This window comes from Meles meles, chromosome 6 (genome assembly GCF_922984935.1).
Source record: "Meles meles chromosome 6, mMelMel3.1 paternal haplotype, whole genome shotgun sequence".
In the NCBI taxonomy this organism is placed as follows: Eukaryota; Metazoa; Chordata; class Mammalia; order Carnivora; family Mustelidae; genus Meles; species Meles meles.
The window spans coordinates 82903862-82975950 of NC_060071.1; the positions used below are offsets into that span (position 1 = coordinate 82903862).

Consider the following 72089-nt stretch of genomic DNA (forward strand, 5'->3'; position numbering starts at 1 on the left):
TTCACCGTATTCTGGTCAAATGGGTTGAAAACAACAGGATTGTGCCTGCCTAACCCACAAAATTATTTTTTTAACCACTTCCACTGCTAATGACATAGTCCAAGATCCCCATAATGCTCACATGAAGTTTTGCAGTATCTTCTAACTTGTCCATTAGCTTCCCACACTGATCCACCATAGTTTATTCTCAGTAGGGTAGCAGGAGGAATTATTTTAAACTGTTAGATTATATTACTCAACTGCTCAAAATCCTCCACAACGTCCTCATCCATGCATCAATTTTACTCATATTAAAGTTGAAGTCTTTACAATAACCTACAAGAATCGACATTGTCTCTCATCTCCTCAGTGTTTCTTTTATGCTACACAGATGTCCCTCTCCAATCTTGCTGTTGTTTAAACATACCACACCCTTCAAATTCTTGGTCCTGCGAGGGCTATTCTTTCTGCCTGGAATACATTTCCCCCAGTTACACACATGACACATTCTAAATCCCTTAGTGCTCAACTATCATTTAGTTAGGCAACTAGCATTTAGTTTAGGCAACTATGATTTAGGCAAGATTCTAAGAAGTCCCCAAGACTTCTCTGCCCCCTGGAATATACACATACTGTATAATTCCCTTCCCTTGAGTGTGGGTGGATTTACGAATATAATGAAGTATCACTCATGATTGAGTTTTTAAGCAGTTGACTATGAGTTAATCAAGAGTGTTTATTCAGATTATGATATGTGAGCCTAATGTAACAAGCCTTTTAAAGAAAGTGAAGTGTCAAAGACATTCTCTAACTGGCCTTAATGAAGATACAAACCACTGTGTCATGAGAGTCACCCATGAGAGTCACATGCCAATAAAATGTGGGTGGCGTCCAGGAGATGGGAGTGACTTCAGTCAAGAGATGGCAAGAAAACAGGCACTTCAGCCCTACAACTATCAGGAACAGAATTCTACCAATAACTGGAACAACCTGGGAAAATGACCCTCAGTTGAGGATGAGAACCGTGAGAACCAGAACACAGTTAACACCTCTATTTCAGCCTTGTGAGGCTTTGAGCAAAGGATCCAGGTTGCCTGTGCCTGAACTCTTGACCTGACCCACAGAAAATGTAAAGTAATAGACTGTGTTGTTTTAAACTTCTAAGTCTGTGGTAATTTTTCGACAGCAATAGAAATCTAATACAATCGTGGTCACTCCTGCCTAACCTACTAGGGGGAAAAAAAAAAAAAAATATATATATATATATATATATACATATACATTTGACACAGAGAGAGAGAATGAGAAAGGGAACACAAGCCAAGGGAGATGGAGAGGGAAAAGAAGGCTTTCGGCTAAGCAGAGAGCCTGACCAGGGGTTAGATCCCAGGACCCTGGGATCATGACCTGACCCGAAGGCCGACACTTAACAACTGAGCCACCCTAACCTACTGAAAATTTTAACCACTCTCCCTTACACTCCTTATCCCGTCTATTCTCCATTACATGTTTTATGACACTAATTCATTTTGTCTCTCCTAAATAGAATATAAGCTCCACAAAAGCAAAGTTGCTTATCTGTCTTATTCACTATTTGTTCAACTGGTACATAGAAGTTCAATAAATACATCTTGAATGAATGAATAAAACTGTTAGACACGTGGCCAAAAAGACATAATAGTATTTCCCCCAGAATAATCAAATTAATCATTTATTTATTTAACTCATAAGACTGTATCCAAGGGGTACCTGGGTGGCTCAGTAATTAAGTCTCCCCCTTCAGCGCAGGTCATGATCCCAGGGTCCTGGGATCTAGCCTTCATCGGGCTCTCTGCTCAGCGGGGAGCCTGCTTCTCCCTCTCCCACTCCCCATGCCTGTGTTCCCTCTCTCATTTTGTCTCTGTCAAATAAATAAATAAATAATCTTAAAAAAAAGACTATGTATCCAAAATCTCAACTAAATTTTAAGTTTAGTTAATAAAATGTATTAGTACTTATCTTACCTCTGGATGTGTAAAATATTATCTTTTATTATTGAAAGCAATGAAAAATCTTTAAAATCATAAAGTTGAATAAGCAATAATGCAAATGACAAATGCTTATTTTGTGCTTACCATTTCCCTATTACTTGCTAAGTAACTTCTTTATCATTTTAAGTTATTTTATCCTCATAAAGACATCTTGAGATAGTTACCATTATTATTTTTTTTTAGAGATTTTATTTATTTATTTGGCAGACAGAGATCAGAAGTAGGCAGAGAGGCAGGCAGAGAGAGAGGAGAAAGCAGGCTCCCTGCTGAGCAGAGAGATCCCAGGGTCCTGGGATCATGAGCTGAGCCAAAGGCAGAGGCTTTAACCCACTGAGCCACCAGGCGTCCCGAGATAGTTACCATTATTATCCTCATTTTACACTTAGTGAAACTAAAGCACAGAGAGCTTTAACAATTACCTAAGGTCACATTCCAGTGATGGAATCAGACTCAAAGCCTGACAGTGTAATCCTAAAGCTTGAGCCTTTTAGCCACCATGCTTTTAAACCTTGAGGTTTTAACCTCATTAAGTTTTGAACATCTGAATGCACATAACACTCATATTTTTCTATAACCAAAAGTATAAATTGAAAAGACCAATGAAAAATTGTTAAACAGAGTTAGGCTAGATGACAAAGGGTTAATATTCTTTATTAGAAAACCCTTAAAAATTAATAACAAAAGCACGATATTTTAACAAAAAAAGACCAAACAGCACAAAAATAGACAAAAGACGTAAAGATAGATCACAGAAGAAGAAATAAAAATGTGAATAACAATGGAAAAACTTTATTTAATCTTGTTGGTAGATAAAGAAATACACATTAAAACAAGTTTTAGATATTTTTTCCTCTTAAACTGACAAAAGAAGAGTTAGTATTTAAAATGGTTTAATAAGACAGATACTTTCATAGATTGCCAATGTAAGATACATTAGTGAAACTCTAATGAAATATAATTGAACAATATGCAGCAACTGTCTTTTAAAAATTCATACTGTGAGGGGCGCCTGGGTGGCTCAGTGGGTTAAAGTCTCTTCCGTCGGCTCAGGTCATGATCCCAGGGCCCTAGGATCAAGCCCCACATCAGGCTCTCTGCTCAGCAGGGATCCTGTTTCCCCCTCTTTCTCTGCCTGCCTCTCTGCCTACTTGTGATCTCTGTCTGTCAAATAAATAAAAATAAAATCTTTAAAAAAAAATTCATACTGTGAGACCCAAAAAATTCATCCCCTAAAAAAATCTATTAAAAAGGGCGCCTGGGTGGCTCAGTGGATTAAGCCGCTGCCTTCAGCTCAGGTCATGATCTCAGGATCCTGGGATCGAGCCCCACATCGGGCTCTCTGCTCCGCGGGGAGCCTGCTTCCTCCTCTCTCTCTGCCTGCCTCTCTGCCTACTTGTGATCTCTCTCTCTGTCAAATAAATAAATAAAATCTTTTAAAAAAAATCTATTAAAAAGAAATAGAGTTGTAGAAACATCTCTAGTCATTTTAATGATGAAAAATAGAAACAAACTAAATGTGAATCAATGGTTATACTATCCATTTCCAATACATAAATTAATGTAAGCATGTTGATCCATAAGTTAATAGTAATTTTCAAAAATGAAAATAGTGATGGGGAAATCCTCATAAAACACTAAATGAAAAAAATGGAACACAAAGCATACATACAGGACAACTAAATTATTTAAAATATACTACATAGTATGATACACCAATACATAGGGAAGGGCCTAGGTTTTAAAAATTATGTAGGGGCACCTGGGTGGCTCAGTGGGTTAAAGCCTCTGCCTTCGGCTCAGGTCATGATCTCAGGGTCCGGAGATCGAGCTCCACATGGGGCTCTCTGCTCAGCAAGGAGCCTGCTTCCCTTCCTCTCTCTCTCTCTGCCTGCCTCTCTGCCCACTTGTGATCTCTGTCTGTCAAATAAATAAATAAAATCTTTAAAAATTATGTAAAATGATAGCTGAAGTTACCTCTGGGTTTGTTTTCGTAGACAATTTATATTTATTTTTATTTATTTTCTTCTTTATAATATACTATATACTATATAATATACTATATAAAAACTTCTATATAGCAAGTCTGTGTTAAGCTGAAATCAGAAGTAAGCAAAAATGAAGATTTAATAAAATAATGTATTAAAAAATATACACTTCTAGGGCACCTGGGTGACTCAGTGGGTTAAGCCTCTGCCTTCTGCTTGGGTCGTGGTCTCAGGGTCCTGGGATCGAGACCTGCATCAAGCTCTCTGCTCAGTGGGTACCCTGCTTCCCCCTCTCTCTCTGCCTCTCTGCCTACTTGTGATCTCTCTCTGTCAAATAAATAAATAAAATCTTTAAAAAATAAATGCACTTCTAACTCATATAAAAGGACAGAAGAAGAGACTTTAGATTCTTACCTGCTGCCTTGATCCACAAGTTGCAGATAGTAGCATGTCTCCCTAGTAGAAGACCATACCATAAGACTACACCATAATAACAAACCTAGAAAGTTCCACTCAGAAAAACCTCCAAGAGGAGGATGATGCTTCTTACCCAACAACCCAGAGTCAGTTTTATATTATGAAATATGGATAATTTTTTTCTTTTAATGTAAAGATACTACTTAGAAACCCTGAGATTTCTCAGAATTCCTATTAAGAATTAAAGATTTCCAGCAATTATTTTTTAAATGTCTGAGAACATGCTGAAATTTATAATTGTCATATTATGAAGATTTTTTTGTTGTCATAGTTTGTGGCTCTTCACATTGTTGTAGTCAATATGCATTTTTACTAGAAATACCTTCCCAAAAATCTATGCTGTCATTGTACCTGAATCCATCTCAAAGCAGATAAAGAAATACCACACTGCATGCTATTATGAGATGTACATATTTTAACATCTATGAAGTGTGGATGCATCTCATAATTTATGGCACGTCACAGATAATTTGCAGCACTTGTTTTTCTTTCTTTATGATCTATAAAACAATGGTGCACCTTACAATGGACATTGTATTCAGTTCAACTAAACAAATGAACCACACTTCAAATCACTAATGTAAAACCCTGATTATCTAAACACCAAACTGCCAAGCCCCCTATAATTTAAGAACATCTTCTAAGTTCAGAGTTCTTTTCTCAAAAATAATAAATTACTTAACTTGACCAAAAAGTACTGATTTCTGGTACAAAGAACAAGGGGGACATGTACCAATATGTTGTTTCACAAAGTCTGTGCAAGGAAAGTGCCCATGCAGCTATATAAACATGTTAGATTTTATAAGTTAGTTATGAATGATATGGAAATACCGTTAATATCTATGGCCAAAGACATTTTGAAAGTGTCAAGGCCAGCTCTGGCTGAGACTCTGAAACTGAACAGCTATGCTCACTAAGAAATAAGAGTATGAAACCATCTAAATTTCATATTCAACTAGGAGAGCTACAGGCTGCTTTTCTGACAAGAAGTTTATGCATCTCTGGCAAATCACTCAGAACCTGGGTGAGGGCTAGCATTATTTCTGAGGAAGGACAGCAACTTGTTGCAACCCTGGGCTCCTGATAACACACTCACAAGAACTCTTCAACTAATGTAGCATTTCATAAAACATGTATGTGTAATCAATGCCAATACTAGTTTGTTACTTTGTTTTTGTTTTGTTTTCTTTCCAAACAAATTGTTTTTTCCAAATTTTTCACCTGGGACAAACACTCCTTTCAAACAGACCTGGTAGGATGTGAGGGTGATCTGGCTGCGACATCTGTCACCCTATTGATCACCAGGGTTGATTCGGCTGATCTGGCTGGCTAGGTGGGTGTCCCCTTTCTCCCTCACCACTCCATGTGCATCCCTCCTGAAGTTGCTTGCTCTGTAGAAGAGGACGACCTTCCCCGATAGAGGAGAGGACGGTTCTTCGGTCAAGGGTATATGAGTAGCTGCACTCCCCTGCTAGAACCTCCAAACAAGCTCTCAAACAGACCTGGTAGAAAAGAGAAGAGGTAATTTTACCTGCTTCATTGTGTTTGACAATTCTGCCATATAGGCAAGGAAAAACTTATTCTGTTTGGCCAGCGGTATCTATTAGAGCTAATCTGTGAGAAAAAGTAAAAGACATAGAAAGAAAATGTAATAAAAACAAAGGCATAAAAAAGGATGTACCAGAGACCACCATGGAGGGCAGGAATAGCACGGGCTTCCCTGACAGCTATTACAGGGGCTGACAAGGTGGCCCTTGTATATAGGCCCATCCTATATACACAGTAAATTTATGAATGAATGAATGAAAAACACTGAATATTTGTAGCATACAGAGCACCTGTCTAGCCTCTGATCATGCCTCTCTTAATCTTAATACCAACATTCTTAAAAACATGGAATCATTATTGTGCATTTACAATAAGAAAGAAATATGGTAATACTATATTTCCTTAAAGAACATTTTCCTTATATTAATTAGTTTAATGTTTACCTTTCCCAACTAAGAAGCAAGCTCAATAAAGGCAGAGCAGCATTATTTTGCTTTGTTTTGTTTTGTGTAGGTGTTTTCCTTTTTATTTTTCTTTTTGTCTCCTTCTTCCAATGCTGTATTCTCAGCACCAAGAATAGTGCCTGGCATATATCATAACATATGTAGTGCCTGATAGATGTTTGTTGAATAAATGAGAAAGTGTACATATTACTTAGGGTCTTGGTAAAATTCACAGCATCTTTATAACGTTAAAGATAAAATGTTTAATACTCCTTATGCCTGAGTAAGTACAACAAGTTCAGAAGTTTATGGCCTAGTCTCATGATGTGTATTTCTGCTTGACAACTGAAAAAAAAAAGGTTTATACTTTCAAGAAGTCCTTCTAAATACTCTAGCACAAGTCCACAACTAAAGTCAGATACACTCCTTCACATCCCATCAGCAAACTTGCAGGATGTGAGAATGTGGGGTATAAGCAGATACAGAGGGGCCTGGGTTCTATATTTTAGTGCTACAAAAGCCACCTACAGTGTGGTTAGTAAAGTTCGGGTCTCTCATTTGAAGCCAGGGATGCTCTGAGTTAGCACAGATGAGCCAGCTAGCTAGCTCTAGTGGCTGATTGCCAGTAGAGGGCAGCAGAGAGCTACTTGAGAGACAATATATTCACGAGGAAGATTTCACAGCTCCCAGCTGAGGCTACAGTCCTTAGCCAGATCTACACAGTGCTACTCAAGAGGCAGCCCTTTTGGAAAACCAGACCACAGGGCAGCCAGCACGAATGGAGTTCCCAATTATATTAATGTGGGAAGCCAAGAAGCAAAGGAGATGGGCAGGAAACAATACCAGGATACTCAGGATAATCTGGACTCCATCTAAGCAAAACTCCCAGGATCCACTGATTCGGAGAGTGATCTCTCTGCAGAGCTACTGAAACAGATGATGTCTTACATTCATTCTACCTCCAAAATCTTGGGTCCCAAGACATTAACAACATGTTTTGAGTGTAATATTTTTTGCAAAGCTTTCCTCTCCTGTAGAAAACATTAATATTAATAATACAAAATTGTGAACATTAAGAGGATAAAATCATACATGAATGAAGAGTAGCAAGCACAGACTCTCTCCTGTTCAAGGGGCCCCTAGAATCCTCTAAAAGTTGAAACTTCTCAAATATCTGTGGTGGAATCTTAAGGGGCCTGATCAGTTACCCTGGTCTCAGTGAGAGGGCCCCCACCCTGAGGACAACGATGAGTGAGATGCAGCCTCTCCAAAGCCAAGACTCATGTTCCTTTTCTGTGTCTTCCTAGTGGTGTGAGCTTAGTGTGAGTCATTTAGCCTCTCTAGGTCAGTTTGCTCACTTCTAAAATAAAATAATACCTGTCTCTACTGGCTCTAAAGGAACTCACAGAAGAAAGCATGCCTTGTTAATTTTATACAAATACAGCATTTTGTATAAATACAGTATCAAATACAGACTGTTTATCAACAGTCTGAGTAGTAGGAAGAGCAGGAAGATATCTAGAGAACAGAAAGACATCTACAAACTAAACCTTTGGCAGATTCAGAATTTTCTTTGTAATGAACCCTGTTCCTTCTACCAATCTGGGTCAGCATAGTTCTGATTCTTCTTGTATATGTCTTCAGCCTCACTGGGACTCACATTAAATGAGTAGTACAATTGCATTATGGAGTAATATTTGCCTTCTGTTAACAGTCTTCTCCTTCCTAAATGTATGTAATAATGTTCTAAGCCAGAGAGAAGTGGGAGATATTTTTTTGCCATCTCCTGAAGGAATTTATTCATATGGCCACAGAAACAGGGAGGAAATGTAAGCTGCTCACAGCCAGAAGGCTTTGGCTCTGGTCCCCCCCCCCACCAAAAATTAATAGTAATAATAATCATTATCATAAGGATATGGGAACATGTTAGAGAAACTCAAATACAGCTGCCTCATCTTTGTCTTCAGTTTAGTCCCATTCCTATGTTGTGATTTTTCTGGATGGGCAGCAAGAGAGAGCTGAGTGCATGCCAATGCTTGAGTGAATGTTAACATGAAAGTCTAAGATTTCTGTCATTTTAAAAATCAAACAAAGGGGGAGATAGGAGGGACACGAAGAAGAAGATTCCGTCAATTCTTTCGATTCTTATTTCTGATGGAATGCCTAACTAGAAATGTCAGAATTGACACTGAAGAGTGACAAATGACAACAGAGTCACCAGCAGAGGGTCTTGCCAAATAAAGGGTGATGATTTATTGACATATAGGTCTTTTGAGCTATAAGGGACAATGAAGAGTTCAACTTTCTCATTTTGTATATGAGGAAACTAAGATTAAGAGAAGTGGTATGACCAGTTCAAATTCTCCAAGCTGTGAAAAAGTCCAGTTATCTTCTTATTTTAGAATACTACCTGGCTGAAACAACTAGCACGGCACTCAGTGACCAAACTCCACAGGAAAAGCACAGAAAATGTTGGTCAAAAATAAAATGGAATAAACAAAATTGGCTTCCTTTAAAGTTACAAATATGGATCCATATATTCTAGTAGTCATCAGCTGCTTTGCTAATAGGAAATTAAACACACTTATGCTTCAGTGAGTGCATGTACAAACTACGCCTACACACATGGCCGATTTATAAAGTCAAAGGGAATGAGATGAATTCTTCCGTTACCTCTGTCTAAAGTGTTAAATGCCAGGCAAGTGCTAAAATTGCTATTCTGAAAAGTCTTGGACCATTGCTAAGTATCCGCCATTGTTAAAACTTCACCCATGCCCAGATATTCCATTTAATCTTTGCTATAAAAAGAAGAGATGGAGTCCATCTTGGAATGGAAATCCCATTTCTTTGAATTTCAAAATATTTTGAGCAAAGGTGATATAGGCAGAGCATACTTGGGACGACTTAAAGGAAAGGTTATCTTTAATCAGTTTCCTGATATTGACTAGACAGAAATCTCAAATCAACTGAATGATTGATCCTGACAGAAGGAAATCTCAGAAATTTCTACCTTTTCCTATTTTACTAAGTACTTATGCATTAAGATACTTGATTATAATTTGGAAAATTTGTTAAATAAAGTACAACCCACAAAATTATTTTTTAGAACTAGTATCCTAATATGGAATTTAAAGCGTGAGAACAATACAAATTGTTCATACAAATTGTAATTGCCCAGTGTGCAGACTTGAGGTAAACATCTTTTCCTTTCTGTATATTATCACCATAACATGAACACAGTAAAAGATCCTTTGATATCAAGAGATTACTGTTTTCCAGACAGTCAAGATTTATTAGAAAAAGTATGATGTCTCTCTTCTGTGAAAACCCATTCCTGGGGTGCCTGGGTGGCTCAGTTGGTTGGGTATAAGCTCAGGTCAGGATCCCAGGGTCCTGAAAATGAGCCTGGCATCAGGCTCCTTGCTCAGCAGGGAGCTTGCTTCTCCCTCTCCCTCTGCCTGCTGCTTCCCCTGGCTTGTGTTCTCTCTCTGTCAAATAAACAAATAAAATCTTAAAAGAAAAGGAAACAAAAACAAGCAAACAAAAAAAACCATTCTTCTTTGTGATATGATTTTGCAACTGAGGTAAAGGGCTGATTCCAAGTTTGAAGTTGTCTTTTGAAAACCTCAGCCTCCAATAATAAATTTAGCAATACTTATCTAACATTTTATATTCTGAAAGATTCATTGATAAAGTAACTCAATAAATTGGTTATCTGCTCTGCCAAAAAAAAAAAAACAAAAAAAAAAAACAAAAAACCATTCTTCAGTTAACTATCCCACACCTTCATCACTACTGTTAAGGATTATGATCACTAGATGTCGCTGCTGTCGTTTGAATAAGATTTTCTTCCTGCTTCCTTGCGCATTCCGCTCCGCCCCCCCCCCCAAAAGAATTCTTATGGTTTTGGGAATTGTTTTTTATTGTTGTTGAGATTTTGGTAAGTGGATGCTATTTTATATATTAACAGATACAGTTCACTTATTTCTCAAATGAGGAGAGAAAGAACTAGAATGCTGATGTAACTTGCCTAAGAATCCATAGGAAGAGAGTGGTAGACCCAGTGTTGTAAAACTGTGTTCTCATGTCTAGACGTTATAGGCATTTAAAGAGCAAAAATGTTCCAGATGGGAGCCATGAAGACAATCATCTTTTTAAACTAAGACCCAATGAATAATACTTACTACATATTAAGTTAGTTTTGTGGTATTTTCTCCCTGATGACCTTCTCCTTGGAAACTAGATACCTATGAATCATGAAAACGCAAGATTTTCCCAGGCCAGACTTTAAAAAGTAAGAGAACATGACATAAGCCATCATCTACGTTCAGGTGATTCCTTCCTTCAGAGGTCTCCTTCATAAAGTTATTAAAACTAGACAAACATACAAGACACACACAATCCTAGACAGAGAACATCTCCAATCCGCCTTTCCAGACAAGAGAAAAAAGAAAACTAGCACTTTTCTTCAGAAGACTAGAGCTAAGAAGGATACAGAGGCAGCTGTGAGAGCAATCCTGAGCTGCTTTCACAAGCTGAAGTGAGGAGGAAAAAAGGAAAGATGAAGGCAAGTTAACTGACAGGCAACTAAGTGCCATGGCTGAAGCTTCCATTTATTCCTGCTCCTAACGGAAAACCAAAAATTCACAACCCCTTGGGTGGGTTGGCAGGCAAGAGATAGAGGAGGGAGCTCTCACACACTTGCTCAAAGTTGTTGGACCCCCTTTTTTCAGACTCCGAAGTGGGAGGGAGGAATGGACGTGCCCTGAAAAGAAAAGAAAAAGGAGCCGGCATCGCTACCAGCCTTGGGAAAATCTCCACAGATGAGCATTTTTGTTGCGTTAAGTGGCCCGCATTAGCAGCCTAAACACGTAGGGGAAGGCTAACATCGCCTGTTAATATGACGCGGGAGAGCAATGACAGACCTGGCATTTGAGAGTGGAAGCGCCAGTTTTACATAAAACAAAACGAAACATTTCTAAGGATTTAAGTTCTTAGGGTTTGGGTGGAGTGAGTTTTGGGGCATGCCTCATTCCATAGGCAAGGCATGTGCTGGGACATTCGTTTGAGAGGCTTGTTATGTTATATATTACACACACACACACACACACACACACACACACACACACACACAACTTATTTCAACTATCTTTAAAACAATAATTTCTACAGTATGGAAAAAGCTTCTTAGTCCGTGGTTCTGGGGTTGCCACTAAGAGAAAGGATAGGAAGAGTCATCCCCCTGATGTCTCCTTTAAACCCCAGAGTGGGGACTGAGAACTGACACGGCGATTCTGAAACCCTGCATAAAAGTGGTTACCTCCACCCTTCTCAAGCTGCTGCTTTTCTCTCTCAGGCACAGAGATAGGGATAGGGATAGGGACAGGGCCAGGAATACAGATAGGGATAGGGAATGGGGAAGCAGAAGAAGAGAGTGAGGACGGAAGGGAAACGTGAAAAATCAAGAAAAGAAAGAAAGAAAAAGAAGGAAGGGGAAACTGATGAAATTAAACCTAATTGAATTCCAATTATTTATGAGCCCCCCCCCCCCCCGCCAAACGATTTAAACTTGCTTGTTCCTTCCTTGTCTTTCTAGCAAACTTCCAGCTTCAACAGTGTTCCAGATTCATGAACGCAAAACAAAACAAAACTTTGAACGTCTGCGGGGTGGGGTGGGGGTGGGGGGTAGAAATGCCTGAAAACCCGCGCGCTGATGTCAACAGTCTGCTTGCTGCTCCGATGTCAACCAGTCGTGAAGCGCACGGATCATCCTCGTTACTTTTCTTTCCAGAGCCCCTTCACCCTCGCTTAGCATCTCCTTTCTCCAAGGTTGGCTTCAGAGCAGTCAGGCGAAGTCTGGGAGTGAGGCCGGCTTTTTCTGCGAAAGAAGCCGATAGGATCCACCGAGACTAAAATGCGGAAAGGCCCCCTAGTCCCTGCCGGCCCAGCCTCAAATTTCCCCGCACACTGTGAAAGTTTTACGAAACTCCGCGACTCAGTGTAAAGACCTGGGGTTTCTCCTGGGTTGGTCTCCCAGGCCACAGGGGTCACCCATCCAAATCTAGTCTCCCCTTTAATGCCTTTATCTCAGTACATCAAACAACCCATTTGGAAAAATCGAAGACCCTTTGGGCTCCAAGAACTGACTGGAGAGAGCCGGGATCTCAGATCTTCGTGTTTGGGAGTGGAGGGGAGCATGGACTGACAAGAAGTCCGGAAAAGCCCCGCAGTAAGCAACTGGCCGGCAGAGGAATCTGGGCTGTTTTCTCTAAGAGAGCCCCAGAAAAGCCCTGGAATGTGGCGGTGTCAGCAGCAGACGCTGCTTTATGAGACCCGAATTCAGGCTGCTCTAGATGAATTTTGGATAAAAATGGTTTATCGCTTCATACCCAAATATTCCCTGACCTGTTTCCCAACGCGCTCTGGCGCTTTGCTGCGAGAGCGCCGCGCTGCCGGAGACTTGGCGCTTCTGTCAATTGCACAGAGCAATTACTAAGAAAATATTGTGACGATGTTGTAGGGCGGAAGGGGATGTGAGGGGGTGTGGGAGGGGGGAGTTAGTTTGGAGAGCGATTTGCAAAGGAATATTAAGTTTGATTCCCGAGGTCACCGCGGGAAAACGGGTTGGCGTTGGGTGAGCTGCAGAGCTCTTCCTCTAGGTGGCGGACGTTGGTACCCAACGACAGTTAGGCGGGTGCTGACTCCAAACACAGGATTAAGCTTCTCGCTGGTTAAAAAAATAATAATAATAGTAATAATATAGAGGTGTGGGGCTGTTTTTCCCCCTTTTGGATATTTATTTATTGTAGGGAAAAGTCATTGATTTTCCTAAGCAAACTGTGTTTCTCCTTCACTTGGTGGAAAATAAAAACTGTTTGAATAAATAAGTTATTTCTGAACATTTTGTTGTCAAAGTGTTAAATGTTCCCGTCATTTTTATTCAAACACTAACATGATTACAGCCAATTATATATTCACCAGTGTTCTTTATTTTAGAGTAATTGTACTTGTCACTAATAAAACAGAGGCATAATGGATCGCTACTGTTCTGGATTTTCAAGCAATTTTGTGTAATTTGATTGAATTATACATCTTATCTGCTACTTTTTTATTTTTATATTTGGGGATCCTATTTTCTTGAAAATTGCAGCTCTATGCTTGGTTTGTTGTTTCTCCAGTAACGTACACTTCGGTAACACTGATAAATAGAAAGAGTCCTTTTGAAATGTCGAAAATCAGCTGTTTCTTTCGCCACCTCTATCACCACCCCCTCTCTGCACTTCAGCTCGGGGAAGACCTGAACTGTGGCTGCCAGGCAGTCAGAACCAGTGGCTGCGCTTACCCAAAAAGTCCAATGCCAGGACAAACTCCCCATTCACCCCAAAGGCAGCCATCTCCCTGCCTGGAGTCTTTGGGGTTTTGTCTCTTTCTTGTAATGATACTGTTGGGTGTCTGGAGCTTCAAACATGCCAAGACAAGCCGACCATGGGTTCAGTTCATGTGCAATATGTATCAAGGGAAAGAGTATGCACAGCACAGCCGAAGGATAAACTGTATATATTACTCTAATTACACAACCTCCAAATGTCTTACTTACCCAACAAGCACAACCAGGAAACCCCTACCAGCCCATAATTACAATTATCTGTCTATTCGCCTATGTTCTTTTTGGTTTCAGATATACCTAGAGAACAAGGAGCAATAGTTTCTCCCTCCTTTTTTAAAAAGAAAATTTCAATAAAAAGATACATGAAAAGACACTTGCATCTACCCCATGTTCACATATCTGAACAAATCAAGAAATAAACGTGACAGCAGACAGGACATAGGATTTTGAGAGACCATCTCTGCAACTGAAGAAACAGAGAATGTGCAATTCTTCTCCCAATAAATCCCTTCAGTTCCCAGGACACGACTCAAACGCCCCGCTAGGAGCTGCAGCTGCGAGATTGAGCCAAAGTCTCTGACAAGTGCCTTGTGTATGACCCAATATTTATCAATAACAACAACAACAAAATCAAGTGAAACCAAGGCTGGGGGTTTTGAACTGTTTCTAAAGCCCTGGCGGGGATACGCACGTGGGCGAAAAACATCGCTGGAGATGAGTTGGCTCCATTTGTCCGCCCTGGGGAGCAGTCTTGGGGCAAAATCCACTGCTAATTGATCCCAACCAGCTACACTATCAGCTGAGAATGCTTGAGGAGACAAAGAATGAGAAGTGTGTCCTAAAGATACTCTAAGCATTTTTCAAGTAAATCTCGGTACCTAATCAATAGCGTGTATATACATATAGAGAAAGGGAATTACTTCTAATTAATGAGAAAAATAACGTTTCATGTGTAACTCCAGACTTTTCTAAAATCCAGTGTCTCCCATCCTTTGCTTGTTTTGTGGTCGGACTTCCAACTTCCTCCAGGAAAACCTGCGGGCCCAGTTTAGTGTTCGGAGCTGAAGAGCACTCAGCTCAATTAGGGGCCTTCTCGTATCTTCTGGATTGTTTACTCCAAGGCCAAAGGGTAGGCTGCTTGGGCAGCAATCCCAGCGCAGTGTTGGGTGTCGCCCGCGACCGCGGAGGCAGGATTTGGGACAGCTCCTGAGCAAACCCTGCGCCGCTCGGCTCCTAGACAGCGCTCCGCCGCCTGCCAGGCTGTTCTCCAAAGGAGCTGGGCTTTTTCAGCGTTTCCACTTCCCCGTGGCTTCATCTATCTTATCTAACAAGTTCACGCTCCAAAGAGAAAAGGAAACGGGGGGGGGGGGGACCCTCTTCACCGTGGTGATTCATAGTTCACACGTTCACGGGCCCAACTTTGCCGACCGTGCTTTTTCCCGTGAACATTACTTTCTCTCCGGCATGCCTTAGGACAAACCCAAAAGGAAGATACTAAAATTGGTAAACAAGAATCTAGGATTGTCTTTAAAATAAAAGTGACCATCCCCACCCCCCACTACCTTTATTGTAGATTCTGAAACGGAGGAGTCGGGGTGTTTTGTTTTCACACGCTAACGGAAACTTGTTCCTGACGTGATTCTGCGTCTAGCTTACCCTGGCCGCTCCTTTCCTCTCTGCACGCGGCTCCTTCCAAAGGGCAGGAGAGAAATAGGGGTATAACTGGTCTCCCCTAGTGGGTTCAACACCCCTTACATGAAACTGGATATTCGCATTAACTTTACCTGCACGTACCCTAGTCTTTTAACTCTGAGCTGTGCTTTATACAAATAACAAGCTTAAAACCATTAACTGGTCTCTCTTTTTTTTTTTCTCCGCGTTCATCGTAGCACATGACCTCTTAGCCCCAAAATATTGATCTGTGTGCATGCTTTCGGCGTGATGAGCAAACACGAGACACCTCGTCTGGAAAGGTAACTATAAAGGGGGAAAATCTGGAAACGAAACCTAAAAGCAAGTCCTCTAGCTTGATTGCGCTCGGCAGGCTCCGCGACAAAGGAGCTCCGGGCAGGCGCGCGGGTGTGCACGGGGAGGAGCGGCGGGCCCAGGACTCCGCGACGCTCCTCACCGGGAACTGTCCGGGTTAAAGCCTCCCGGGGGGGAGGGGGGGGCCTGGAGAGGGGGAGACCGGGACCTTTTGGGAAACGCTGCTCCAATAGATATTCCTTCGCTATTAGGAGGGGGAGGAGGGAGACCTACAGGAATCGCAGTTTGAGAGTGAGGAGGCAGGTGGGTATGAGATAGGCAGGAAGTCAAAACTGGCTCTTTGGTTTGTCCATCTGGGTTTTTAGAAAGGGAGTTGATGTACTGGATTAACAAACAGTTTACTTTCTCTCATTTGACTTTCCCCATGAGAAGAGCGACTCTGTGATGGAGGGTTCTCAGCGTGCCTTCTGCCCTGCCCACCCCAACGCTTGCAGTTTTCTCTCTTCTCATTCCTTCACAGACCATTAGTGGGTATGAACAGTTTCTCAAATACACTCATCACTCTCCTATAGGGACCCTGGGCTGTTCAGTGCTCTCCGTGTACCTTTGAGAGTTGACCATTTTAAAACCTCAACTAGCACCAATCCATCTTTCCTCACAACGGTTGGAGTTTGAGGGGCCTGTTAGAAGGTTGCTTCAAAATAGAGGAGACTGGATGCGCCACATTCTCTGAAGAGTGCTGTAACACTTCCCAAAGTAGATTATTCAGGCTCCTATGGGAAATCAAATTGAAGCTCCAACTAATTAAGGAGAATAGTGACAGGATAGTTAGGAGCTCAGCATTTTGAGGCCTGTAAGTTCTCCTTTCAGCCTGATATATATTTATGAAGTCTTTCTTTTTCTCCCTCTTTTGGTGTCCCACTGATGGAAAATCCATTATCTTGTGTGCTGACTTTTGCCAAGTCTCAATTCCTCCCTTTTCAGATAGATCCCAGGATTAAAGCTAAAGACCTCCATCATTCTCGTCATTCTCCTTTACCATACCCCCTCCAACTCTTTGTCTTTCTCTTTAGCATTTCCTGACCCCTTTGAAAGAAGAGCTGTGCCATTTCTTTCTGCAAGGAGAGGAGAAAACCTCTCAGAGCACCTTGCCCAAAAGGATCATATCTCCCAACTGGATCAAGTCAAGAAATGGAACTGGCTTGCCCTTAAACTATTAGAGACTCAACTCCTTCTGAAAATTGTCTACCCTGCCCCGAAGGTCTTGAGGGGCTGGCAAATAAAGGGAAACAAGTAAAGGATAGTGGGCATTTTATATTTACAAAATACGCATAGAGTATTTGACTGAAAGGCTCCAAGAGACTTTTTAAAAGTCCTTGGCCCTGGGGTGATATTTCATTGTCCATCTCTCTGCCTGGCTCTCCAATGGGAAGAAGTTACTCCCAAGCGTATTTTGTTGCAGATCTCCTGCGGTTTCTTCGGATGAGTATGTACTTGCCTTCAGAGAGCTTGGGACCTCTGACAGCATCTCAGAAACCTGCCTAGGGAGTCCCAGGGGTCTCTATGCAGGCCTTCTTCTTTCTTCACCTTGGACTTTCTCGCTTCTGAAACAGCTTCGATAGCTTATACCAGTTAAATATTTCGATTCTCAAATACGAGGCTCTCCCATAGTTTTTTTTTTTTTTTTTTCCTCAAGGTTCTCAAGCAAAATTGCCGGTGCCACAATGTTATGATGGAAGGATGCTGAAATGACAGGCCTAGTAGACGCTTGTCTTAATCATCGGCTTCTTAATTTAGTTTTAGTGCTGTGTGTGTGTGTGTGTGTCTGTGCTTGTACGCGCGCACACATGCTCGCACACATGTGCGCGCCCCCGGAGATATTGGGGGTGTGCGCGTGCGTGGTGAGAGCAACCGCTTGACAACCTGCAGCTCCCTAATGAGTGACGAGGCAGGGCTGCTGCAGAAAAGTAACACTTCCCTGGTGTGAAGACCTCTTACTGAGAAGTTTAGTTCACTACTGTTCTCGCAAACCTAATCGTATAACCTGTAACCAAAACCCACAGAACAAGGATACAACACGCTAAAGAGTAACTTATAATCACTAATGTTAGCACCATTACCTGCTGTTAGGAAGGGATTGCAGACCTCTCTCTTCAGTCTCTGGAAATACCTGGATGCCTCGGCATGAGTTCCACTTGTTCCCAAACGTCACAGGGCCAGGGACTCCCTATGTATCTGCAGGAAGAGAGCTTTAGCCAGAGCTTGGTGCCACTCCAAGGACACTCTGTCCAGGGAGCTGAAAGCAAAGTGGATTTTAGGTTAAGAATGGCCCTCCCTCCTTTAACCAGCAGGTAACAAGGGAAAAAAGAAGTGAAAAACTGACAGAAAGCAGGAAAAGAGCCTTAAGTAAGACAATGTAACACCGCCAAATGAAAAAAACGAAATGTGCTGCTCCCTACTCAGATACAATAGCCTATGGAGCCTTGGTTATTAATTAAAACTAGAGATGAAAAAATATAATTCATTGGCCAAGCAATTCTTCTGTTGGAACTTCTCACTCTTTACAAGGCCTGTCCTCTTTTGGGGGGAGGTGGTGGGGTAGGACAGCAGACAGAGAGAGAGAGATGTTTACCACTTTATATACCAGAAAATTACATTTGCTCTGACTTATGCTTTGATTCATTAACAGTGTACATTTATAGATGTTCATGTGTGAGAGATGAAGATTAAGCTGATGATGGGAAACTAGTAGAATGATACAGAATTTGTTTTAGATCTGAGACCACTGGATGCCCTCTGTCTTCTGAAAGTAATCATAGTAACTGAGGGAGGTAGAAATAGAGTTGGGGATTCATGTGTTTAGGACAGAAGCCCGAGGTGGACGTGGGCAGTCCTTCAAATCCAATTTGCACCCACATTGACCGGTAGGATTTACAAAGCTCCATCCAGGGACTTTCAACTTGCACAATGCTCTGCCCAAGTACCCCCTCCCCCTCCATTTCATCTAGTAGCAGCTCTAAAAAGAAGCCATTGCTGAGACAAATGTGGGCTGCTGAGTAAATAGTGCATGATTTGTTGAACAAGCCTACCCCCACACCTATATATATATAGTACTCTATCTCACCATGAAGTCCATTAAAATTATTAAAAGGATAATAAATTCATTTCCCCCCAGATTGCAAATGACCTCTGTTATTAGGGAGAATAGATCTTTACAGTGATTACATTAAAGTATAATCTATTTATTCTTACAAAAATATCTTATTCTGAGACTTGCATCCATGCAATCCTTAAAATAATATAACACATTCTTAATTTGCATGCAAAATATTTTCCCAGTCAATATAAGCTCCTGGCACATCAAACAAGATTATTACAGCTCTCATTAGCAGACCCCGGTTTTTGCTTTTTGAAAGTAAACAAAAGAAAAACTTATTTTCACCTGCTAAAATTTTATGCAAGATTACAAAACAATGCACACTCAGCTTTGACCTAAGAAACACCTTTAAAACATTAAAAATTCATCAGTCAGTGCTGGTGTTGTATTCAAGGAATGCTCCTCCAGTTTGCTGCTGAGCTCAGATTTGAATAAAATGTCCAATGTTAACAAACAATACCCACGTTTGGCACTTTGTGTATTAAATTGATCAAACAGATTTTAGGAGGCACAATGCACAATTTGTACAGACCTGATTGAGTTAATATAATATCAGCAAATTTTACATCGAAATGATTCTGTTTCTTTTCTTTGTGTTTAAAACCAGCACAGATTACAAATTTTAATGATCTGAAAATGTTTGGTATACAAAATCATGCTTATTTCAGTATTAGCAAAAACACAAGAAATTTTTCAACACAAACACCCAGCTGTGTCTATTTTAAAAGCAGTTCAATGACAGCTTGCACTTATGAGCATGCAATCAGCTAATTTCGCTTTTTTTTCTTCTGTGTTAATCAACACTTTCCTTCCTGCATATCAGAGTACAAATAGTATAGTTACTCCACATCAGTAAATGTTTACGTAACCTGTCCTTTCCCAAGAATCCGGTTACACCGAATCATTTCACGCTAGACCGACTACGAAAACGTACCGGGCCGTCCACCTCAGAGGGAGCCCTTGTGTGCCATTATAAGTGGTGATGAGAAGGGGGGTTGTGGGGGGAGAAATGGGGAGGAGTAGGTGGAGGAATGGAGTGAGGGAGAGGAAAAGACTGAGGAGAAGGGGGGGTAGTGTGTGGGGAGGAAGGGGGAAGAAGAGAGGAGGGAGGAAAGTGAGTTGAGGAAGAGTAGGAATAACAGGCCTGAGGGGGTTGGGGGGAAGAGTGAAAGGAGGAAAGTAAGCAGAAAGAAGAGGAAGGCTCACAGATCTCTCCAACCAGTCCCCAAAGCCCATTAGTTCACCCAGCTCTGTAAGAAATTGGAGCTTAGAAGTCAATGTTTGGGGCCATGTCACTATCAACGTTTATAGTTGGGGCCCTTGAACTTTCCCACATGTAAATATAGCTTAAGTAAGGTAATATGTAGGAATGGGAGGGGGATACATACATACAGTGGAAGGATAGATTAGGTTAGTCCAATATTCAAAGTTTCTTTACAGTATTCCTAATAGAGATTTTAAAAATCACTAGCTATTTGTAATTGTCTGTTATTCTCTTCAGATTTTATTCTTGCTTTATCTTCCTCTGGATTTCAAGGTAGGGAGTAGGGTGGGGAGAGTGCAATAACTCCATATTAACCTGAGTATTCTTGTATTCATCAACTGCATTCTCTATATTAGAATTGAACTTTAACATCACACATTGCTTTTTCTTCCTTTTCCTAAATACTAAATCTGCCAGACAACTTGATAGTTTATCAAAGTTAGTAAATGTTTACATTTTATGATTATCTTACAGAGGAGGGGGAAAGTGCCTTTCGTTTATGCTTTTTCTCCACCTCCCTCTTCTCTAGGGCTACATTCTCCGTAAAATGTGGTATGTTTCATACCCATGTGGGATGAAACAGCCTTTGATCAGTGTGCTCCGCACCAAATTCCAATCCCTGGGAATTGCTGGGCCTTAGCCCTGCCCCTGGCCACGGGATCCTTTTAAAGCCCCCGAATCACAATCTCCCCACTCACTTCAGCCCTCAACCGAACCTTCCCAGTTCTAAAGCCCAAGAAGCTGGGATTGTGGGACCCACGTACCCAAGGCTTCTAGCTGCCTTCCATCTGCATTCAGAGTGGGAAAGGGCTGGCTTCAGCATGCGGTTATTTCAGCATTAAGGCCCGCACAAATCAAAAGCATTTGAGAAACGGAAAGAAAAAAAGAAAAGAGGGGGTGAAAACAGGAAGGCTTAAAAAAAAAAAAAAAGGAAAGAAATAGCCGCCCACCCTTGTTTTCCCTCCAATGTCAACAAGCAAAATGAAACATTTCCAGGGTGATCGCTCGCGGCTACTCGCTTCCAATTCGGATTAGAAGCTGAGGAGACGCTCGAGCGGCGAAGAGAAAACGACACCGAGTCACCCAGCGTGTGAGCGACGGTCTGGAGCAGGAGAGAAGGGGAAGGAAGAGACACATATACATAGCATGTGTTACCTGGTTTATTTCGAGATTGTTTGGTATTGTTTTCTCTCTGAGCACCCCTCCTTTCGGAAGGCTCTCATAGGCGCCCACCACTGAGCCGCCCCCGCCCGCCGCCGCAGCGCCGGGACCCCAGGCCCGGCTTCCCCGCGGCGCCCGAGCTCCGAGCTCGCCGCCGTCCGGCCGCAGAAACTGAGTAAGTAACCCCTGTTTGGCCCCCGCGCTCGCCAGCCCACTTCCTCCTCCTCATCCCTTCGTTTCCAAACCCCATCCAGCCCCTCCTCCCCCAAGGTGCAGGACACCCCCCTCCCCACACCAGGGGTGGGCCTTCCCTCCCCAACCATCCAAAGCCTCGCTGGAGTGTTACCTACAAGGGGCACAATTTTCCTACGGGCTCAGAAATGCCGACCCGGGCCTGCAGGGCCGACTCGGGAAAGGAGCGCCTCGCCTCTTCCTCCTCCATTTCCTACCCTGTCCTTGCATCCTCTCCCTGCACTCCCACTCTTCGCTCCACCACCGCTGCCGCCGCCGCCCCCGCTTTTAAAAAAATAAAATTGAATACAAACTTTAATCAATAACGACAAATATTGACGCTCAAAAGCAAATGACCCAATACAGTGAGAAGGCAGCCAGAAATGTGAAATATTTGTCCTAAGGGGGATTTCGGTTGGGCAGACCCGCAGGGTGGAGGGGGTGGAGGGGGCGCAGAGAAGGGCCGCGGCGCAGCGTGCTCCCGGCGGCGTATCCCTGCGCGGTTCCGCGCGGCCGCGAGGCCCAGGCCCGCGGTGAGGGGGAGGCGAGCGCCGAGGGGGCGGGAGCCAGCGGGCGGGGCGGGGGTGGGTGGGCCCAGATCCGCCGATTGGTCGACGGCAGGAGAGACGCTCCCGCACGCCGCCAGCTCTGATTGGCCCAGCGGTAGGAAAGGTTAAACCAAAAATTTTTTTACAGCCCTAGTGTGCGCCTGTAGCTCGGAAAATTAATTGTGGCTATAGCCGCCTCGATCGCTGTCTCCCCAGCCTCGCCGCGGCCGCTCCGGGACGCGCCCGCCCGCCGCCCGGCTCTCCCCCCCTTTGGGCTGCTGCTGCTGCTGCTGTGACTGCTGCTGCGAGAGGAGGAGGAGGAGGAAGCAGCAGGGGGGGGGGAGCGGGGGGTGGGGGGGAGACCAAGAAGTAGAGTTGGGAGCGAGGGAGCTTCACCCCCGGGGCGGTGGTTGTTTCTTTTTTCTCTTTCTTTCTTTTTTTCTTTTCCTTTTTTTTTTTTTCTTCTAATTCCTGAGGGGTGGTTGCTGCTTTTGCTACATGACTTGCCAGCGCCGGAGCCTGCGGTCCAACTGCGCTGCTGCCGGAGCGCTCAGTGCCACCGCCGCCGCCCGCGCCTCCCGCGCCCCGCTCGGCACCCACCGGTCGCCGCCGCCCGCCGCGCCGCTGTCCCGCTCCCGCGCCGCCGCCGCCGCCGCCGTTTCCCCCCTGACGACTGGGTGATGCTGGACATGGGAGATAGGAAAGAGGTGAAAATGATCCCCAAGTCCTCGTTCAGCATCAACAGCCTGGTGCCAGAGGCGGTCCAGAACGATAACCACCACGCGAGCCACGGCCACCACAACAGCCACCACCCCCAGCACCACCACCACCACCACCACCACCACCATCACCCGCCGCCGCCCGCCCCGCAACCGCCACCGCCACCGCAGCAGCAGCCGCCGCCGCCGCCGCCGCCGCCCCAGGCACCGCAGCCCCCCCAGGCGCGGGGCGCCCCGGCAGCCGACGACGACAAGGGCCCCCAGCAGCTGCTGCTCCCGCCGCCGCCGCCGCCGCCGCCGGCCGCCACCCTGGACGGGGCCAAAGCGGACGGGCTGGGCGGCAAGGGCGAGCCGGGCGGCGGGCCCGGGGAGCTGGCGCCCGTCGGGCCGGACGAGAAAGAGAAGGGCGCCGGCGCCGGGGGGGAGGAGAAGAAGGGGGCGGGCGAGGGCGGCAAGGACGGGGAGGGGGGCAAGGAGGGCGAGAAGAAGAACGGCAAGTACGAGAAGCCGCCGTTCAGCTACAACGCACTCATCATGATGGCCATCCGGCAGAGCCCGGAGAAGCGGCTCACGCTCAACGGCATCTACGAGTTCATCATGAAGAACTTCCCCTACTACCGCGAGAACAAGCAGGGCTGGCAGAACTCCATCCGCCACAACCTGTCCCTCAACAAGTGCTTCGTGAAGGTGCCCCGCCACTACGACGACCCGGGCAAGGGCAACTACTGGATGCTGGACCCGTCGAGCGACGACGTGTTCATCGGCGGCACCACGGGCAAGCTGCGGCGCCGCTCCACCACGTCGCGGGCCAAGCTGGCCTTCAAGCGCGGGGCGCGCCTCACCTCCACCGGCCTCACCTTCATGGACCGCGCCGGCTCCCTCTACTGGCCCATGTCGCCCTTCCTGTCCCTGCACCACCCCCGCGCCAGCAGCACTTTGAGTTACAACGGCACCACGTCGGCCTACCCCAGCCACCCCATGCCCTACAGCTCCGTGTTGACTCAGAACTCGCTGGGCAACAACCACTCCTTCTCCACGGCCAACGGCCTGAGCGTGGACCGGCTGGTCAACGGGGAGATCCCGTACGCCACGCACCACCTCACGGCCGCCGCGCTCGCTGCCTCGGTGCCCTGCGGCCTGTCAGTGCCCTGCTCCGGGACCTACTCCCTCAACCCTTGCTCGGTCAACCTGCTTGCGGGCCAGACCAGTTACTTTTTCCCCCACGTCCCGCACCCGTCAATGACTTCGCAGAGCAGCACGTCCATGAGCGCCCGGGCCGCGTCCTCCTCCACATCTCCGCAGGCCCCCTCGACCCTGCCCTGTGAGTCTTTAAGACCCTCTTTGCCAAGTTTCACGACGGGACTGTCCGGGGGACTGTCTGATTATTTCACACATCAAAATCAGGGGTCTTCTTCCAACCCTTTAATACATTAACATCCCGGGGACCAGACTGTAAGTGAACGTTTTACACACATTTGCATTGTAAATGATAATTAAAAAATAAGTCCAGGTATTTTTTATTAAGCCCCCCCCCCATTTCTGTACGTTTGTTCAGTCTTTAGGATTGTTTATTATTCTAACAAGGTGTGGAGTGTCAGCGAGGTGCAATGTGGGGAGAATACACTGTAGAATATAAGGTTTGGAAGTCAAAATTATAGTAGAATGTGTATCTAAATAGTGACTGCTTTGCCATTTCATTCAAACCTGACAAGTCTATCTCTAAGAGCCACCAGATTTCCATGTGTGCAGTATTATAAGTTATCATGGATCTTTATGGTGGACGCAGACCTTGAGAACAACCTAAATTATGGGGAGAGTTTTAAAATGTTAAACTGTAATTTGTATTTAAGAAGCATTCGTAGTAAAGGTGCCCAGGAAATTATTTTGGCCATTTATTGTTTTGTCCTTTTCTTTAAAAAACTGTTTTTTTCTTTTGTTTACTTTTAGACCAAAGATTGGGTTCTAAAATGCACTTGGTATGCTAAGTATTAAAAAACAAAAAAACAAAAAAAGGAAAGTTGTTTCAGTTGGCAGCACTGCCCATTCAAATGAATCGGAAGGGGACAAAATTAATGATTGCCTTCAGTTTGTGTTGTGTATATTTTGATGTATGTGGTCACTAACAGGTCACTTTTATTTTTTTCTAAATGTAGTGAAATGTTAATACCTATTGTACTTATAGGTAAACCTTGCAAATATGTAACCTGTGTTGCGCAAATGCCGCATAAATTTGAGTGATTGTTAATGTTGTCTTAAAATTTCTTGATTGTGATACTGTGGTCATATGCCCGTGTTTGTCACTTACAAAAATGTTTACTATGAACACACAGAAATAAAAAATAGGCTAAATTCATATATATCTTGATACTTTTGTCTCTTTTATTAAATAGAGCTAATTTTAAAAAGACCATTAAAGTTCTAGGGAATTCAAAGGCTTTTTCAGCCAACTAAAATTTAACTGCTCCTTCATTTGAATTGAGACTTTAAACATTAAAATAGTATTTTTTTTCCATTGTGGAATCAAATTTTACAAGGAGCAGGCTATTTAATAAACACTAGCTTTAAAGAAAGTATAGGCTTTTCAGCTGATATCTTCAAGTTTCTGTAGATATACAGCAAAAAAATGACAATTTTATGTGCATAGCTATTTACCTTGTGTTTATTTTCAAATCAGTTGATAGAATGCTTTTTATATATTTTGTTTCAGGTATCTTGTTTATAGCATTTGGCAAATTATAAATAAATATATGTATATGGTTAGATAGAAGTGAATATAATGCACACATATGTAATATATATATAGACACACAGAGCCCTTCAGTTCAGGTACAATTTGCGCTATGAATGCTGCAAATATTTTTGTTTAAATATTTGTATTTATACTTTCTAAGTCAGCATTTATTTTTGTGGCTGTTTACCCACAATGAAAGAGTTCTAATAAAGATGTGCTGAAGTTGCAATATAAGATTTGCTGAAGTGATCACCTGTTGTAATGACTTTCAGATCAATGTTTATATTTTATTTTTAATTATAACAACTTAAAATTCTAGATGTTCAGAAGAAGTAAAATGCCTCTCTCTCCTTTTCTTTCATTTTTACAACATAGAGGTATTTATTTGATTCCCTTATAAATGTCTGTATAATTTAATCTAGAGATTTGTTCCTTTTGCTTACAGTCATAATTTTGTTTTAACTTACAGTATACATATGCATGCATATATATGCATATATATCAATCTGAAACAAAAAACATTTTTTGAATTATTTCAGCATCCCAATTGCTATGGCTCCAAAAAAATAATTAGAAAACCTAAGTAAAAGGTTTAGTAACTAATTGGATCCTGTGGAGAGTCTATGGAGGACAAGTTGTTCATTTGTTACAATTGTATAGTCTGAAATGTGTTCTGCAGTAATGCAATAAGCTGGCTACTTCTTACAATGGGCCCAATGAAAAATAATCTGTCCCCAAGATGTTATCGGCAAACACTTAAGAGAGTTGCTCAGGGGGAAAAAAAAAGGAAGAAAAAAGAAAAAAGCTTAGAAGAAGCAAGCTGACTCAAATAGATTGAAATTGAAATGCAGAATAGTTAATATTGGGACGTAGGGATGGGTGGGTTGTGGAAGGGAGAAACAGAGGAAGAGAGAGACAGAAGAAAGGGAAAGAGGATCTTGGGGGGGGGGGGGAGCATCTCCTACTACCAAAAAGAATGAAAGAGAAAGAGTGTGCTCTCAAAGAAAGAAAGATAAAGTCCAGGAAAATTAAAAGAACTGGAACCAAATATACACAAATGGGAAATAGACTAAAATAGACCAAGACAGCTAGTTTAATTATCTCCTTTAAGCAGACTGGACATGATTTTATTTTCTTAGTAAGAGAGCAGTTTCAAGCAGAGGTCCAACTTCTTGATATCTAACAGTTCTTCAGAATGAAGCATAAAAGAAAATTCCACAAATAAATTGTTTTAGAAGCTAAATTTATGACTGACATTAAAAATAGTAATAGAGTCCAAGTGAATGAGGTTAGGCAAGGGAAATCCCCATTACATATTTGTGAACCAAAACAGCTCAACGAAAAGCATGTGTTTAGACTGAAAAAGGTGATGATGTATTGTTTGCTATTACTATGGATTTTATTTGTGCAATGAGAATGTATTGGCACAGAAGAAATAGTCTTTGCCTATCAAAAGTTAAAAAGAAAGTTTAACTCTTGTATTGTGGTAAAAGGGACATAGAGAAGAAAGAGTTCCTCTATGAGTTTTTTTTTTTCCTGGCCATATTAAATAAGTATACTTATTTGTGATAAATGTTTATTTGCATGATTTGAGAAATCGAATTTCAATGACAAACTTCATACTTTGAGGTCAAGCTTAAAACTGACTTCTTTGAATTCGTAGGACCTAAAGACTGGAGTAGAAGTTCTCTTTGGATACATCTCCAAGTTACATATATAATGGAAGTGATTAGAAGTAAGAATAGCTTGTTGAATAGGCATACAAGATAGGAAGAAGGTTATACAGAGAGAGAAATTTGTGAAGGCCTCCCGAAGCCCAGTATGAACATTTCATTTATCTCAATCTGTCCCATCATCTCTCAAGTTTTTTTCAAAGGCATTCAGTGTCCTAGCATGGCATTTAATAGATTTTTTTTTTTTGCAACAAATTGGTTGTAATGTTCTGTTGATATTTGTTATCACCAACTTTTTCCAGTTAAAATTAGCTTATGCCAGAAAAACACTTCAAAACTTTTAGAAGCTTTTCTTCTTTCATACTAATGATTCTTTTTATTGAGAGGAAGTTTGCTCTTTTTGAGATTTTGGAACTGAAAATGATCACAGCTTAAAACTTGAATAATCAAACTGCAGTTTATCTCCAGGTTAAAGTATTTTACTTGAATGTGTCTGATACAAAGTTAATATAGATTATTGATATATAAAACATTGAGAAAATCATTTAAACTAGAGCAGTGAGGGAATTCTTCCAAATAGTTTCTCCAACTTGTTACAAAATTGGAAATCAAGTGAACATGAAGTCCAGAACTAACAAAATTCAATACAAGTATCTTTATGGCAATGGAAGATTTCATGTGGTTTATATGACTTGCATAAAATCAAGTGTAGAGAGACCAAAAAATGGGTCCTGTAGAGTATTGATATAATTGTATATATTTAAGTTGGTGGATATTTCACCCAAATAGGCGGATAAATTGAAGCTCTAAATATATAAATGTGGTTTTTAAAAACTGTTTCCTACAACATTGTTGAGGAATTTGTTTGTGTTGAAATAATTTTGCTTTTGAGAAATTAATTTTATAAATATCTAAAGTGGCTAGTTGTGTTCGGAACTAAATGCCTGCTGGAGAAATAGGCTAACAAAGGGTGAAGGTGAAGATCATTAGAGGTTTTAGAGCTGGCTGAGACGGGTTGCTGGGGTTGTATAACTGTGCCTAGAGGGCGGGGTTCCTGTACATTCCTACTTCACCAGATAACCTGCCCCCAACACCACTCCAGCTTCTGCCAGACAGATGGAACTCTCCAACGTGAAAATCTGCGCAGCCATTCCAACAAGCGGGGTAGGTGAAATTTGAATTAAAATTCTCCCCTTTCCCTCCCCCCCACTTAAAGCCAATTGAGGCCAAATCCTGGAGATAAGGAAAGAATAGGGGTCATCTAGATTTTCCTTTCGCGAGTACACACGTCTGCATTCTTCCTAAAAACTACCTACCTGTAAGAGTTCAAAAGGGCTTTCATTCTCGATTTTCTTTTACATGTATTTCTTTTGCGTGTTCTCATCCCAGTCATCCCCCCTTTCCCTACCCTCTCTCTAGGGCCTCCCCTCCCCCAACCACCAGCAGTTAAAATAATCCACCTCTTAGGTTTTTGGCCCCCAAACCGACCTTTTTCCCACTCTAGCGGTCAGTTTGCCTGGACCATGTCCTGAGGATGTAGGCCAAAGTGGCTCTGGGGAATATATGGTGTAGCGTTGTGTTTGAGTCTCTTTTCTCCCTTCCGATTTCTGTCTGTTTTTTCCCTTCACCCAAGACTCTGCCTGGTGTTGGCCGAAGGATGCCGAAGAAAAAGACTTAAGGACTGGGACACTCTTACCCCAAGACTGGTAAGTGCAAGTGCTTTTCGGAGGGAGGAGAGCTATGCCAGATTGCTTTTTACTAAGGCTTAAACCGCGTCTTTGAGGTCCGGGGCTAAAGTGCTCCTCTTCTTTTGGAAAAATTTTCTTAGCGGGCGCGCTATCAACAGAAGTAACTGAGAGAATGCATGATTTTTCCACGTCGGCAGAAAGGCACCGTGGATCCTAAGTAAAGAGGATGAAGAGATGGCAAAGAGGGATGAAGAGAAAACGAGTCGAATTTATGCGTAGGAGGGGTAGTGGGAGACTGAAATAGGTCCCAAAGTGCGAGTAATTCAATTGGTGGAAATAAGATTTCTGAGTCTTGCCGCAGCTTCCAGAATACCCTAACGGACCTTTCTTAACGTTCAGACTCTTAGGCATTTGTTCTCCCTATTTGAGACAGAGCTCTTTGCTCCAGAGCCAAGACTTGTCTAATTCTGAAGTTCTTTTTTCTTTTCTTCTCTTTCTCTACCCCCCCCACTTTTTTTTTTTTTTTTTTTTTTGAGTACGCCCCTCCTCCCTCTATTTTCACACTAACTTTGCCAACCTCTCCCAGATCTGGCCCTCCGCCCCCAGCTCCTTGGCCTGGGTCAGGCGAGGGTCCCCGCGGGATTTAGCTGAACAGCTCCAGGTACAGTGCGGCGGGACCAGGGTGGGAGGCTACTCATCCGCCTGTTCGGAGGACTCGGGAAAAGCGCACCGTTCTGGGCTTGACTTTGTCCCTGGTGGGAATATTCCAGTCCCCGGCTTTGGGAATCTCAGGCAAATAATTGATTCTTAATGCACACTTAGGAGACGGCAGTGTGAGCTCGAGAGCCTGGCTGTCCCGAGAGTGCCCGGGGCGCGCCAGACACAGGTTAGTTTCACCCGAAGTGTATTTGGGGCCCTCGCCGAGATCTATTAGCCTTCCCGGCGCCTCAGGGACTCCTGGGTGAAGCTGGAGAAGGGCACGGTGGCGGGGCAGGAATCCAGCCGCGTCGTTTTCTCGGCCTTTGGAATCAAGTAGAAAAGTGATTTGGACTGCTGAGTCCGGGCGGCGCTGGCGGCCGGTAGCGGGGTAGGAGAGGCGCTTCGGGAAGTGGCGGCCGAGATTTCCGCGGACGCGAAGCCCGACGCTGAGCAGGGAGCAACAAGGTGAGGGCGCTCTTGCCCAGGACAAGGAGAGCTTAGAGTTTGGTAGCTCACACTGCCTGATGCCAGGAAAATTGACTCCTCAGCCTTGGCTGGCGCGTTTCCCCACCTTTTTTCTTTTTATTCTTGTTTCCTCACCCCCCCCCACCCTTTTCCTCCCTGAAAGTTGTTTCTTTTTATTTACCTGGTGCGGTTTCAGATCTCAGCACTTATCTGTTAGTTGATAAAACTGTTTTCTCTGTAATAGACATCTTTTCTCTTTTCCACTCCCTACTCCTGTTCTATTTCGCTCTCCACCCCATTTTCCCTTCCGCCCAAGCCTGTGGTCCAAGGTGAAGGGTTCTTAACGGAAAAGAGCTGGCCTTGGATAAGGGTTGGAGAGAGGGTGGCTGGGGTTTGGGTGGGCAGAGAGCATCCCGTGGGTGCCAGAGATTCTCTGGGGTGCTTCAATTGGGAAAGAGGATGGGAAGAAAAGGACAGGCAGAATAGAGCTTGTCCACTTCCAACTGCCCCCCCCCCTCAGACCCCCGTAAGACCCAATTTCGACGCTTTAACCCCAGCCTCACCTGGCCCTCTATTAAAACTTATTGAGGTAGGCAGAAATCTTGAAATCGTTGTCATCAGAAAAGGCATTTAAAATAATATTAAATAATTCTCAAAATTGTGTCTGTGGGGGTGAGAGGGGAGATAAAACGTCCCACATCCTTTTGTCAGTCTGTTGCTTAACCCATATGATCCTCTCCCCTGGTCTTTGGCCTTGCGGAAAAGCTGCATGGGAGGAAAGCACTGTGCACTTTGCGAGATTTGAGGATTCCTGTCCGAAAGAAACCGTGTTCTGTTGCCAGACATGTTTGGTTATTCATTTTCGCCTTAGGTTGAATTTTCTTACAGGGCTAGCCCTCCCTGAACTGGGTTGTCTTCTTCAGTTTGGCTACCCACCCACCCCCTCCTTTCTGCTCCCCTAGGTGTCTCATTCTTGGAATCAGAGCACTTTTAAGGTACAAACATATCTTACTCTACGTCTGTAGGGCAGACATTGTTGATGCCCTTGATTGGGCAGAAAAACCAAAAACTGTAGTGGCGTTAGGGAGAGTTGTTTCTGGGTTCTTTCATTTTCTCATTGCTCTGAAATGTAATGACCTGATCATTGTTGTTTGAAGTTAAATTATCTGTTAAATTAACCCTAAACAATAACTGATGATATTTTTTCCATTTGGGTCTGGTTGCCCTTGGATGGGAAGGAGAGGAGTTAGAGAATGCTTGGTCACATAGTAATATAATCAAAACCCATATTTGGGTGCTATTATATAAGAAAGATCACTTTCAAAGAAGCTGAATTTCATAACTAAGAAATTCTTTTAAAGGCCTGTGTTCCAGAAGGACTACAGTAATTCAAGGATGAATGTAAATAAGCATCTTTGTTGATTAAGAGAAAAATATGAACACCGTATTTCATTACTCTTCAGAACCTAAATACTCAAAATCATCATACACTGGTTTTTGCTAATCTAAATTAATTCTGCCCTCCAATGATAAATAGTCTCAAAAAGGAAATTTGATGTTAAGCAAAATCTGAACCATTCTAGATATCAATTTCTAGAAATCCAAGGCATATTTATTTCTTTCAGTCAGACACTGTTTTGCAATCATTTTAAGAAACAATTTTGGAATAACGCAGATGCTTTTTCCTCCTTTCTTATTTCAGATTGCTTGTATATGCAGGCATGGGTGTGAGAGCTTCAGGGTATATTGAAGAAATTAAATTTTTCTTATTTGTTTTAACAAAAGGACCAAAGAATCTTTAAACCCAGAGGGTCATAGTAGTTGGGAAAAAATCTTTAAAAATAGTAAACACTAGTGTGTGTTTTTCCTATTAAAATGTGCGGAATAATTAGAGGGTATGATAAAGGTTGAAATATTCAGAACAAAAAAAAGGAGGGAATTTTATTATTTGATACTTTTAGAATTTTTATAATTAATAATGTTTTAGTTTAAAAAAAGCTTTCTTTAAAAAGTGGAATATTCCCACCCCGTCAGAAATACTCTAGGTGGAATAAAGTAGGATCAGGTAAAACTGGCAGCAAGCACAGCTTGTTTATTTATTCATTTATTTTCCCAGTAGTAGTAGTAGTAGTAGTAGTAGAGTTGAAAATTTTAATTATACGTTGCAAGCTCTGATTGCAGGTTGGAAGACTAAAATCGATCATTCCTACATCGATAGTGTTGTCTATTACTGCATTGATTTGTGTTTATTTATGCAGAGACTTTCAGTTATTTACTTACATATTTCAGCATCTGCCTCTTGATTATTATTGCAGGTTGGTTTTAATGAAAGAGCTTATACAGGAAACACATTTGACAGATCAATTTTAAGTAAACTTGATAGTGAATTATAGCAACCCAAAGAGTTTACAAAATTACTCATCTTACTTGCTTTTTAGCAATTAGAAACCTGTTTCTGATTAGAACCTCATAATACTTGAAAACTTCCATTCTTCTCTTTACATATTGTATGGATGTTTCAATAAAATAGAAAAACAGATGATTTCATTATGTCAGATATGATAGGGTGAAACCAATGAGTGAGCCTTTTTTTGTTGTTGTTGGCATAACTAGGTTTTTCTCATAATAAGCTGGCCGCTGGGTTTACTAAGGATGTAGATGAAAAATCAAGGGGCAGCGAGATTTGAATATAGAAATGGTATTAACTTTAAGTTATTGGGGCTTTACTTCTTGTTAACTGGATATTTCAGAATTCTTCAGTATATATCAAATGCATTTATACATTCATCTGTTCTATTATTTAGTGTATATCTACCATCACACCTTAGGAAAATAGGTATTCTCTTGAACTAATAGCTGACATGTGAATGTTATATATCAAGGCTCATTTGAAGAAATACAACAGCTAAAGACCACGGGGTGTGTCTTTTATAGGTATAGGCAATTGTGGGAGATTGAGATTCATTCCTGTTGTGCTTATTATCATCACAAAATATTGAAAGATGACTTGGAAATTGAAAAAAAAAGTGGTCTAATTTATCGAGGGCTATTTACTCCTCGTTTTATAGGATTTTGCTTGCAGTTTGGAAAAGGAGTCTTTCCTAGTAATTTGGAAGACATCTACCAAATATGGTTAACAGTCATACTCTTCATCTCTTGCACCCCCCCCCCCCGCCCCGTTCCTGCCACCCCCTCCATTATTTAAGAGAAATATAGAAAGGAAAAGTAACCGAATTCTTTCTTGAGAACGAAAGGGCCTTGGGAGATGGAAAGGGAATTAATCTCTTCACCCTGGCGAGTTTTCCAGAAACTACTTATCCTCAGCTTTCGCGACGTGAGAGGTGGAGCCTCACAGTCCGGCAGCTGCAGGCAGAAGGTGGGCGAGCCCCGGGACCTCAAGCTTTGCAGAAGGTTGAAAGGAGTGGAGGGAGAGATTTGAGTTTGTTTATTTGGTTTATTTTATTTTTCTATCCTGTGCCAAGCCCTTGAAGTTAACACAGCGACATAGCCTTTTAAGACTAAGCACTCTTGGCATTCTTTCGAGATTGAGATTCCAGAGCATCGAATGAACAGGACTTATAGCTAAGGCGTGCTCACCCACCCCTCCCTCTGTCTTTTTACGCACGCACCAGCTCGTCCTCACGTGCACGGGGTAGTGGACAGTGTTGACTTGAATTGCTCTCGCTTGCTCCAAGACTTTCCTGTGAATGAACCCGAAAACACTCGACAGGTCGTGAATAATCGTTTTAATGAGTGTGCAAAGCGTGCGACGGAGTGCACCGAGCTGTCGGGTTAAACAAACAACTTGTACCCTGACCAAATCCGATTGTTAAAGTGCAAAGTGATGTCAGTACCATTTCCATTGCCCTTCGGAAAACCACAGATCTGACACGCGGGAGTCCAATTTTCCCCATTAAAGAAAAATAACAATATTTTCCAACCGTGTATGTGATCTTCTTTAATATTAATCTGAGCCAAAGGAAACCTCATTTGAGAGTCAGAAAAGTAGTCATGTCACTGTTTCAAAAACAAATCAAAAGGGAAAATGAGGAAGAAATTAGAACAAATACAGTCTCAGAGAGGATTTCTTTTTGATAGCTCACATGTCATTACTGATCGATACTGTAAAAATCTTACATATATATAAAATTTTACAGCTCACCACAAGCAAATATCAAGTGTATCTAACCAACTGGAGTTGGTAATTTGCTTCTGTACTAAGACTGAATCTCTATACCTGTAAAAACTTTTTCTATTGAAAATGTAACTAAAATATTTGCTGTTAAATATTAGGCTGTGAGAGAATGAAGGGACAAGTAGTTTCCACATTTATGCTCTCAAGGAAAACAATTTGGAGGAAAGTAATGGGAAAGGAACCCTGATGGACCACCATCTAAAACAATAACAAAAAGCACAAGTGAGCTCTTGATGGATCACACTCTTCCCTTTCTTTGTACAACTGCACTGGGGAAATATTTTTGCTTCTTTCCATCCAGTTAAATGATCTATTTGGAATCAGCCACATGTTCTCCTTTCCTTGTTCTTTCTCTTATCTTCTTTACAATTCCAAACACCAAAAACTACATGAAGAGTAAGAAAATTAAACCTCAAAAGATGTAAGAGAAATTCCTTTTACATATGCCCTCTAAAATTTTTGTGGAAAAATGTGTAAAATGCTTCCCCTGCCAGCAACTCATACACACTTATGAGTCAAACAAAATGTCCAGTGTATTAGTTCCAAATAATTAGCTTCTTCAACTCAGTAACAATATGGGAAGATTTAAGTTTATACTTTCATTGGATTAAGAAACATAGGTTATGTATTTTTCTTTATTAAAGACTGAAAATATATCATGTCCTATAGTCTGAAAGGTTATTTGTCCTCTTATGATTGTAACCAGCTTGTAGAAATGAAGTGTTAGGGATATGGCACATTTGAATATGGGAGTTCAGCAGCATTTGCTCACTTAACTCCTACTAGCCATATTGTCATGTACATCTTTCTTTCTGACCATCTATTTCACATAGGAATATGTTAATATACAACCAATTGCAATTAAATGAAATAATCCACCTAAAACATGACTGAGGTGTTTGATGGAGTAAGGAATTTCTATGGAAGTCATTGTAGTTTTGTCTATTATGGTTGCTAGTTTTTATACATCTGTGTTCATTTAGCATCAATTGGATAAAATGGAAGGTATTGAAATTCAGTTTCCATCATCAAAACTTGGAAAAGACAACCAGTAGTTTAGGACCGTGTTTTTGTTGATTTTGACTGTTATCTAGTGAATGTCTGTATCAGAATATCAATTCAGACTATCCTTTATTTTCTAGGAAATTTGACAAAAAATGACTATCAAAAACTAGGGGCTTGCATTTTTTATTGTTTTAAATATTTCTGGGCACACAACAGACTGTGCAGTTATTACCTAAACAGATTTCTTCTCTGTGGGCTGACTGAGTTGAGGAATTTTAGGAGTCACTGAAAGAGCCACATCCATTTCTGTTTTAAATGCACAAACAGCAAAGCTAGAGGGTGCGTCTGTTTTTGTGTGTATATATGTAGTTAAAGAACTACACTATCAAAACATTAATTATATTTGAAAGAGAGCAGAGAGCTTGTTGTGGAGAGAATTGCATTATTGAATTTATATTCCATGGAATCTGTCTGTGGAGAGGGCTGAAATTGTATACCTGTCTTATATGATGCACCCTCTCCAGTGAGGTGCATAACTAGAGCAAAGAGAGGCAAACTTGGAGGGGAGTGAGCTTAGATATTTGGATGTCCTAAGCAAGGGAATCCACGTGCAAATGCAAATCACATGAAGAAAAAGCATGGGGTCTTTGTTCTCTGTCAACAAAAGCAAATATAGTATTTTCCCTCTATCAAGCAAATCACAGAATGATCTTAGTTGAATTTGGAAGAGGGGGAGAGGTTGAGTGACTAAGAATATTTCAATTATCATATTTCTGATCCCCAAGTCCTGTTTATTTCACAGCTGCCAAATTTTATATCCAAATTTTAGACTCTCTTCCTCCCAAATCCTACATTGGTATGAATCATCCCTGATCATTTTTAGTTTTTTGGCTTAATTACCAGTTTTCAGCTTTAAATTACCAATAAACTAATTAATCTGACTAATCTTTCTAAACTTCTACTGAATAGTATAATAGCTGCAACAACAACAAAAATAAAATAACAAAACTGCAGCAATAATGACAGAAATAAAATGTTAATAATAATGCAAACAATAATAGCAGAAACAATTTTAAAATAATTTTTCTGGTCGACAGGATGAAGATGGAATCCATTTTAGTCTGAAATGTGTTTCATGGCTGTAATCGGGCATTCTTCTGAATTCTTGTTTCACTGGTTAGATGGATGATCCACTCCAGTCCAACTCAAGTGTTCTAAAAAAGACTCCCTTGGGGGCGCCTGGGTGGCTCAGTGGTTTAGGCCGCTGCCTTCGGCTCAGGTCATGATCTCAGGGTCCTGGGATCGAGTCCCGCATCGGGCTCTCTGCTCGGCAGGGAGCCTGCTTCCCTCTCACTCTCTCTGCCTGCCTCTCTGCCTACTTGTATCTCTCTCTGTCAAAAAAATAAATAAAATCTTAAAAAAAAAAGAAGTTATAAAAAAAAAAAAGACTCCCTTGGTCTAATATGGTAGGTCTCTTTAATAGCACTAGTACTTTTGTACCCATTCCTCTTCATTGCTATAGTCATGTCCCCCTTGGGCCCATTACCCAGGTAAATCAATCTGGGATGGAGACTGGAAACTGAGGTAGATGTATGAAGGGATTCTTGGGTAGAAAAACCTGGTGCCTTCTGGCTGGAGCCCTGCTGATGAATGGACAAATTGTTACATTTGGGAATCGTGTTCACAAAGCTGAGGAGTTTCAGAAGGACAAAGTAACTGAGGTTCCTTTGAGTCTAAAGAGAACACGCCCTGAGGAACTCAGCCCAAAGGGCAAGACACAAAAATCAGGAATTAGCTCCCCCTGATCATCAACTTTTTTGATTACTTTCTGGATGAAGGGACAGAAAGGGGACAATAAAATGAGGGGAGTAGAAGTGAAAGGAAGAGCCCAGGTTGAAGATGTTAATAACTAGTGGTGATCCCGCTAGTAAAGCTAAGCTCATCTCCTTAGGGGGAGGTAGAAGTGCTTTTGTCAATTGTAAACCTGCCAAGGTTTACTGTTCTACGTGCAAGAACAGCCACCAGTTCCTGAGTCTATGCTCTGAAGAATCTGCCAGTAAGTTTGTACCTGCAGGAATCTAACTCCTCTCAGCCGGAATGTTCTCTCCATCTCCCAAGCCCTTGCCCCCCAACCCCCCCCCCCAACCCCAAGAAAAAGGAAACGAAAGAAAATAAAAATCAGGTGGGGAGGGAATGAGACTCAATGCTTGTCTGGCAGATGTTGGGGTTAAAGCAGGTTGTCTGATAATTGACTTCATTTGTGGAGGGGAAAGAAAGATGGTTAGGAGAAGAAGGGCAGCTACAGGAGAGGAGAGCAGGACTGAGACAGAAATTCCTCAGCAGCCCAGCAGCTAAGGCCAAATGGAAACAGAACTTAGTTACAGAAGAATGGACTGGGAGGGAGCCAGGAAGGGTGACTTAAATTTTTAGGCTTTGCTGTATTTTCCTGCAAATCAATATAGCCCTGAACACTTACGAGAAAATAAGATCTGTGTGCCTTCTTAAAAAACAAATTACAAAAGGCATAACTATCAATAGCCAGTTTTGTTCTCTACAAAACTTTTTTCTTTAGATACTGTCTTCAACTTCACATATGCACACAGTCCATAACTAAACCCAACAGTAGTTGAAGGAAGCAAGGGTGGGAAAGAAAGGGCCGGCCTCCCTGCTAGTAGTACCAGGCATCTATCTCAGCACCTTTCACAGCAGGGAGGCTGAACAATCTTTTTTTGTTTCTGTCTAGTTTTTTTTTTTTAAGTACAAAAATATCCCTGTTCATGAGAATATTATTTCACTAAGAGCGACCAAGACTGAGGAGCTTTCATTTCTAGAGGTAAATTCACTGAGGTGATGCTCATTCTGCAACGGTAGTAAGGCGACTTTGGCTAAAACTGTGTATCGCTTTGCTCTTCAATGGCTCCCCAGGCTTTCTCCGTGTACTGATAATAACTAAGAACTACTAAGTTCACTTAAGCTCTTTGGAACTACAGCTCTGCAACTTGAAATCAAACTGGAGTTTTCCATATAAAATCCAGTTCTAATTAAAATAACATTTTAAGGAAAATATTGTTATTGCGATTTTTATTTGAAAATTTCCTTTGATTCAGAGATAAGTGTCATTCATTTCAATAAGAAAATTAAAAGAAATCAATATTTCCAATAAAAGCGCCCTCAACTCTGTTACACACACCCCCAGAGTATGGCTTTTAAGAATTTATTTTCAAACACTTTGATTTTAATTGTATATAACTGGGAACCTCTGAGTCCTTGGAGACATGCCTAACTAAAAGACACTAAATTAATACTCTTATAATGGGAATATTTGATAGAAAGTAAAGACACACCAAAAACAGTTATTTCACAAAGTAGTAAAAGTCATGCAGACGTTTGCGTGCACTCAGTTTATGCACTTATTTAACAAAATATTCTATATCCCAATATCTTGAAAAATCTTTAACCAACACAAACCAGATATTTAAATGCTTATGCATTTATACATACATGTATATACACATTATATATATACCATGTTACATATAGTTCAAATGTGTATATTCATTCTTTATAGAAACTGAGATCTAAACAAATATTAGCATTTGTAACTTTTTAACTACCAGTAATTGGGGTTTATGAGCTGTAAACAATGAGAGAAAGGCAGAACTACTACATTCTGCTTAGACTGTATTAAGCAAATACAGGTTTCTTTCTGTCTTGGGGTGTTGCAAGAATAAGGAATTTAGGGATGAATGGAATTGCAATCTATATATGTTTTCAATAAACCAAGATGCAGTAATTTCATTCTTTAAACATTAACATCCTACTATTAAAGAAAAGACATATCTACAGTTTCAAAGATAAAGGAAGTAAGCCCAAGTCAAGTGATGATATTTTGAAAGGAATGGTTTCAAATGATGCTAACATTTTTTTCCAACAAAGAACTTTTCAAGGCAGATAAAGCCAGATCCGTTGCACAAGTGGCAAAGCAAACATTTTAGTAATGGGCTGGGGGGGGGGGGTATTTAATGGACTGACACATTTTGAATATTTATGAAGAGTAATATTCCTTTGAAGAAGGTCGTGATTGTCCATCATGTTCCTTAAAAACTGGTAATAGATATCGAAGGAAGTTTGGGGGAGGAAAAGTTCAAGCATTCTAACTATTGCTAATGGTGAAAGAATATGACCTGTGTAGAACAGGAAAGGATTCCATGCCATGAGAGAAGTTGCAAAAGTCTTTGGTCCTATCATGTTTAGTCTCTTTAGATACACATTTCAAAAACATATCCTTTCCACTAGGCTCTCATCTGCAGTTATGGCTCACAGACAGCAGCCAGTTTGTATTAAAGTGTAGTCCAGGGGCGCCTGGGTGGCTCAGTGGTTAAAGCCTCTGCCTTCGGCTCAGGTCATGATCTCAGGGTTCTGGGATCGAGCCCCGCATCGGGCTCTCTGCTCAGCAGGGAGCCTGCTTCCTCCCTTCTCTCTCTCTGCCTGCCTCTCTGCCTACTTGTAATCTGTCAAATAAATAAATAAAATCTTTAAAAAAAAAAAATAAATAAAGTGTAGTCCAATGCATCAATGCAGTTTTGAAAACAGTGGACGGGAAAAAGGAAGGTACAGTTTTATCAATGAAATTCTCATTGGCAGTTGAAGAACAGGAAAGAGGGAGGCTTCAAAACAGGGTGGTGGGAGGAGAGTAATATTCTTTAGGTGAGTTTTGGGAAGATGCTAAGTAAAATGCTGTTCAGAAATTGGGATTAATCGAGCAGTTTAAATACAAATCTGCCGGAAATCATGCTCTGTGCGAATGAAAATGAAGGAATTTATGCATATTCTAATTTTCCCTCTTTGGCTGCTATTTTGGAGGAAGAGACTTCTTTTGCTGATGGTGGGACTTTTTTGTTCCGCACAGGAAATGTGTAAATGAACACAAATGTTATTTTTTTTTCCTCCTTTCCATTTCTCTCCTCCCTTCCTCCTCCCTCTGTCAACAATTATAACTTGTTAGGGACCTCAGTTCCGTGGCCACAGATCCCAGGGTTTCTCCCCATTTCTAGGATGCCTGAGGGCAGGCAGTGCAGGGAAGGGGAGTCAGGGTTCCTCTGGGTCCTTAGATCTTTGGAAATGAACTTATAGCTCCCATTTCATTTTCCGACATTCAAAGACAGTAGAGAGTGAGAAGTCATACGTTTAATGTGATGAAAATTCATCTCAAAAGCTATTTCCTCTCACGACTGAATTCTCAGTAAAACTGGACTGAGGAGAACTTAGTGATCTCATAAGCCAAGTTGTGAAGATCTGCTGACCTTCAGCACGAAGTTGAGCTATTTTCTCTCTCATGCCCTTGGGAACAAACCGTACTGGTGCATTTTAATTATATTAAGACCAGCAAGAAACTCTCTTGGTTAGCCTATTCTGATGAAAGTCGCCTAATGCTGAGATGAAGTGAAGTGGAACGCTGTGGTCGTTCTGTGTTTCGTGGCGTATATAAGGGATTCCTGAGACGGTTCGTCGAGGTGCGTGGGGTGAAGGTAGGGGCGGGGGCGATTCTGTCCACGGGGAAAGAAAGAGGCAGCGGCAGCCGGAGAGCCTGAGAGAGAGGAAAAGAGGCTCTCTCTTTCCTCCGGGTCACGCATTGCCAGTCCACGCTGAGAGCTCCAGAATTAATTCCGGAACGGGGAAGACAAACTGACACTCCGGGTTTCCAGCTCCTTTACTACCCTCTCGATAAAAGTCTCGGAGCCAACGCTATTCTTAACTATTTAATTTGAAAAGAGCCCCGTGGTGCACTCCCCACTACCCCCCGCCCCCGGCTCCCTCAGCGGCCCACACAGCGTCGCCCCGGCCGAGCGTCCGCAAACGCCCGAGCGCCTCAGTACGGTTCACCAGCAGCCCCGCGAACCCGGCCGAAGCCTCCGCGAAGGAGGGTGGCGAGAACGAAGCCCCACCTCCCCCCACCCCCCGTCATCCCCGCCCCATCCCTAGCTCGAGCTCCTTCCTCGCACACACTTTCAGTGCCCCCATGGGAGCGTTGGTGCCCCAGCGTGCCTGCTTTCTAACATCCCCCTACGCCGGGACCCCGTCCCGCCTCCCACTTCAGTCTTCCTCCCTCAGGAAGGGGGCGCCGCTCGGCAGGCTCCCGGCAGGTCAGCACGCCGCTCGTGGGACTCGAGGCCGAACGCCCGTTCCCCTCCCCGTAGGGGTGTGTGTGTGGGGGGTGCAGAGTCGCTGAGCGAAAAGCTGCGAGAGGCGCGCGGCCCCTTCCCTGCACAACTCACGTCAAGCTTACAGCCACATTTAGGAACCTCTTCCGAAGAGCTCAAAATCCCCATTTTGCGGAAAGCCTGTTAGGATGGGACCCTGTGGTCCGAGAAACCCCTGAGAGGCTTCGAAAGACCTCGGTTCTAGAGTCAAACCCGGTCAGGACAATTTCTCCCGCGCACTCCAGATCCTGCACTTCCGGTCCCCCTGTGGGGTCCTGACCGTCCCCTACGCCCGCACTTCCGCAGAATCACGTGGCTCGGGGACGTGTGGAGAGCTGTTTCCAATACCTTTCTGGAGCTGCTCGGGCCTTCACCTGTTCCTGTCATTTCTCTTTATTCTGAATTTCCTTTAATTTCGTTGCTTACGCTGTGGAAAATGGAGTGGAGGAGGGCCAGAGCTTGAGAGAAAAGGCCCACTGAAAATAATCGTGTTTTGTTGTTGTTTGTTTGTTGTTGGTGTTTTGTTTTGTTTGGCTTTTCAGATCATCTGCCTCTTTCTCAATTTCCTGGATGAATTCACATCAGCAACTAAGACTCAGGCATCTTTGTTTCCCCCCAGGGCCTACATCAGTGTCTGCACATAGTAGGCATGCAATGAATGGTGAAAGAATTTTGAATAAATGTGCTGCCTTTTTGGGCTCATGTGGTTAGGGTTAGTGAATAGCCTCAGAAATCAACTGACTTTGACTTGTGTTTTGTTGAAGTCAGTTGAGAGGTTGATAAATGATTTTTACAGGCATTTTGATTTTCTTTCGAAGGGACTTCCCCAAACCAGTGAAAGGAAATCTTCTAGAGTTGTTGAAAATGTTTTCCTGGACTTACTCGTGTGTATGAAGTAAAAGGCTGTGATTTTTAGAATTTGGGGGTTTATCAGCCCTTCTGTGGCTTTTCCATTTTGCTTTCTTTTTAAAGTTTTACTTATTATGATGAGAGGTCAATGTCTGTGAAGTTAATCTCTTGTACCCAATTTGAGGCAGTAACTAATTTCTCTTTTGCTTTCCTGCTATGTCATAATTTAACCCTTGAAAACCTTAATTCACTTCTGCGTTGTCTTCTGCCTCCTCCAGCTGTTCTTGTTCAGAAAAACACTTGTTTTTAAAGGCCATAATAACTTTAGAAACAGGAGAAAAATTTTGTAGTTGTGAAGTTGTATGGCTGAATTCAGTCAGTCAGCATATGTTAAATGAATGCTTTACTAATCTATGGTTGTGTAACCATAGGTTAGTCCCTAGAGTATTTAATGTCCCATTTTCATTGACTATAAAGTAGTGAAAATATATAACCAACAAGTTAATAACCAGGAATGGAATTTGAAAGGTTATAATTGCTAATCAAATTTAAAACATTTATTAGCATCATTATTAAGAGGGATACAAATAAGACCTGTTCTTATCCTCTGGGAACTTACAGTCTAGTTGAGCATAAATAATGTAAACATAAATTGATAGAAATAGCTACTAAGTAATATTCAGTGTGGCTTATTGAAAACATTCAGTAAACAGTTGCCTCACATATGAACTTGCAGTCACGCCATTCTCGTAACAGAAATATGATACTGATAAGAAATAAAGGAAGGATTAATTAGGAAAACTTTCATGGAGAAAATGAGTTTGTCCTCTACGTGTCACATAGGAAGATGAGCATATTCAAGATGTTTGCGTTTGAGGGGGTAAAGGTGATATAAGTGGAGAATGAGAAAGACGTTTAGTGAGATGGAGTTTGGTGGTAATTTGTAGGAAACCTTAAAGACCACGTAGAGGAATTAGTATCTGATAATAGAAGTGATAGAGACCTATTTTGGTGCTAGGGGCAGAGGACGGCTTTATTAAAATTGAGATTTATATTTAGATGATTCTAGTCAGCACTTGAGTATAGTGAAAACTGAGGTAAAAAGAGTAGGAGAAAAGACTTCCGTGCAGTTCTGGAATGGGATACTACAACAGAGACAGAACTATGACGAGGCCCTTTCTCACCAGTTTCTAAATAGTGGGAATTACATTGAAATGATAAGATCAATAACTAGCCTTGAATGGAGCAAGAGCCACAGCACCCCTGAAATCAGTACTACTCCTTTATTCTTCATTGTTGGTGGTGCTAGGATATATTAGGTGTTGACTGATGGAAATAGTATCATGATATCTTCTTCACCAATTAAGCTCAAGATACCTTTCTTACAGCATCTTTACTCATTATTCATCTGTAGTAGTTCTTAACTGTCTCAACTGGGTGTGATTTCTGACACTCTACAACCTTCCCTGTCCCCACCTCAGGCACATTTGGCAATATCGGGAGACATATTTTTAGTTTTTTTTTTTTTTAATTTTTATTTGTTTATTTACAGCATAACATATTTTTAGTTTTAACAACTAGGAGGCCACTACTGGCATCTAGCAAGTAGAAGCCCGGGATAATTATTGCGAAGTCATACAATGCATGGGAGAACCCCCCAGGGCAACAAAGTATCTAGTCCAAAAAGTCAACAGGGCTGAGGCTGAGAAACCGTAAGTTATGGGAATGAAGCATGAGCTCTGAGAGCTACACAATGAGTCCCAGAACCTAACTTCTATTATATAACAACTTCAATTGACAAAATGTTTTATTTGTTTGGTGAGTCTGATGTACCTTTGAAAACGGCAGTGCCTCTGCCTAGCCCTGAGGTCTTAGAAACAGGAAAATCAGAAGGGTACCTGCTTGGGTTTTCTACTTTTTATAAAATGGAGTTAGAAATCTCTCTTAAGGATTTGTCATCTAAATGTTATTTATTAAATTGATAAAATGTGCCTTTGGAGTTGCTTAGCAACTTATGGAAAGCTTGCTTTTTAGAAGTTCATTTGTTTGTTTAAAACTAGGGTAGGTTGCATATTATTAGCTACATTACATAAATCAACAAAGAAATGTACACTGAAAATGGAATAAGATGTTTCAACACATTTTCTGCTCTCGGTGTCTGGCAATTAAAACACTCTAATTGTCTGGTAGAATTGCATGAAGTATTTGACAAACATTATTTATGTATGAAACTTCAACATAATATTGAGTATGTAAGAGAACCAAAGGGGAAAAATTAAGCAGGTTTGTCATAAAGTATGTGTTTATCGTAACCTTTCTTCTTCAAAAATCTTATCTACTAAGTACTTTTATCAGACACTAATTATACTCTTTCAGAAAAGAATTTCTCCCAACACCCTTCAGTGCCTGCACCCTTTAATCATATCTCATTACATCTACCTAATCCATATCTTTTTCACATTGCCAGGGCTCATTAACAGTTTTAAAAGCCAATCTTGGACATTATTATTCCTTGTAATCGAGATGAAAATAATGCCAATAATATTTTATTTCTAAAATGTAATGGATCATTTAAAATTTGTTCTGAAGCCATTTCTACTTTAAATATTAATGAGAAATTAACTTTCAAACATGCATTAAGCTAGCAGGAATGGTGAGATGTGTCTGAAAACCCTGAAGCACCTTTTTGAAGGAGAAGTTATTTTTATAAGCTGTTTTAACAGTGGATCATCAGTCACTTTGAAGGGAAGTGATCCTTGATTAACAGTTGGCTGATACTGTGCTTCCACAGATGTGTAGCAGCAATACAGGTGCTACGTATAAAACAGGACAGGTAATTCTCAAGACCTGAGCATCTTCTCTCTCTCTCTCTCTTTTTAAAGATTTTACTTATTTACTTGAGAGAGAAAGAGAGAAAGAAAGCAGGAGGGGGAGATGGTCAGAGGGAGAAGGAGGCTCCCCACTGAGCAAGGAGCCTAATGTAGGACTCAATCCTGGGACTCTGGGATCATGACCCCAGCCAGAGGCAGTGGTTTAACCAACTGGAGCCACCCAGGCACTCATAAGTATCTTCTTTTTCTGATTGAAAAGGTAAAAAGGTTTGAATGGGCCTTCATTTTTGTGTATTGCCTCACTTAATTGTTGTAGACGAGACAAACGAAATGTCTCAAATAATGAACTATATACATCGACATCATGTTTCCCGTATATTTAAAGAAAAGATTGTAAGTATGGCTAGTCCTTTATTCTTTTTGATATCTCATTTTTAGAAAAGGAAACCTGGATCAAATTTGCAGTTACATGGCTAAAGTAGAGCCTCTTGATAATGTCTTTCCAGGACTTGACAGCCAAATCTTGCCTCTTAGGATATAGCTACATAGGACTAATACCTTATTCTCAAAAACGGAAGCTTTCTCCGCCATTATAATTGAGTTTGAGATTCTTTCTTGAAAATTATCATTAGCAGTCTTACGAAAAGGGTGGCTGAGCCTGGGTGGCTCAGTCAGTTGTGCATCTACCTTCAGCTCAGGTCATGATCCCAGGGTCGTGGGATCAAGCCCCGTATTGGGCTCCCCCCTCAGTGAGGAGCCTGCTTCTCTCTCTCCCTATCCCTCTCCCTCTGCCTGCTGCTCCCCCTGCTTGTGCTCTCTCTCTGTCAAATAAATAGATTAAATCTCTTTTTTTTTTATTAAAAAAGAGTCTTAGGAAAAGCTTACTGGTCCATTATTCATTTATTGTGCATATACTGTTAATCTATAATGTTTGGAAAAAGAAACACAAACCCAAAGTCATTATTCCAAAAAAGTCCAGGTTTTGTACAAGTACCTCAAGCTGTTTTCCAGTAGCAAAGGAGATGTAATAAAGCTTTCATTCAGCTTTGATTTTTTTTTCATTTATTAGTTCTGCCAGACAGTAATTAGCTCTTATTTGGAGTATTTTATTTGACATTTTGAAAGTTTTTTCTTTGGAATATATATATATATATATTTTTCTTTTGGAGTTTTATGTTTCTTTTGATTTCTCTCCACTACTATGGTACAGTTTGTTGTTGACTATAGTAAACTATTAAGAAGAACCAAGTGAAACCATATGATAGTTGGTGAGTTTGGTGTGCTGTGTCTTATGTTTTACAGTTGTTAAAGTAAGATAATTAGAATTTTAGGATCCCTCATATTAAAAAAATACTCGACCTTTTTTCTCTTAAATTCTTTAAAAATTTTTATTCATAATTTTTGGGAAGGGTAACTTTGTGTATGCTCAATTATACACAATTTTTCATGTATTTTCTTTTTGTTTTACTGAAATAGTTTGTGTATTCAGATCCTACCAAATTTTTACAGTGACACCATAGGCCATAGATGATGCTTACTTAAATGGCATTTCCCTCCTTTTATTATCAATTAGTTCTACTAACAAAAATAAAATTTGGTGAATGTAACAACATGCTATAATGCTATAAGAATTTTAAAAATTACAAATATGATATTAATATAGTTTAAAATTACTTTTGCTTTTGTAACCTAATTTTTATCTTTGTCTGTTTATCTCTTCTTATTAGAAGTTTTGCCTTTTCTCTATTGATCATTTATTTATTTATTTTTATTCTTTTCATGTTATTTTCAGAGGTTTCTCATTGGCCAGTACTATGAAGGTTGATGGCATGATCATTCACTTCACATCAAAGGATATCTACTCATCAGTGTGCTGTTGTCAGTCAGAGGTTTCCAAATATGTGTTCTCCAACTCAAGGAAAAGTAGCTGGATCCAGGCAGAAACGTGTCTAGGAACTCCCTAACTATGCATGCTGTGTCTCCAGAGAAAGCTGCTTCAGCATTCCTCCTGGTTTTTGTTTTTGGAATACTTTTCTCGACAGCATTCTCCAGACTCTAAACTACTAGAATAGTTCCTAAGTTCATCCAGATCTTTCCCATGTCTGAATTCTTGGTCCTCTTCCCACCCCCTGGCTCACAGATAAAAAAGAAACAACAATAAAGGAATAAAAATTGTTTGTTTCTGTCTGACTGAATCATTCCAGTCTTGAAGCACCCTGGTGGTTTAATTAACCTTGCTATTGCATTTACCATCTCCCACATACTTGTTTGTGGGAAAGTGCTCTTCTTGGCATTCGCCTAGTTAGAAAAAGGAACACCAGGACTGTGGCACTGGACTTAGCTCTTGAAGTGCATGGCATGGTTCAGAATAAAGTTCAGCATAAAGCTTGAACAAGCCTAGTTTTTCATTGATGGGGTGAAATGGGCAAAGCACCATCTTTCCCTGACACTGTATGACAGCTTTGATGAATTCTAGGTCATTCTTCCTTCCAGAGCAACAGTTCTAGCCTAGCATGGCGTTTGTACCATTATAGAGAGAAACATGGTGGCTCTTGTAAGAGGAGTTTGGAAAGCTTTACCCCAGCAATCAAGATGTATGTTAAAATGATTAACTGAATCCTGTGGATATACTGCTTTGACACTATGTAAAAGAAAAAGAGAACATCGGTTATTATTTATCCTCACTAATTCCTCATAAATAGGATTTTTCAGTGAGCACTATTTTATCCTGGAATTAATTATTTCAATTCTTGTCATTTTTTCTTATTCTTATAGAATATTATGAGAGAGATATTGGCAAATGATTTGAAATAAAGGACACAGATGAGGTTGCCTTTGGATTGTTGGATTTCAAGAGCAGCACAAGACAGATCAGTACAAGGATGTGCAAAGTTCTCTTAAAAGAACAGATATATTCCTGTGCAGCAGGGTTTGACATAAACTAGCTGAAGGTTTTGACATATCCACAGAAGGAATTTTAGTCATGGAAGCAGATAACAGGAAAGTCAGAAGCAATATGGGCTAAAGCCTATCCAAGTATGGTTCAGAGATGAGGGAGTGGAACTTAATTCCATTGAACCTCAGTCCCAAAGACAAGGCTGTTCATATGGTGAATGAGTATCAGGCTATTTATACTTGAAGCTATTAAACATTCTATTTACAAAAATATCTTCATTCTGAATCCATGTTTTTCAAGTAATATTCTATTATTATTTGGCTTCCAAAGTATCTCTGCTCCAAGGATATATACTAATCACATAGATTTCATATATATCATTTATCATATGTGTGTGTGTGTGTGTGTGTGTGTATATATATATATGTTTTTTTAAGTAGGCTCCATGTCCAGTATGGAGCCCAACACAGGACTTGAACTCAGGACACTGAGATCAAGACCTGAGCTGAGATCAAGAGTCAGATTCTTAACTAACTAAGCCACCCAGGTGCCCCTTATGTATATCATTTATAAGAGTAGTTATCTTTAGGTGAGTAATTAACTGTATTCCTTCAGTGAAGTTTTTTTTCATTTAAATTATTCATCATAAATGAATAATTTGATTTACGGGTCAAAACATTAGTGATTACTGTGCATCTACCCTTAATAGATGGATGGATTTTTGGCATGTTGATAAAATCAGGGTGTAAGGTTTACACTATGAGGGGCAGATCCAGGATTATAATATATTTGCTAAGATCAGCTTTTCCTTTTGGCCGTTTTTGTGATGTACAACATGAACATACAACAATAGGATTGTTTGTGGGTGGGAAAGTAGTTGAAGTAAATTATTATTGTTCAAGCAGTACTTGTTTGAAATAAAATATTACACTTAAATGCATTGTTGTATATTAATAGGGTGGCTACAGAGTCAAAAAGACCGTCTGAACTCTGGATTCACCACTTACTAGCTGTGAGATCACCTTAACTTTCATGGACATCAGTTTCCTCTCTAAAATGAGTATATTGTTAAAGCTCTCTCATAGGGTAACTTTGAAATTAAATGAGATAATTCATATAAAGTGCCAAGTAAGGTGCTCAGAGTATGGCAAGAAATGAGTGGTAGCTAATGTTCTAATCATTTGTCACTAATATTTATAATATTATCATAATAATATGTAAATTAAGCATATGACTGGGAAAGCAAGAGTTTGACAGAAACCAATTGCAGAATACTTGTGATCATATACAATTGAGCCTTGAACAATGCAGGGGTCAGGGGCATCAACACCAGTGCAGTCGAATATCTGTGTCTAACTTTTGACTCCTCCAAAATTTGACTAAATACCCTACTGTTGACTGGGTGGATGCCTTACGGATAAATAAACAGTCAAGTAATATATGTTTTGTATATTATATGTATTATATATACTCTATTCTTATAATAAAATAAGCTAGAAAAAATAAAATGTTATTAAGAAAATCATAAGGAAGAGAAAATACATTTATAGCACTTTACTGTATTTATAAAAAAAATCCACATCTAAGTGAACCTGTGTAGTTCAAATCTGTATTGTTCCAGGATGAACTTGTATTTGTATTTGTATTCAAATCTGTATTGTTCAAGTAGTTCCTAAAAACTATTCCTAATCTAATATTCAGATCAGAACAATTACCATCTCCGCCCTCCTCCATAGTACAAAATTTTATTTTTAATCCCCACTAATTCTTATTATTCATACTATTTGAGAAACAGATACATTAATGAATGAATAATCTTCTAGATGTTCTCAAGTTTCAGTGGCCTAATACTATAAAGATTTATTACTCCTTTATGTCACATTCCAGTGTGGGTCAGATAGAGAGTGGGGGTGGGTCTTTATTCCATTATGTCACTCAGAGCCCATTCTGCCATCTTCTAGAGCCCTGGAGTCCTCCACTGAATACTCTGTACTAGATAGGGAGGGAAGAAAGCTTGTTGAGGATTCTGAAAGATAATATCTTACCCACTGGCCCAAAGTCAGTCACATGGCCCAAGCTAATCACATAGGAGGTTTGGGAATGTAATTTAGTTATGTGTTAAGGAAGGAAAATGAATGGGTTTGCTGAACATACAGCATTATCTCTGCTTTACCAACCATCCAAACACTTCCACCAACAAAACTAAGTTTTGTGATTCTTCTCTAAGTTTTCATTAACAATGGTAAGGAACTTCTGCTTACAAAATTTATTTGCACATAATTTTGTAGAGCAAAATATCCATATTAGAAAGACTTTATCAATAGGGACTGGAATCTCAGAAGGTCTTCTACCCGCTTTGATAGTTTTTTGTTCTATAGGAATTCTCTGGGTAACTTTTTGTGGAACATTTCTCCTACTTCTTCATGTCTACTTAAGGCTCATATATGTGAAAGAGATTATATCCTCAAGTGAGCATTTTCCTTGCTTTTATCATCTTGTGTCATTATCTCCACATTCTTTTATTATAGTTGTTATTGAGAGCATACTTTCAGATTTAGCATGGAGATTAACTGTAAAATAAGTAAATAGTGAATTGTTTTGTTAGAATGAAGTGTAGAAAGTCAATGCTTTTAAGAGGTTTTTTCATTGTTAACTGCTAATTCTGAGTACAATACTCAAAAAACTGCAGATTGACAGCCTTAGATTTAAGAATTTTTCCCTATGAAGAACTGCTATGACACTAAAATTTACACACGGTGCAAGCTTTGCTATGATACTGCAAAAATATGACTTTTTCTAAAGTTTCACTTTACTGATAAGAGAGTTCCTTATATAAAAACCTATGTAGCACATGGGTTCCCAGGCATTCTCCAAAGGATAGACTTAATATGTTTTTTTGAGGTGCTTATTCATCATGGCTAAGTAAATAGAAGAGAGCTTCCTATTTATTCTACACTTTTTTTTTGCAATTTTTTTCAGTGTTCCAAGATTCATTGTTTACACTTTACCCACAAATGACAAATGATAGCAGCTAACACTCAACACTCACATTTTAGTAATACTAAAAATCTGTTGGACACTGGTTATGTATATTAATGATTTCATTTCCACTAAGTATTTTAAATTATATTGATACTATTTATTTAGGAGTTATAAATATTTCAATTATTTTCTCATAATATGCATATGTGAAATTGGTCTTTTGTGTAGACATTTTATTAGAAATCAAAATAAAGCTTAAAAAGAATCAAACTATCCCTTATTCTTGTTTTTTTTTAATTTTTAAAAAATATTTTATTTATTTATTTGAGAGAGAGAGTGAGCAGAGCAAGAGAGGGAGAGAGAGAGAACACAAATATGGGTGTGGGGCAAAGGGAGAGGGACAAGTAAAGTCCCCGCTGAGCAGGGAGCCCAATGCAGAGCTCCATTCCAGGATCCTGAGATGATGACCTGAGCTGAAGGCAGATGCTTAACAGTGTGCCCCTCCTTTATTCTTGTTTAATCAAAAGATATATTTGTGATACCCATTAAGGTACATTCTTAAATGGCCATTTTTTTAACCTTTATTAAATTTTTAGAAAGACTTTATTTTATTTTATTTACTTTTAAGTAGGCTCCATGTCCAACATGGAGTTCAAAATCACGATCCTGAGATCAAGCATTCATTGTATGCTTTACTGACTAAACCAGTCAGGTGCCCTTAAATGGCCATTTTAGTAATTAAGTGAAGTTAAAGATTGACATTCTTTGGGTGATTACATATTTATGCACTAACTTCCATTTTTAACGGTTATTACACTAATAAGTAATTCTTACATGAAACATTTGTTGTTTTCCAACTGATTTTTAGTTGCATTCTATAATTTTTTCTGTAATTACCTGTTTGCAAATTAAAAGGTTATAGAATTGAAAACAACATCATGATTTAAAAAAAAAAGATTTATTTATTTAATCGAGAGAGAGAGAGAATGCGCATGGGAGAAGGAGCAGAGAGAGAGAATCTCCAAGCAGACTTTCTGGTGAGTGTGGTGTCCCGTGTGGGGCTGGGGCTTGATCTGATGACCCATGAGATCATGACCTGAGCTGAAATTAAGTGTCATTCGCTTATCCAACTGAGTCACCCAGACACCCCTAATATCATAATTTTTATGTCCATGATAGTCTAAGCAAATTTAGTTTTTATTAAATAAATAAATTTAGGAAAATCAGTATCCATAACTCTATTAGTTCTTTATTGGAAATGCATATTATCTATTAGAACTTCTCTGTGAGAGAAAATGTTTGCAAATATATATTCAAAAAAGTAGAAAATGGCATTTTTAGTATTTTATTAAGTAAAATAAGTTATTGTGTAGTCATAAAAGAACTATGATTAAATATTTTAGATGTTATATATTATAAATTCAGTTGTCTTTCATCATCTGTCATTGTATATAGGCTTTTATTAATTATATTGTGTTCTATAAATAGTTTTCTTTATATTTTAGAATAATAATTGGTGAAGATGAAGAAGCATTTACTGAGAAAATAATTTCAGTTATTTTAACCTTTACAAGAGTTTTCTAAATCTTTAATTTCATTTACTCTAGTAAATGTGAACCTCTAGAAAAATTTCTAAGTTTCTGTCTATTTGGACATAGAAGTTACTGAATAATCATATAAGAAATTATCACCTTGAGTGCTGCATATTCTTTAGGAGATTTAATATCATGTATTAAAGATTATGAAGGTTTAGGTGCTCTAGACTTTAGACTATTTTGTTCCTTTTGTTTCATAACTTAAGTTGGTATTACAAATGCTGCATTTATATCATCAAACTTTTATATTATAGGACTTAGACATTTTAGCTTAAGGTTTTATGCATATTTGACAAAAATAACTTTAGTCCTATAGTAGTTAAGCACAAATTGTTTAACATTTGCAGTTGTAACATAAATGCTAATTATAATTCATTGGCAAACCATTTAAGATTTTATGTAAGTTGACTCCAAGACATTTTCTTCCAAAACAGTTGTTACATTCCCCCATGTTTCCTGCATGGTGGATTTTGAATTTAGCATCTGACATGTTTTCTCAACTACTGGTTTATAATGAAAACATGTAGGTACTCGAGGGAATGTGTTAAAAGCAAAAATTCTATGATCCTTGAAAGGTAAATGACAGCACTGAGATTGTCACATCTGGATCAGAAATGTCTCATCTATTTATCTATCTAAACACAAATAGGATAATTAAGATCCTAACCATGCATGTTTTGAAAAACAACTTATGGTTTTGATTAGGTCAGAACCCAGTGACTTTTTAAAAATTTTTCTTTGTTCCCACATATGAGTAAAAATGAGTTGACCTTCAACAATAAGTGCCTTTGAATAATCACAGCAAATCTCTTATTTCATATTTTAAAATCTGAAAGTAAAATTAATCTTCAGCTTTCAAACAATCATATATATATATCTCATATACTTAAACTAACATGTTTATATACATATACACATAAATATACATGCATACACACATATATAATCATGTATATTATAGGATGCCAAATTTATTCAGCTAAATTTACCTTACCATATTTTCCTTCTTATTAGAATAGAGCTAATCTATTTCAGAGTTTCTAACCTGCGGCAGTAAAACATCAATCACACACAAAAGCAAAATGAATCCCTTGGAAAATCACAATTGTTTACATTTAAATTTTTAGCATCATAGTAAGCTGTTTCTTGACTTTTAAATTTAGCTTTGTATGTAGATTATTAAGTTAAAGAAGAAATTTTAATGTAAGCTAATATGTTCTAAAATCTATTAGTTTTAACTCCTAAAAATACTTATTTTGATATTTCAAAGATAGGAAATCAAAATATTTGTTTACATTCTAATAAATTTTAATTTAGTATAATCATACTTTCTTGCTGAATTGCAAACATTTTCTTTAAATTCTAGTCATATGGCTTGCTATTTAATATAATCATACTCTCTTGTTCAGGTAGTAGTAAAGTAGTTGTTTAATTAAACATGTCATTTGTTTACAATTTCATGTTTCAGAAATGCTAGTTCAAAAGATAGGATAAGGATTTATATCAAACATTTCAATCTGACAAGTAAATTACATTTCTTCCACCATAAATAGGAAAGCAGAAAACTCTAGCAGTGATGAAAAGACATATTCTTATTACTTAGAGATATGATATGTACCAGTCTACAAAATTTGAACTTTTCCACCTCCAAGATTAAGACAAAATCTCGACAACCACAAAAACAAGGCTCTGTCTTGACTTTTAGTGTTTTAAATATTATATTAAAATTGTCCCTCCTTTTCTTAGTCAACTCAGAAGGTAAAAAAAATAGCAGGATGGATTTTGGTATGAAAATCTGGATAAAATTAAATCCATGAGTTATTGTACGTATATGAAAAATGAGAAGTCTCAGTCAATGCCATTCTAAATGTCTTCCACTTGCCAAAGCAGAATTAGGAGAATTGTTTATACTTTATTACAATTTATATTGTTAGGTAGCCTTTGTTGTAATTTCTCATAGAACATTTGTTGTTGTAGTAGTTACCATCACTTTACTACGGTAAAAGGATTCTCCTTTTAGTTAAACTTCTGAACTTAAAAAAGCTCAATAAAAATTATATATTTAATGCAAAAATTTTAGAGTGCTTAACCACAAAGAAATTTGGATAATCTTCTAAAGCCCTATGGAACTAGAGAACAGGTTTTATGTTTTGGTTATCTTTTATGTAACTGGAGCATAATTATTCCTGAAAAAGTATTTCTGGTTTTCATTTTCTCATCAAAATTAAAATATTATATGGGAAAACTAAAAGATTGCCAATAGTTATGAATGAATTTCTAGTTTATTGGAACAAAGCAAACTGATGGTACTGTGTCATAAAACATAAACAATCTGATTTTCTGTTCTTTACTCAAAGTTCAGCTATCATGAGCTTGTTAAATATGTTTTCAAAATTACTGAAATATTGCCTCTTTATGAATTCAAGGTAAATATAAACATCCATTTCTTCATTTTCTATGAGATTTTCGCTCTCTTTCTGTTAGGTTTTAAAAATTATTTTGATAGGAATATTGATATTAATATTTATTGAGTGATTATTATGTGCAAGACACTTTACAAATGTTTACTATTTCGATACATTTGGTCATATCTTCATACACACATATTGTTATGCTCATGACATACTTGTATTTTGTTGAACAGATTAAAATTATATATGAAAGAGAAATTAAGAGCCAGTCTTTTATAATTAACAAAAAGGGATGTTAAAATGTGGTAAAACCAATCTGGTACTTTTTTTTTTTTTTGGCAGTTATATTTTTTCTCTCCTCGGTGAACCACAAAGGAAGAAGATGCGTATGATTTTTACAGGGGTGAAATAGGTTGTCTGTCAGTTGGGTTTAGGCGACAGTCTGTCTGCAAGCCGTAAGATGATCTGCTGAACACCAGAGGAAAGCAGGCAGGATTCCTGGCTTGCAAGAATAGATATTGATCTACCTTAGCCACCTAAACAATGCCTCACCTGTTTGCCTTGTCCATACCTTATTTTACGCAGTCTAATGCTTGTTTTGTTTGACTTTTCTTTTATTTCTCTGGATCTGCGCTTTGATACACTTTGGGGAGTACATAAACACAGTGTTGTACTTGAACATCACCATACTTCTGAGTTCTCTGGTGGTTTAGGACCACCCCTCCCTCTTGAATAGCTCTGTTATTGAAAATTATGAACCAGAGCTAAATTACTAGGCCTCATACAGAAGCAGTTGATCCAGCAGCCTAGTGTCCAATAACACTGAACGTGAGATGCGACTAATTACTGCCCTATGGACCTTGTTGAAAATTTCTTAAATTTCAGCTGGTAAAAGGCTTTATTATTATTAATTCCTTTTTTCCCTCAGCAGATACTTGAAAGATAAGTTACTACCGTATTTAGAATTCTATCCATTTTTTTTTTTGGAGCACAACTATGTTACTATGTACTGCCTCAAGCACTAATGAAACACAAAACTACATTCAGCTTCCCAGTAAACTATAATATAAATATTTTACCAGCACTTATTATTAGTTTGCCATTTCCTGCTGACAGCTATTCCAACTTTGCCAGCAGGCACTGGATCTCACAATTGTATTATGTTTTGAACAAATAGCGACAAACACAAATTCTCACAAATAAATGAACAAGATTTCCTGGGAAAAAAAAAAACCTCTTCCAATGTTTAAGTGAATATTTCTTTCAAACTCTGACATGTAATATTATTTAATTTGCATATTGCACATTTCACTTTTACTGGAAAACAATTAAGTTAACGAGGAACTAAATAATGTGCACTCAGGGATAATTTAATATTACTTGTTATTTGATTTTAAGGGTTTTTTTTTTTTTAACTTTTGGCTGTTTTAGAGAAGCCCACATCTGAATACTTATATTGATAATGGAGCCCTCTGGTTTTCAAATGATAGCAGTTTAAAGAAAAAGCATGGAATAAAGCATCCTCTTTAGGACCACAAAATAATAAGGTTCATATAAAACCGTGTTTTTTCTGTGCTGTCAAGGAAGATCATAAAACTTAGCAATTGATGAGATCTGAAAGTGTTTAAAATATGTCTTGGCTTTAAACTAGAATAACTTTCTACTAATGCTACTTATATCAGTGATAATCACTCATCAGCGAACCTGATCTGCTCCTTTGCCCTACTCTTGCTTCCACCACCTTTGTTAGATCAAACCCTTAACTTACTCAACATTTGCCCACTTGTAATTGACTGTGGCTGGAGAAAAAAAATACAAAACAAGGTTGACTGATCTCAGCTTAAGTCTGGGGTCAATTTTTGTAAGCAGATCTTTAATACTGTGTAGCACTCATACTACATTTTCCTAGCTCATTCATAAGATGCAGACAATTATTTTACATCTTCTCTCCTCAATATCTCCAGCCTGTCTTTCTTCATCTTCATCCTAAACTGCTGACTATAGTTTCCACCCAACTAAAAATGAAACAAACAGAAGAGTATTTCTATGAGCTCATACTTCTTTTTTTTAAGTTTAGTTAGCTAACATATAGTACATCATTAGTTTCAGATGTAGTGTTCAATAATTCATAAGTTGCATATAACACTGAGTGCTCATCATATCATGTGCCCTCCTTAATGCCTATCACCCAATTACCCCATCCCCCCACTTACCTCCCCTCCAGCAACCCTCAGTTTGTATCCTATAGTTAAGAGTCTCTCATGGTTTTCCTCCCTCTCTGATGACTTCCCATTTGGTTTTCCTTCCCTTCCCCTATGATCCTCTGTGCTCTTTCTTATGTTCCACATATGAGCGAAACCATATTATAATTGTCTTTCTCTGCTTGACTTATTTCACTCAGCATAATACCTTCCAGTTTCATCCACATCAGTGTAAGTGGTAAGTATTCATCCTTTTTGATGGCTGAGTAGTATTCCTCTGTGTGTGTGCGTGTGTGTGTGTGTGTGTGTGTGTGTGTGTGTACCACATCTTTTTTTCTATTCATCTGTCAATAGACATCTCATATGAGCTCCTACTTCTACCTATCTATCTTTGTGCAAATTTACCTGAATTTTTTTTTAACATATTTCTAGAAAAAGTCTAGCTCTCTACTTTTTACTAGATCCTATCCTTCTGTCCCCCACTCTACAACATGAATGTAGCAATTCTCTCTTCTCTTTTTTGCACCAGATATAGTTCCCTTGCTACTTGGGTAGTTCGCGCGTGCGCGCGCACACACACACACACACACACACACACACACACGCTATTTCTTGTACTTCTAAAAAACTCACTTTTGATTCCACTTCTCTTTCTGGCTCATTTTCTTTACAAACTTTCCTCTTCTCTCATTTCTTTTAAAAAAATTCCCTGAAACAGAATTTTTATATGCAGTTTCCAGTTTCTCTCTCTGATTCTTTAATCCAAACAGACTTTTACTGCCAAAACTTTACTGAAATGGCTTTTATCAAGGTTGTCGGTGAACTCCATGTTGCTAAATCAAATGGTCAATTCTCAAGCCTCATCTGACTTGAACTCTCATTAACATTTGACAAAATCAATCACTATCTCTTTCTCACAACACTTGCTTTATTTGGTTTGTAGGAAGACAAACTTACATGTTGTTTTGTTTTACATTTGTTTGTTTTCCTACCTCTGGATGTTCCATCTCAGATTTTTTTGATATTTCCTTCCAGTTTCCCTGACTTCTAAATATTAGAGTGTTTCTGGGTTCAGTACTCACATCTATTCTTTTCTGGACCCTTAATAATTACTTTGTCCAAGTCACCCACTTGCAAGGCTTTGATATGCTGATTTAATATATAATGTATTTATATACTATGTATTTATATAATATATTTTACAATATAAATATATTTTATGTAACATATTTGGATGTTTTTGTATTGTAGATTTATATATAAATAATATATATATATATTATTATTATATATATATTATATTAAATAATAATATATAAATAATAATAAATAATAAATAAATATATAAATATATAATAATATATATAATATATTATATAATATATAAATATATAATTTATAATTTATATATATATATAATATATATATAAATATATAATATAATAATATATATAAATATATAAATAATAATAAATAATAAATAAATAATATATATATTATATATATATATATTATATATATATATATTATATATTATATATATATATATATATTATATATTATATATATATTATATATATATATTTATATATATATATATAATATATATATAAATCTACAATACAAAAACATTCAAATATGTTACATAAAATATATTTATATTGTAAAATATATTATATAAATACATAGTATATAAACCTATAAACATGTTATATATAAATCAGCATGTAAATATGTGATCGATTCAGATTTCTTTTGTGAATTACATTCTTTATAGCTACCCACAAAGACATGTCCCCCTGGATAGCAAATATACATCTTAAGTTTAACATGTCCAAAGACAACCTTTTGGTATCCTCTCCTAACCTGCTCTTCACTCATTCTTTTTCTGTTCAGGGAAAGTCAACTCCATTCTTCTAATTACACAAACTAAAATTCCTTAGCGTGGCCTTCAGCTATCACCTTTCTTTTGCATACCACATCTAGTCTGTCAGTGATTTATGTTAGGTCCTATTCTCAAAATGTATCCAAAAGCCAGCCATTCCTTGCCACCCTCACTGGCACACTTTGGGTCCAAGCCATTCATCATATCTCCCTGGATTATTAAAAAAACCCTCTGCTTATGCCCTTGTCTCTTAGTTTTTAGTTTTATTCAACCAGTAGCCAGGAAATGTTCAAATCTAACTCAGCTAATCTCAGTTTGATGTTCAACTTCCTATTGCTTTCTTATTTTAGTCAGGCTAAAAGCAAAAATCCTTGCAAAGATTATAAGGTATTGCATGACCTGTGCTCTTCCTTACCCCTCTGACTTCATAGCCACTTCCTCTCTTCCTCCATCACTCTGTCTGGCCACTTTGGCCTACTAACTGTTTCTCAAAGGTACAAACATTGCTCCCATAGCAGGACCTTTGCATTTCCTATCCCCTCTGCTGGGAAGGCTCCCCTTGCCCCAGCCACACACACATATATAACAAACAAATAGTTGACTTTCCACTTCCTTTACGCAGATTTCAATGAGTCCTTCCCAGACTGTACTATCAAAAATTTTAAGCCTTCTCCCACACTTCCCATTACATTTCCCTATTTTATTTTTCTCCTTATCATTTTTCTAACATACTATATATTTTACTTATTTATCTTGTTTATTGTTTACCTTTCTCACTTGAATGCAGGCTCCATGATGTCAGGGGTTTTGTCTTTTCATCTTATTTTGTCTGTGATAAATCTCCAGTGCTTAAAACATGTCCTAAGATAAGGTTGATAAGTATCTGTTTAATGAATATATGAACAAATGAATGAATAAATGAAGATTTGGGGAAAGTTGTGTAAAGAAAATATTTTATTAAACTTCATTTTTTTGGTAATTATTTACATATTGTGTGATGTCTGATGAATTGAGGAAACAATTAATAACGTATTTTTCTTCTCTGATTCTTCTGGTCTGACCTGCCGACTCTGCCATTGCACTCATTGCTTTCAAAGGCTTTGATATCAGGCATGTAATAATTTAATCTTCTTTTATATCCTAGATTCCCCACTTAAAAAATGCCAGTTAGTGCCTATTTATAAAATACATTATGGATGAATGAAAGTAATTTAAAATGATCTATTCTGGAATTTAAAAAATTACAGCCAGAAGGAATGTGTAATGATCTCTTTCCCCTCTGGACTTTTGTATATATATTTCTTCAGGCCCAGTATGCTTTTACTCCTTTCTCAACTTTTCATTCTCTGACCTTGGAAGTCTCAGCTTAGATGTTACTTTCTTGATAAAATCTTCTCTGCAAATGGGATTAAGGGCCATTACCTCTATCATGACACTATACATTGGTGAAAAAGTTTATTGTTCAGTCTCATAATAAATAGACTTCAAATGAATTGAAGGCAAGTCTCTTGTCTCTTGTCTTATTTTGTTTTGTATACATCTCACAAAACTTAATGGCTAAACTATGAACAAATATTTAATAATAATTAAAAATATGAGCAAAAATTTAATAACATTTTATATGCATCTCACAAAACTTAATGGCTAAAATATAAGCAAACATTTAATAATAAGGGTACTTCTGCCCTCTAGAGATAGGACTTAATCAGTTAAACTGAGACATGTGAGAATGAAACAGAAGCTGTGTCTGTTTTGATCATTTTTGCATTTTGTGTCTGTGCATAATAAGTGTTTAATACATGGTGCTGAATGCAATTCTATGGAGTGAAATTAATAATGAATATAGGCACATGCCGTTGCTTTCTACTGTCTGTGTTGGTAAGACCCAAAATGTCTTCAAGAATCATCACCTAATAAATGTACTCTGTTAACACAGAACAAGCTTATCACATTGACCTGGGTTTTGGCACTTTCCTTTACAAGAATCTATTTGAGGAAGATCATTTTCCCAAAAGCCAATTTGTAGAAGGCTGATTTGTCAAGTTTGTTCCTTTTAACTCTTCAGTGTTAGCAGTCAAGTTTTTATTTTGTCATTATAATAGCATTTTAAGTAATGTCCAAATGCTCTCTATCTCATCTCCCTTTTTGCATATGTAGACTAAGGGGCAGAGAGTGGAAGAGATAGATTAGAGAATGCGGAGAAACTGAGGAAGACTCAAAATTTCTTTTCATCAACTTCATACTATTTGTGTAACATGAAAACAACCACATTACTCCACTGCGGAAACTGGATTTGCTCTGTTCTAGTCTCAAGTGAAAGATAATTCCCAAGTGAATCAATATCCCTTCCCAGAACCTAGCCCCCACAATCACTTCCCAAAGCTCCATCCTAAAAATGTAAATAAATTTTAGGTTAAAAGAACATTCTAACCCACAGGTTGGGAGAAAATATCTATAAATAACATATATGACAAAGAACATGAATCTGGAATATATCAAGAACACTTACAACTCCACAATAAAAAGTAACTGATTTTAATTAAAAAAAAGCCAGAAAGCTATTTCGATGTTATTGATTACTATGGATATTACTATTAGGCAGTTCAGTCTATTTCATTTGTGATGCTATCACTCGTACTTTATGATCCTCTTGGTATTTTTTTTTCCATTTTATTTATTTTTTCAGCGTAACAGTATTCATTCTTTTTGCACAACACCCAGTGCTCCATGCAAAACGTGCCCTCCCCATTACCCACCACCTGTTCCCCCAACCTCCCACCCCTGACCCATATCCATAGTAATCAATAACATCGAAATAGCTTTCTGGCTTTTTTTAAATTAAAATCTTTACAAATTGAAAATTGACACCTTGTTGTACTTCTAAGCTTTGCCACATTAATGAACTCATAGGAAGCTCTCAAGGCGCAGCCTGAATTCCACTGAGGAAACTGAACAGAATAAGTTTTCACTCTAGTTTTGGATATGACATAAATAAGGGGAAAATCCAGGAAAGCTGAATTATTTCTTCCTCATGTAAAGGAAGTATGCAATTAAAAATTCTGTCTGGAGGGGTGCCTGGGTGGCTCAGTGGGTTAAAGCCTCTGCCTTTGGCTCGGGTCATAATCCCAGGGTCCTGGGATCGAGCCCCGCATCAGGCTCTCTACTCTGCGGGGAGCCTGTTTCCTCCTCTCTCTCTGCCTGCCTCTCTGCCTACTTGTGATCTCTGTCTGTCAAATAAATAAATAAAATTAAAAAAAAAGTAACTGATTTTAAAAGATGGACAAAAGATTTGAATAGATGTTTCGCTAAAGGAATGGCCAATATTCAAATAGCCAATAGCCATGAAAAGATGTCCAACAACATTAGTCACTAGGGAAATGCAAATCAAAACCACTATGAGATACACCACATCGCACCCATGAGGATGGCTAAAATAAAAAAGATGGACAATAAGAAGTGTTGATGACTATGTGGAGAAATTGGGACTCTCATATATTGCTGGAGGAATGGTAAAATGGTACAGCACTTTGTAAAACAATTTGGCAATTCCTCAAAATGTTACCTTTGTCTCTTTCCTGAATTTGACTTCCTGTTTATAGATTTCTAGACTCCGTTTTCTTGACTCATTTCTTTGAGTTGGTGGAATAGGTCCTTTAATAGCTTCCTGAGAAAGGCTACCTGGAAGGTAAGTTATTTGAGATACTATCTGGAAAGACAATATTCTATTCTTATATTTGATTGATAGTCCTGTAGGAAAACTTTTTTCTCAGTATCTTTAAGCTATTTTTCTATTGTTTTCCACTTCCTATTGAGTGACGCTATTGACTTATTGAATCTTATTTGTGTTTTAACTGCTCTTTGTTGTTTATTGTTTATACCACAAAATAAAATTAATGCACCTAATTCCTCTTGGGCAGGTCTACTCTTTCAAAGTGAAGTGGAACATTTCTACAATGATGGAGAATGTGGGATAGTTTAAAATCCAATTTAGTAGTCTAGACAATGTATATTCCTCAATGAATTTGCCCAATAAAACTAATTTGACTTTTCTAACTTTTGCTAGCTTTATTGGCATTTAAAAAAATATCTTATTTATTTATTTGACAGAGAGAGAGAGAGCGTGAGCGAGTGAGAGCACACAAGCAGGAGGAGCAGCAGGCAGAGGGAGAGGGAGAAGCAGGCTCCCTACTGAGTAAGGAGCCCAATGTGGGGCTGGATCCCAGAACCCTGGGATCATGACCTGAGGCGAAGGCAGATGCCTAACGGACTGAGCCACCCAGGCACCCCTACTGGAATTTCTTTTGATACTCATTAGAAGACATTTTAATTCCACTTAGAATAGTGGTCAGATGGTAGTTAACATGTGGTGGGAGACCATTAATAAAATGAAAACCTCTTCTGTAAAGCACTTTTTCTTTAAAGTTATGACAAAATCATTCCATGGGGGAAAAAAAAAAGCTTTCAACTGCTGAAGCAAAGTGATAAGGGAACAGCAGTTTAGAGCAAATAATTTTTGAATTGACAACCCATTTATTTATATTTACCAGATAATTATTTCACCTCCTGCAACACTTTGATTATGAAATAAAGGACTGAGGAAATTAACTGGATTAATTCAGTCAAGAAAATTGTCAGTTTTTATTTAAATTGTTTCCAGAGGTTTTCAATCAGGTGGTAGATGAAAAGATATTCTCATCCTTCTGTCCTGGGATTATAACAGAACCTCAGCAATGGGAGTTGAGAATATAGGGCTATATGGGTAAGAGGAGAAGGACATATATTTTCTAAGAGGTCCCTGGGGATTTGGATAAAATTTCATGCTGGTTTAACCAATCCAGACTTGTATTTCTACTTTACAGTAGCCGCTTTACTCAGTCTCTCAACTGCCTTTTATCTACCTAGCCCCACTACTACTTCCTCCTCCTCTCCATTTTCGGAAGGGAAACTAATTGTGATAAAGTGAGACATTTTGTAGTGAAAAGGATACAGTTTTAATACTTCTAAAACATTTCAAAAAGCAATACAATTAGCTAAGCACTTATGTTTTATTAGTAATAGCAAGCAAAATTAATAAGTAAATTCAACTAAAAATGATTATGTGTCAGAGTGTATAGTTTTTACATTGACATTTCACATAATCTGACTTTGCTTAGAAGAGAAATCACTCGGCTGTTAAAATTACTTTTAAAGAGCTGTCAAAATTGGAAAACCTGCTGTCAAAAATATGATGAGAAAAGTTTAAAAATGGTAAAGTATGTTGACTTAGACAAAAAATATTACCTTCATGAAGGAAAACTTGAATATTTATCATGATCTTCAAAAGGGATGATTTCCCCCCTGAAATTGGACATCTTTGTTTTAAAATTTATATCTCGACACGTTTATTTTCACTTTAATAGCAACATGAATGAAACCATTTATATTTGTACCACAATGAGAACATGTCTAGGTGCTAGAAAATACTAAAATATTAATGCCATCTATGATCCTTCTTCTTATTATTTATTTTGCTTCATTTAAAAAAAAGATTTTATTTATTTTCGAGAGAGAAAGAGTGTGAGTGAGGGTAGGAGCAGAAGGAAAGGGAGAGAGATCATCTGAAGCAGACTCTCAGCTGAGCATGAAGCCAAGACCAGGCTGGATCTAACAACCCTGAGATCATGACCTGAGCCGAAGGCAGATGCTTAACGCACTGAGCCACCCAAGCATCCCGATTTTGGCTCATTTTTAATTGAAGAGGAATTTTAACCCTGTCCTTGTTTTCAGCTTCTTGGACTTCTTATATATGTATTTATGAAATAAAAACATCTTAACCAATAGAAGGATGCAAATTATGTTTTCTGGAAAGCTTGGTGAGATTTTTATATTTTTATTCTGCCCATTCAAATTACAAGAAAATAATATTATTTCCCATATGCCAGATGCTCAGTTATGCACCACTGAGTTTGAATTCCAAATGGTTAACTTTGAAACTTCACACTAACCTTCACTTAAAGATTGATCCTTCTGTCCCTATCATAATATAATTCAAAAGACATAAATATTTGAGGGCCTTGGAATTGAGGAAAGATACATTAGTAAAACTGAGCCTCTTTTAAACTCTTTCCATTTTACCAGGAGTAAAATCTGTCAATAATTTAAACCTCAAAGACTTGGATTTCTCTTTGAAATAGATACTAGAATTCTCCAGATTATGTTAAACATTAGATTATCATTTCTTAACAAAAATAAATAAGGATTGTATTTAGGTGACTAAAATATATGAATATGAAATAAAACACAAGATTCCCCCCCTATTTTTCTGCCTTTATAATATAAGACTTAAAGTTGGTGGGCTGAGTGACTACTTTGTCCATTTGTTACTGTTGTGTGACCTTAGGTATTTGCCTCTTTCTCCATTTATATACTACAACTAATCAGAATTATCCTCAATCTGGTATATTCACAAAAATGTTATAAGGATAAGCTTAAAAATGATTATAAAGAACTTTGTAAATGTACATGTTTAAATATCCCTGTTTTATAAAGAAGAAAAACAAAGTAAAGATACAACTATAATGGAGTGGATTACTTGAGCTGGAATTATAGAAGAAAAAATATTTTCTCTGCAAAAGGAATAAAAATACAATCGTTCCTGATGAGCAAAGAATATTGTTTTATGATAGTTACTTATGTGAAATAATTTAGGGTTGGCTATTAGATATCCTTATTTTTACATAACCTTCTATTTTATTGCCACTAGATTTAATCATCAAAATTTTAAAAACTGAATTTCATGTACGACATAATACACGTATTCTAAAACATACAAGATTAAACAATAAAGGTACTTAAAAACACTGCTATGAGTGAGAGAAATGTAATTTCATGGCATTGCCTTGAATGCCAGAATAATTTTAGTAGATGTCAACTATATAGAAAATGAAGTGTGGGGCTTGCAAATTTAAACATATTTGAATCTGAATATATAAATCTCATTGTTCTCAGAATCATGTTGACATACCCTTATTACACATATGCATAAGAAACTATAAATTTAGAACTCTAACTGGTAATCCAAAATCCAGTATGTGTACGTTGAAGAAAAGTTTGTGTTGCTATGGGAACTTTGGCTTTGTTTACATTATATTGCAAACTATATTATGTGCCTTGGTTCACCTTAATGACTACCTTCAGATATTGCTAATTATACTATTTTCCCTCATTCACTCTGATGATTAACTCCTTAAGGTTAATATTGCTCATCTTTATTGAGTTAGTTCATATTTTTCTTGAATACAGAAATATGAACTTACATTTACCTTCATTTGTGAAAATTGCATTATGCATGTCGCCATCACCTGTTCATTACATTAAGTAAAAGGAGTTTTAGCTTTTATGAAATTTGCAAAATTACATTTATGAAAATTATAAGCTTGACCTTGTTTGCCTATAGGATACAACATATTCTAAATTGCAGAAAATAAAATTTGTGAACATTTTTTGTTTTGGATATAAAAATGTATAATTTCCCTATTCAGAATTTTTTGTAGCATTTTAAAAAGAGGAAATCTAGGCCATTAAAAAAATTGTTCACACTTTCAATGTATAGGCAAAGACATGATGAAATATTCATTATGTGTATGCAGAATCTCTATAGAGATAGTAATGAATGTGTTACATCATAAATATACCTATAGAACAGATGTTGAATCTCAAAGCTTTAGTTACCTTTCCACATTTCCCAATTAAAAAACTTGAAAATCAGAAAAATTTTAGAATGAAAACAATGTATGGGTTATTTTAATTAGGATAAACTAGGATTGCTATCTTTATTCAGAAATGGTCCTTGGGTTTCTACTATGTGCTAGCTATGTGCTGGACATGGGCATTCCTGGTAGTATAGATAAGCTCTCATGAGGTTATAAATATCCAAGGAAGCAAATACAATATAGCCATTCAGATCCTGTATTTTATAAAGCTGTTGTTAAAAACCTCAGGATTTTTTTTTTTTTTTTTTTTTTGGCCTTCAGGAGCATATATATTGTGTTTGAGATAATACATCAGGTGGTCTCTGAGCTACAAAGGGTAAAAAAACATTCTCTTATTACAAGTCGACATAAGTAAAAGGTAAAACGTTTTTCCAACAGCATGAACCACAAAGAAAGAGATAGATGTTTATTATAAATAACCTTATCCCTGACCCTCTATGTCTACCTTTGTAACTTCATGCAAATAATAAATTAAGTTAAAATGCAGTACAATACACACACTACTTTGTATAATATAGGTTATAAAATGCATATATAATATTTGATATCAAATTTTTGATATATTTTATATCATATATCAATATATTTGAAAACTTTTTATATAATATTTGATATTTGATATTATCAATATTTGATAAACTTCAGGACAAGTATCCTTAGTATACCACAATATGCACTTCAATATCCCGAAGAATGAAGACTAGTGTGTTTAAAATGTCTACTTGCAAACCTACAGCTACAAAATTCTACTCTTAATAACATTTATCCTTTTGGGGAATATTTTAGTCTTCAAGGGATAAAAGCAGAGAAAAGAAGTATGTACACTAAGAGGGTTCAGAAAAATTCTCCCCAAGACGTGCTGCTTTGGCATGTGGATTAATTTGAGCTGAAGGCAATCAAGACACAGCAAATTCAAGAAAAACTTTTACCTCTCCCTTAAACTACCTAAAAAATTTATATAGGGGGCCTAACCCAGAGAAAGAGCTATAACCAAGAGAGAACTTTTTTATTTGAATGACTCATGTGTATGGGAGGACAAACATCCAATTACTAAACATCTGCTCTTCTTATCCTGTGAATCACCCTCCTCCCTTTTGAAGTCCATGGCCTCTGTCACATTCCTTCGGTGAAGATGGCATATAAGCCTCAACTGCCTGACTTAGCCTCATGTTTCATATTTTTATGGGATCTCCATATGTATGTAATTAAATTTGTTTTTCTCCCATTAATGTTTTATGTTAATTTGATTATTAAACCAGACCAAAAAAAACTCCTAGAATGGTAGAAGGAAAATTTTTTCCTCCCCAACAACAGAAGTTGATATTGCAAAGGCTATAAAGATTTGCAGCACAGGGGCACCTGGCTGGCTCAGTCAGTAGAGCATGCAACTCTTTATCTTAGGGTTGTAGTTTTGAGCCCATGTTGAGTGCAGAGATTACTTAAAAATAAAATTAAAAAGCTTGCAGTACAGTAAGAAGGTGTCCCTATTCCTTCCCGTTGCATAGAAATTATGTGAATTAGGTTGCCTATATCTTGCCATATTCTGCTTTGTTGGTCAAATACTGAGAAGCAATGCTTCCAACTTGAATATCTGCAGACTGCCAAAGGGAACAAGCCAGCAGCAAAATCTTCAAAATTGTCGAAGTGGGACTCCAGTTATCTTTAAGGATATTTAGATTTAAGTATATTTAAACAGGTCCATGACTATTGATGTTGCAGTGATAGATTCTGTTGTGAAAAGTAACTTTTCGTGGCTTAAACAGATAATTGGATGAAAATGTGATGTCCAGAAAAACCATACCACCTTCATGCACACAACCTAGTGGACCAAATAGAGCTAATCTCCATTCATAAACGTTATCTCTTTGAGCCCCAGGATGGCGGTAGGGAGGAAGAATGTGGATGACTTCAGTTAGCTCCTTCTGAAGCCTTCACACTAGCAGATAATTCAGCAGCGGTTTTTCTAGAGATTTGGATGTTTTGTTTTGTTCTCCCCTGCCCCCCACCCCCCCACGCCACTCCTCCCCTGTAACAAGATTTTCTTTATTCTTTTTCTTCAGGTTCTTGAGCAGTGAGGTCTCTCTGATCTGCATCTGAACTACCACTGCTGGTGCTGGGTTATCATCATTGGATATTTACCCATCATTGGACATCTTGGTGAAGTTATTTCCTGGAAAATTCAACTGTTCATCTGGCCTATTCATATAGTCCTACAGTGTGGGAGAAAAAGAGGGGTGGAAAAAAACCATTCCTTAAGGAAATGCAGGCAGCTGGGAGTGGGGGTTGAGGGATTAGGGGGTAAAAAAAAAAGAAGTCAAGGAGATTTGGGCTGAGGAGTGTGAAAAATTAAAAGTAGGGGGGATTATGCCCTTAGGAACTTTTTTAAGGATAATAATTTTTTAAGGGTATGGCTATTGATATTTGCAGACAGGTTGGTTCAGGTCAAGAAGCAGGAGTTTGTGGAGAGAAATTTTATGTCTGATATAGGAATGATAGATATACAACATTCTGCCTTTGTCAAAACCCAGAGGACTTTTTTTAGCACTAGAATGAATTTTAATGTATGCAAATAAAAAAGTCTTTTAGAAGGTTGGGAGATCTCAGAATGGAATGCATATTGTCACAAAACAATCTAAATGCATGACATTAACAAAACAACCTCACTGCAGGGATGGATAGTAAAAGTCCTGCCTTAGTAAGTTTGAAAATGAGTGGAGTCTGTAAGACCAAAAGCAAAGGAATTCCACATAAACATTTATAACTTCGGTTAATATTTGTTTTCCATAAGGTATGAGCTAACAATTCTGAAGCCACTATGCCTATATATTAAAATTGAACAATTAGGTAGATGGATGGCATATAGTAGAAGCCAACAGTTTCTCACTGTTGGAGCTGGAGAATACAGGCAAATAAGAAAAGGCTAGAATGAACTATTTGGTAATATAGAGTGGAAGACATCAGCATAAACTCATTTTAGCTTAATACAGAGTCAGAAGGAAATATTTATAGATATGTGTAGATACGAAAGTTAATATAAACCCATGTATTTCCTTACTCTATTAAATGAGAGGGCCTAGAAGCAAGGACACCTAGTAGCGACAAGCACCCTTAGCACACTTAATACATAGATGTTGGTTTCTAGAGCCACTCTCTGATTATAGGAACTAGGGCTCCTTGTAGAAAAGGCTGATTGTAGGGCTATGGCAAGGAATATACAAGATGAACCTGGAGAAACTTATAGTGTCAGAAAGTAAGGAAGAATTCAACACACACAACAGTGATGGCAGTATGTCAAAGGGATACAGAAACCAACTGAAATAGCTCCTGATGGCCAAAGCTGAAATGATTTGAGCATCAAAATAAAGTAGTATTGAATTATAATCCAAAGTATAAGATAAATATCCATGAATCCATCCTGATATAAATAAATGGTCGAGTAAATAAACAAATGGGGGTGAATAGACAAATCTCCTATGTAGTAGAATTCCCAATGATTTATGTAGAGACTCTACCCTCACGAAGATGGAGTATAACTCCTTACATCTTCAGTGTGGGCTACCTATAGCGACTTCCTTCCAAAGGGTACAGAAAGAATAGTTGGAGAAAAAGAGTAACTTTACAGTGGAGAAACCTGGCAAATACCACCTGAGCCAGGTGATCAAGGTTAACAAAAACAGTGACAAGTCATATCAATAATATGTATTCATGATATATGAAAAGAATGGCATTTTAGCCTTGAATCTTCCTCTCTAAAACTCATAACCCTACTTGAATAAAATACCTTACCAGTATTCCAATCTGGCATGATCATCAAACACAAGGAACGTCTGAGTAACTGCCACAACCAAGAGAAGGCTCAGGAGACCTGACAGCTAATGTGACGTCTTGGGTGGAATTGTGGCAAATAATAAGGAAATATGAATAAAATATGGGCTTTATTAATAATGATGTATCAGTGTTTGGTCATTAATTGCAACATATGTACCATACTAATATAAGATATTTATAATGGGAGACGCAATGTGTAGTATATGGTAGTTCTCTGTACTACCTCTGAAAGTTTGCAGTAAACCTAAAACTATTCTAAAATAAAAGGTTATATAGACAAATCTTTACTAATTACTCTATTGGATCCCATTCCTGCATTCTACCAAGCCAGACTGTCTTTCAGTCTTATTTCTAGTGAACCTTTGAGGTCTGCAGGTCTGGCTCAGTCAGATCAGCTCTCACCAACGGTAAAGGGCATGTGAAAGCAGCTTACACTGACAGATTCTATCATGGCAGGCTTTCTTTTAAAAAGATTTATGATGCTATGTGACTTTCCTGTCTCTTCTGTTCTTCTCCTTCAGTTGCTTTATAACTTCTCATTGTTTATAACTTTCTTGTCATGGAATGTTTACCATTATTTGCATCTATAGTCCTGATGGTGACTACTTGATGACTTTGTTTTTGTTTTTTGGGGTTTTTTTTTCCTTCAAATTTTTATTTAAATTCTAGTTAGTTAACATATACTGTAATATTGGTTTAAGGAGTAGAATTTAGTGATTCATCACTTACATATAACACCCAGTGTTCATCACACCAAGTGCCCTCCTTAATGCCCATCACCCATTTAGCCCACTCCCCCACTCACCTCCCTTCAGCGACCCTCAGTTTGTTCTCTATAGTTAAGAGTGTCTTATGGTTTGCTTCCCTCTCTTTTTCCCCTTCCCTTATGTTCAACTCTTTTGTTTCTTAAATTCCACATAGGAGTGAGATCATATGGTATTTATCTTTCTCTGACTCATTTCACTTAGCATAATACACTCTAGCTCCATCCACATGGTTGCAAATGGCAAGATTTCATTCTTTTTGATTGCTGAGTAATACTCCAATGTATATGTATACCACCTTTTCTTTATCCATTCATCAGTTGATGGACATTTGTGCTCTTTCCGTAATTTGGCTATCGCTAATGATGCTTACTTGCAGATTTTGAATGTACTACATATTTAAACCTTTCTATTTAAGTAGAGGTATGTGTGTATGTGTGGTGTTGCTAATGTTTTATTTATTTAAAGTCTTTTCCCTACCTCTCTCTGTAGCATCCCTTTCTATCAGTTTTGAATATTTTGTTT

At 38.7% G+C, this 72089-nt stretch overlaps 1 protein-coding gene, 1 long non-coding RNA gene and 1 pseudogene across 2 annotated transcripts; 2 read left to right on the forward strand and 1 right to left on the reverse strand.

Moving 5' to 3' along the window:
* Nucleotides 1–22542: 22542 nt before the first annotated feature.
* On the forward strand, nucleotides 22543–25270 carry FOXG1 (forkhead box G1). The gene has a single exon (XM_046009149.1). The coding sequence runs from the start codon at nucleotides 22877–22879 to the stop codon at nucleotides 24347–24349; it is 1473 nt and encodes a 490-aa protein (XP_045865105.1). The 5' UTR covers nucleotides 22543–22876; the 3' UTR covers nucleotides 24350–25270.
* A 3115-nt stretch (nucleotides 25271–28385) lies between these two features.
* LOC123944214 lies at nucleotides 28386–47428 on the forward strand. Its single transcript, XR_006818757.1, has 3 exons — nucleotides 28386–28483; nucleotides 28953–29025; nucleotides 47044–47428. It is a non-coding gene; the product is annotated as an uncharacterized LOC123944214 (long non-coding RNA).
* A 21070-nt stretch (nucleotides 47429–68498) lies between these two features.
* LOC123944213 lies at nucleotides 68499–69125 on the reverse strand (annotated as a pseudogene).
* Nucleotides 69126–72089: the final 2964 nt, after the last annotated feature.

Bases quoted from the DNA above. Each gene is read 5' to 3' on its own strand.
- FOXG1 (XM_046009149.1), top strand. From the start codon at position 22,877: ATGCTGGACATGGGAGATAGGAAAGAGGTGAAAATGATCCCCAAGTCC.